The sequence below is a fragment of the Stegodyphus dumicola genome, chromosome X2 (genome assembly GCF_044657685.1).
Source record: "Stegodyphus dumicola isolate Sdum_Otavi_A_Nest chromosome X2, ASM4465768v1".
In the NCBI taxonomy this organism is placed as follows: Eukaryota; Metazoa; Arthropoda; class Arachnida; order Araneae; family Eresidae; genus Stegodyphus; species Stegodyphus dumicola.
In genome coordinates this window covers 200,931,844-201,003,932 of record NC_140781.1, presented here as the reverse complement: position 1 = coordinate 201,003,932, position 72,089 = coordinate 200,931,844, and the positions used below count along the sequence as shown (strand labels likewise).

Genomic DNA, 72,089 nt, shown 5'->3' with positions numbered 1-72,089 from the left:
CACAAAAATTCCACTTTGAAAGATAAAAGTGTCTAATTTTTTAGAGCGAAATTTTCCTAACAATTAATTTTAGCAATTTAATACAAGTGCTATATTTAATTAAGAATTAAAACAATGTTCTTTTGTGATTAACATAAGGTAACTTTTTCTGTCAAAAATAATCATATGAAAATGCACCGAATTTCAGTACCATGTAATTTAGTTCGGAAACTGAGAGGTATCTGTGACATCTTGTCTATATGTAGAAAAATTTTAATAAAGTTATTATGACTGAAATTTGTTTCAAAATATTCAATATTTCATAACTTCTATCAACCAATAAATGCGATAAAGGTAAACTCCCCTTTTATAAATATGAAACAAGATAAACGAAATAAATTTGTGGTAAAATGAATTAGAAACATTATGTCGAAATGACTGACACTGAGCATGTGTTTGTTATTTTAATAGTAATTTAATTATCAATTACATATAGCTTTCAATAGGAATTGGGTATTTTAAGCCTCTTATAAATTTTTTCTTAGCGTTAAAGCTCGATAACATGAATCAAAAGCAGAAAATTAGTTAAACTACACTGTCTCACTAGTCGTAAGATTAGATTACTGAAATATGCATATAAAAGCAAATTAACATTCTATAAACGTACATTAAAATACCGAAACGCAATAAAAATCAATAACATTTATACTTAAAAAGCAACAAAGCCGGGCTCATGTGAATCACTAGAAGAGGCGCCAAATTGGCTATACGAATTCAAAAATTACTTTAATTATTAGGGGAAATAGGCTTCGTCAAACTTAAATCAATAAAACAAAGCAAAAAAATTGCAAGAAAACCTGTAAATTAATGCAATATGCATTTCAGTGTTATTTCTTATTTATCAAAAATTTGGATTTCCAGAAAAAAATACAATTACTTTTGCTTGATACAAGTGTAGCTATTTTTATATTTATATAGACGCGCATTGAAGTTTCTGCCTCAGGTGAAAAAATATCTTGGCACGGCTCTGATAAGCAATTAAGATTAGAAATATGCACAAAATTAGTAACAAGGCAATACAAAACTTCCTTTTCTGTTTTGGATTTCCAGAAAAAAATATCTCTTTTCGTCTAACCAAAGCATGGACACAAAACGTGTTCTTTCCTCCGTAAGGGCAAAAGCAGCCCATCTGCTTAATCGCCTCTAGGCGGTAATCAAAGGACAGTAGGAAACCATCACTTAAGTGAAACGACTTGTTGATCGCCCTACAAGGAGGGGGGAAGAAAATCTAACAAAGGCCGTTTTTAGGACAATTTTGGTTCACTCTAAATGAAAAAAAATTGTAAACATGGTTAATTTTTACTTCAGTTTTCGAGACGTAAATAGATTTGAATGCGAGCCGCCCGGTGGGTTAATTCATTAAATTCCCTAACCAGCTTTTTAAAAAATTTTTTAAGTTGTCTGATCAATCGGTCTGAACCGGTCTGTCAAATCGGTCTGAACCGGATCAAACTGGATGAATCAAACCGAACTGAACCGGTTTGAACTGGATGAAAACTAGTTCAACCGGTTAAACCGGCCTGAACCGGATCAAACTGGATGAAACCGGTTTGATCTCAATTAAACCGGTTAAAACGGGATAAAACCGAACTGGACCAGTTCAGATGAAAACTGGTTCAACCGGATTAAACCGGTTTAAACCGGTCTGAACTGGTTTAAACTGGATTAAACCAGTTCAAACCGGTTGATCCGCTTCTTAAAACCGGTTTCATCCAGTTTGATCCGGATCAAACCGGTTTAAAACGGTCTGAAGTGGAACAACCGGTTTGAACTGGTTTAAACTGGATTACACCTGTTCAAATCGGTCTAAACCGGATCAAACTGGATGAATCAAACCGGACTGAACCGGTTTTAACTGGATGAAAACTAGTTCAACCGGTTCAAACTGGCCTGGACCGGATCAACCGGTTTGAACTGGTTTAATCCAGTTTAAACCAATTCAAACTGGTTGATCCACTTCAGACCGGTTTAAACCGGTTTGATCCGGTTGAACCAGTTTTCATCCGATTCAAACTGGTTCAGTTCGGTTTTATCCCCTTTTAACCGGTTTAATTGAGCTCAAACCGGTTTCATCCAGTTGGATCCAGTTTGGTAAACGAAACTGGTTCAAACTGGTTCAGTTCGGTGAAACCGGTTTAAAGAAGCGGATAAACCGGTTTGAACTGGTTTAAACCCGATCAACAGGATGAAACTGGTTTAAACCGGATCAACCGGTTCGAGGAAGCGAGCAACCGGTTTAATCTGGTTTAACCTGAACCGGATTGAAGCGGATGAAACCGGTTAGATTAGTCTGGATTAAACCGGACTGAATGAGTTTGAATTGGATGCAAACTGGTTCAAACCGGCCTGAAGTGGATTAAACCAGTTCAAATCGTTCTGGACCGGATCAGACTGGATGAAACCGGTTCGAGGAAGCGGATCAACCGATTTAAACTGGATTAAACCAGGACAAATCAGTCGCCGCCTATTAGGCCTGCAGGCCGCCCTACCGGTATAGTAACCACTATGGTTAGCTTCGCTGACTGCCGTGGTCGAGTCCCGGATGTTTGTAAATGTTTAGTGTCGGTGATGCATGTCGGTGATGCACACTAAATATGCGGCCAGCCGAAAGTCCAGCCGAAAGGGGAGAGGGGTGGTAGACACCTGTCCGCCCCGGGGTGCTGTCCATCAAAATTGGGGACGGTGGAACTGAGCTAAATCGCGCTGTCAACTGTAAGGGTGTTAAAGGCTATTGCCAACGACAAGGGGTATCACGACAAGTGAGCTTGGACCAACAACAACAGAAACAGGTGCCTCCATAAAGAGAATCCACAGAATTTCATGTAATTTAGTTTTGTGAATACAATATACATCGTCTAAAAAATGTGTGAACAGCCTCTGTAATGAAGTCACCACTGTTTATTTTTAAAACTGTTACAATGTTTACGTTTTAAAAAAGTTAAGGAATGCATTTCAAAATTGGCAACGAGAATACAAATTCTAAAGTTTTAACGGTTATTTTTGTTTTAATTATTCTTGCATTTACCATGGATTTAAAAATTTGGAACTCGCCTAATTAATTAAACATCTTCTATGCAATTAATTCCTGGTACTGTTAAGTTATCAGGACCGGAGTCGTCGCCAAATGTTTCGCTAAACTCGCCAAATGGTTCATATGAAATCGCCAATGTCTACTTCTAAATTCGTTATAATGTTTACTTTTTTAAAAAAGTTTAAGAATGCGTTATCAATATTGGCAACGAGAATACAAATTCTATAGATGTAAAGATAACTTGTGTTTTTATTATTACTGGATTTAACGCGGCTAAGAAGATTTAGGACTTATCTAATGATGAAACATGTGTGGTGTTTAAAATTTTCTTCCTCTGAATTTGGTCAGTATCAACTTGATATGAATCACTACATTGTTGTGGATTGGAACAGTTGCATATGGGAAGTCTATGGTCATGCAATAATATCTAGACCGTCAGTTAAAATTGGAGGCACTGGTAATATTATCAAAGTTGACAAAAGTCTGTTTTCGCGCCAAAAAATAACGCTGGTCGTGTCCTTCCTCTCCAGTGGTTGTACGGCGAAATTTGCAGAGATATTTTTTAGTTGCTGTGTGCACCTGCGTATGTTTTTAGACATTCTGAATGATATGCACAGTCTTCGCATTAATTTTAGTTCGATAACCGATTTTTTTCCCCAGATTCCTTTGCGGAAGCTCTTTAATTTTCATTAAAAGCTTCTAATTTTACGAATATATGTTATTGTTTTCCTTTGGATTTTTCTTCCCTGAAGTCCATTGTAAAAATTTTGGTGATTATTTTTATGCTTCGAATTTTTTTCTAGATCATCAGCTTTTGGCGATATCTGAATCCGGTTCGCGATAACAGAACAGTGCCTAATTTCTGCAGGAACAAGGAATCATTCACTTTAGTAGGAGGTTTTACAAAAAAAAACCATACAACTAAGTTCTGCTCTAATTCGAAAGAAGTACTGAAATGGAGATGTGAAGATCCGGATTTGAACATTCCTGCGTGAGCCGTAAGTATAATTTTATCGATCCCGATACTTGTTATCAATGCTCAAACTTTTGAAAGGTTATTGGATAGTGCGAAATAGACTTCAACGCGGCAATGAGCGTAACCAATTAGATTTTTATTTGAGTTAATGTGGCGGCAGTAGCGTTCTATAACGCTAATATTTTCAGACATTTAAAATAATATTCTCAGTTTCATGCCTACTCATTTTTCTTAATTCATTAAATTCCCTAACAAGCTTTTTAAAAAATTTTTTAAGTTGTTTAAATTTACATTAAAAATTTCTAATTATACAAATAGCTGTTATCTTATTTTTTACCTTGTATTTTTCTTCAATTAAACCATGTCGTAAATATTTTGACCATTATTTTTACATTTCGAATTTTTCGCCAGATCATCAGCTCTTTGTGATATTTGAATTCGGTCCCGATAACAGAACAAGGCTTTAGTGTACAATTGGATATCCTTCGATTGCCGACAAATTTGTTCAGTTTTGGCAATGAAAACCCATTTCTGTTTACTATGATAGTTTTAACGGTACTTTTCCGTTTTGCAGGCGCAGGCGATAAAGTCGCCAAAACTGGTACAGCCGACGACAAACGGAATATCTTCACTGGTAACGTTTTACGCCTCATTTTCAAAACAAGTCGCAGCCATTTCTTATCAGATAAATTGTCTCTTTCAATACTGGCATACAATTACATAGAAATTTTACCAGATAGTTGAATTTTATGCCCGAGGCCATTCGCGGTAATTAAGTCAATTAGGATGTAATCACACCGCTCACCCGAAGACGAAAATATAGAAAAGGCAAAGTAAAGGGTTAAATTCATCCATTCTAATTGACAGTCCACTAACGAAGTAAAGCACTGCGGTTTTACATAATTTCTGCGTAAGCTGTTCGTACGAATTGAAATTATTCTTGCATTTAAATTTGTATTCCATATTAAGAGTTCAGTTGAAATTAATGTAGATAATTACCGAGAGAATTAGATTTTTGTAGCGTAGTTTACATGAGATGATATCACTTGGGGTCACGTGATATGAATAGGCGAATCAGAATGTTGTACCACGAAAGCATAATAAATTCTTAAATTAATGTCTTTCTACAAATTTATTGTCTTTATTTATTGTCTTTTTACAAAATTTTAAACGATATTAAAAATTTTATGCCTTCAAAATAAAAAAAATTGTTAGAACTAGCAATTTGTTAACTTTTTTATGTGTATTCTGTTGCCAATAATGTCTGCTTGGCGAGATTTGCGCCGGCGAAACGGAAAAGCACCGTTTTAACTTAGTTTTAGCTTCCATTGCCGTTACCGTCAGGGTACCGTAACTTTGTTTTAACCTTATATGACTTCATCATTTTCCTGAATTTTTTTAAGGGAAAATATATCGATGACGTGCACATGGACAAAGTCAAGGCAGTGCGCAATGCCGAGTTTGTGCAATTGTCTGATGTTTTTTAAGTAAAAGTAGATTGATGTGTACATGGACACCGAGTTTATGCAATTCCTTTGACTTCTTATTTTGGTTTTGTGTAGCGGCCATCTTGGAATTGTGCCTTCTTGGCGTCAAAAAAGAATCGGCGAAAAAACAAAGAGCACCCCAATTGTAAACTTTCCCAGAACAATACGAAATTTGAATATGCCGAAACTCAGTTTTTTTTATTACGGTAAAATAACATAAAGTAATATTTTTCGCTATTCTCATTTTCCTGCTGATTCAGAAGTGAACTTGCATCTGAGTAATTACATCTTCTGCAAGCGAGGATATGTGTCAAGGAATTTAACTATGTTTTGATTAATAACGATAACTGTCATTTCACTCACTGCATGGTATATCTGTAAATTATTTAATTCAGAAAGTACTCTTTTTATATCATCGTTGTAACGAACTGAGAAACGTAAATGTTTAAATAATGGTAAATGTGTGAAATAAGTGTGAGGTGTTAAAAAATATACAAGATATTTTAAACTCGTATCTTTTATTATCTTTTTTTTATTTTACATTAATTCATCTAATCGTAAAACAACTTTTTTTTAACATCGGATATTTTTTTTCTCTGGTTAGTTTATAGAAATGAATCCCAAGAACGTTCCTTCATTTTACATCTGTAGACATAATCATATTTTATTTAACAGAAACACACTTGATAACACCAAAAGAAAGGAAAATTATTTTCTAATAAAGTTTGGACATTCTGCCTACTATCGAATCATCGAACCTTTTTCCTCTGGTTGCAAAAAACGACATGGGACGCTTCAAGGCTGAAAGAGAAAAATAAAAAAAAATTAGTTTTGGATTAAATAGATATATCAAAGAAATATTTCAATATAAATTCAGTTTTCTAATCTATCAAATTTCATCACTACCCTTCGACATAAACAATATCAGTGGCGGATTTAGGAAGAGGTCAGTAGTTAATCAGTGGCTCATTTAGGAAGAGGGGGACCAATCAATCGCTTGAGGGTGGAAGGCTCTCTTCTTAAATTATCGGTTATATTTAGTATTATTCTAAAATTAATTAATAATTTTGGAGTATCTTAGAATTTGGTGATCTTCGTAATTGCGACTTGCGCAACATTATAAATCCACCTCTGAACGGAATGGGAAACCTATTTACTGAGCAAAAGTCATTTAGGATTCAACTGCTAGCAAGATTTGTATGAGCTATTAATTTATTTCCTGGTTTGTAAATCTAATTAACAAGAAAAGATTTAAAAATAACTTGATTATTAAAAGAAAAAACTTCAAATGACGGTTTAGATGCAAAGTTACCGTGTTTACTTGCGTAACAGTCGTACTTTGGTTGTCAATTTTTCATTGTGAAAGTCTAGGAGCGACTATTTGAGGAAATGTACTACACAATATTGCGCATTTTTGAGGATTTCTTTTGCTTCAAAACTGGGGGTGCGACTATTACGCAAGTAAATACGTTAATTACATTTCATTCTCCAAATAATCAGATGAAATTTAAAGAATGCAAACCATTATTATACGCACATCCCGGCCCATAAGTCCTTGTGATCTTTTTTTTTTAAATGAAAATTTTGAGTGAAAAATAAATTGTCTTGACAAAGGTTTAATATTAGTCAACAGAGAATTATTTGCTTACAAAACGGTGTGTTTAGTTTCTTTTTATTGCTGATATACGTTTTGTTCGTCTCATGTCACGTCGAGATCCCCCCGAAAAAAAAATGAAACTGAAATCTTTCAGATTTTATATTACGTCCAAAGGGATACTTTTTAAACGTTTTGTGTGTTACTTTTATTTATTAAATATCATGTTCTACCATAAAGCTACTAAACTGTTTTTCTACTTAAACGACAAAATTCAATTCTACAGCCATATCGCAAAATGACTTAAGAAGAGCATATTTTTAGAATTTCCGATACAATTTTGCACACTAGCGATAATTTTTTTTTTTTTTTCCCGTACAGTGTTGCCATTGGTCGCTTCGAAATCGTTGAGTTTCTTAATCAAAAACTCATAAATGCTTTACAAAATATGAAACTGATAATAAAACAAATTCCAAATTCGAGCTTCCAGTTGCCCGTATTAGGGTGGAGACGTACGTTATTCAAAATTGGATGGCTCTAGGTTATCGTTATTTTATCACTGCGCTTCCTCTTGATATTTTAATAAGCAAGTGCTTAAAGTGGTTTGACTATTTTTTAGGCTTTAAAAAGATCTTCCCGTGTTTTATTCTCTCTAGGGCATTTAATGGTTAATGATCCTAATGCGATGCGTCAAATCATGCCATCTCACAATGTTTTAGAAACTTTGATCAATAATAAATTCGTGATCTTTTTATTTTGATATACAAAGTACATATTTTACGTTATTAGTAATTTTCAGTATGGTAATTAGAAAAGCAAGTATACTGTTATTAGATAGTTTGTTCAATTGAAGTCAAGTTTTCCGGAACTGCAGATATCCGAAACTTCAGTTATCCGAACAGCTTGTTTTCTTTTTACACCAAGTAAAATTTTTATTAATATAATACATAGGGATTCAAACATGACATGGACTGTTGCTGTTACAAATCACTACACATGCACAGAGCTGAGTGTCCTTGGGCCACATAACCCCACCTTCTTTGGTTGGTTGGTATCGTGTTGTTTGAGAAGTCAAATGGATCCATGGTGGAAATTCCAGCTTTTTGGCAGTTCTACAATCTTTCCACTATACAGGATCTTCCTGGAAAGGAAATTCCTCCAAGCTGTGCTGAGCTGCAAGTATTGTCGGATAGGTGAAGACGTGTTCTGGAGAACGTTTCTTTTCGGGGCAGTTTCTACAAATTCTTATATGATCCATTACCATCTTCGTTAATTTTCATTCCTATGAAGTGGCACGTTCTCATTTTAATAATGGTCTCTATAATTTCTGACCAATCTTACATACCTGATGGTCTTTCTTAATTGATTTCTCTTTGAGTCTACCCACCTTACTTGCCGTTCAGATTAGAACTTGCTCAGTCAAGTCCGGCTGTCGCGAGAATGTTGAGCAAACAACAGCTGGCTTGCAGCGTGGAGCAAAGAATTGCGGTCGAATTTCTAGTTCGGGAAAACACCCAGATACCTGAAATTTGGCAGTGATACCAGGACTTAGAAGAGAAGGGCTAGCTCATAGAGCTTTTGCCCCTGAAGCAGAAAGTGAGAAGTGATGACGTAGCCATGATGACACTGAGCGCGCCAATATAATTCACAGCTTGGAAATTAGCGTTTTTGAACCAGCGTTTAAAATGAGCTGTGTGTGAAAGATAGCTATAATTTGGAAAAGGCAATGTTACTGCTTTATGAATTTTAGACTGAACCATTAAAAATTTAATAATGCTTACTCAATTTTAAAATAATAGATAAAATGTGCTACTCTTTTAACATAAAGTTCCGTGGTTTTTTTATTTTTATTTGCAGGTTTTTTTATTTAATGCACGGTTTTTTCTAATCATTTCTTTATTTGCATACTAACTGAGAGAATTTTCTTGCTGCTTCTAAGATAACTATAATAGCAGCTATTTAAATTTACTCAAAAAACAACTTTACATTGACATAGGTTTAAACATATATGACATATATGGCAACATTTCTGCTAACCTACGTTTGATTTTTTGCCTAATTGTAAATTTTACATCGTTATAATTCTCTTCCGATTCAATATAATAGATATTTTTTAAATAATTTTGTAATTTATTCTTATATCTATATTACAATTAAATAAATGTATATAAGATTGTTACCTTAATTTTGACAAAATAGCTTTATTCAGAGTACCTAAAACAGTTATTTAATTTTTCAAAAGTGTGAGTAAAGGAAGCAGGTCTTTTTATGCCAATTACTTTGATGTTTTATACTATTATATTTTATCTAGAATGCTAATCTAGCACAAAATCTAATCAATAATTAGTTACAAAGGATACAATAAGAATAACTTTAACAAGTACTTTACAAAATTAGTTTGTTAAATACTTGTTATTCTTGTTGGTACTATTCATAATACCGAAGAGGCCCACCAGCGGCCGAGCGGTAAAGTCGCTGAACACTGGTAGTTCGGTCCGAGGTTCGAATCCCGCGAACGGGCTGGCTGCATGGGTGTTTTCGTGGTTTTCCCCATGTGTAACGTGTATACGAGCCAGTTTTCCTTAGAAAGTCCTCCACGAAGGCATTCCTCCCCTTAGGCAGATAGCCCTAGTGTGCTTTGCCATAATTAAATACACACATACACATAATACCGAAGATATTATCCATTAACTCATAGAAGTCAGATGCTTTCTGATTTCCTGTGGGGTAGAGTATACCTTTTGCGGTACTTTTTGAAAATAATGTTTTCTCTGGAGCGACTTTTTGTCTCTCGTTTCCCTTGACCATTAAATAATTTGGTTTTAGTTTGTGACACAATTTGATTTCTTCTCAATCTCTATTTAAAACCTCTTTAATAATATCAAAATTTCAAACAGTTACATCTTCTAAAACAAATCCTCTATCTAAAACGCGGTTTCTCAGTAATTTGAGGCAGAGCGCGAAATGAGACTCTTTGATTCAAACAAACTGCACATTTTGAAAAGAAGCAACTTAGTCCAGTTTAGAGTCATAGCAGAGTTTTCAATCTATATGCATTTCGTCGAAACTGAGAACGCATATTTTTTCTACAGAATACAAATATTCGCCTCTTTCCTTCTTTAGAGTAAGAACATTACTTTGAATTCTTGAACTACACTAAAATTTAGAAAACACTAAAAAATAAAATAAACACTATTTCTTTAATTTGATAATACTAGGTAAAGATATTCCAATTTTTTTTTCTTTCCAAAAATCATAGCTTTAAGATGACAGAGCTCTTATGACGATGCTACGTGAAATATTTTCAGTAGTCCACCTGATTTTTTTCTTCTTTTTCAGTAATGCATTAATCTGCGTCTTTATAAAAATAGGCTTTAGACATTTTTCCAAATTCTCCGATTTGTGTTCCCCCCACCCCCAATTTCGCTATTTGAGATTTTAATTTCTGATACCAATTTCTGTCTAGATGTCGTTCACCTTCTTTGTCGCTGAACAAACATTCTAAAATTGTTCTTTTCTCTATTTTTCAATACTTTAATACAATTTTCTAAGGATATTATTTTGTTCTTCAAATTATCAATGCATTGTTGTTTATCCTTAAACATTCAAGATGATCTACATTTTCATTTGTGAGTTTTATTTCAAAATCATTAAAATTTGATTTCTTAAAATTTGATTTATTATTGTCATCATCAATTTCGATTTATTATTGCCATCATAATTTACTTTCGGCACAGCATTCCATTTCAACAGTTTCTTTTTGTGGCTATCCAAACAATCGATTTTTCATATCATCTTCATAAACACTGCATAGAAAATGTTCGCTGCAGATTTTTCCGCTCTTCACATTAATAGAATCTTCTCTTTGACATTTGTGTATCCATTCTTTCGTCAAAAGCAAACTCTCATTTGGATCCTTTGGTCCCATGAAACAAAATATCTCATCCTTTCATACTTCTGTAAGTGCTACGGCACGTTACTGCAGCGCAAAAAGCCATATTACGTAAACGATATTTTACATTATAGAATTTAAAATAAAAACTGACTAAAATTACATATATATAAATTATTTTAAATATATACATTATTAGAAAAGAGATATATATATTATTAAAATTAATTTGGGATATGTAACCTCTAGAAAATCGTCTCGCAGCTCAATGAAATTACTGTTTTAAACGCGGGAAATCAGGACAGGTGGCATCACAGTGACGTCAGATTATTGCCTGTTACGTCCCCCCACTAGGCTCGCGTCGGCTAGGAGTCGAACAAAGAAATGAGCTAGCCCTTCTATTTATCCCTGATCAGTTGCTAACTCCAGAATGTATGCTTTCCTTTCTTAAGGACACAAAATCATTGACGTAAGTAGAGCAGTCGTGGCATGAAAGGACTTTGCCCCACCCACATGTCGAAATGCTGTCCTCGTCCAGGAAATGCAAAGAATTTATGACACCACATTTAGAAAAGAGAGATTTCCCGTTTCTTAGGGATCTTTGAATGAATTCAAGGTCAAAGAAAAAGGGGGCGTGTTTTATGAGACAAGATAACACAAAGAACACAAAGTTTCATTCTGGTTGCTTAAACATTAAGCGGCAAATATTCTAGTTAATTTTTTTCCCTTAAATTTATCGAAATTCATGACTTCTTCTTCACTTATGGGGAGAGGAAATGGAATGGATGAATATTTTTACTTCAAATAATGAGTAAATCAACATTTATCCAATTTTTCATATCAAAATTTACAAAATATTCTCACATTGCAGATAAAGTACAGGTTAAGAATTCTTTAAAATTCCTAAACGAGAATTAAATCTGAAGGCATAGAACTCGTAAATTGATTTCCTTTAGGAAAGAGAATAGCTGTGGTGTTTCTTAGCTTATAAATTACTCATCTACCAAAAATTCCCACTAATCTGTAAAAGATAATTCTGAAAGATATTAAATTTGTTTTGAAAGAAATATTTTAATTTCCATTCGTTTGAAAAAATATAATAAATTACAATTCATTTTAACAACGTGAAACATTTAAGCCTAGAATTCAGTAATGCGCAATAATTTGTATGTTATTTAAACGGAACTGAATTGAATATTATATAATAATAAAACACTCGAGGCCCAAGTGGAAGAACGCCTTTGTGGAGTACTTTCTAATCGTTATCTGAAATGAAAAAATGTGTGTGTGTCTGATTGTAGCAAAACCTCCAGGGCTATCTGCCTAAGGGGAGGAATGCGTTCGTGGAGGACTTTCTAAGGGAAACTGGCTCGTATACACATTACACATGGGGAAAACCACGAAAACGCCCATGCAGCCAGCCCGTTCGCTGGATTCGAACCTCGGACCGAACTACCAGTGTCCAGTGACTTTACCGCTCGGCCGCTAGTGGGCCGTTATTTGAAATTAAACTTTAAAATTTACACTTTTGCTTTTAATTTATTTAAATTTTTATTCTACTTTTACTTTGCACAGCGTTCAGTACGTGAAATCATCAGAAATAATAATAATATAATAATGATAATAAAAATGACATCATACAACTAAAAGTATATACTACTTCGTAAATTTCGATAAATTAATTACTGAAAATATTAAGCATATCAATGACAGCGTTGGACCTAATAGTTTTAAGTTGCATTTCAACATCTGAAAGAACACGAATTACAATACAATTTTCTCTACACAGACGAATGGAAAAGAATTCTCCCACTTTTATTGCAATATTTCAATAATTTTCGCAATTAAAAAAATTTAATTAAAACGTTTCAGTAGAAAATGATGCGATTTTCACTCATAAAATCCCCTTTAGCATTATTCTCTTTCATTTTGGCACCACTGCGTAGCTTTTCTAAGACATAATAGGTTCCGTTAATATATGTTCCCCCATATTATATGTATTTTTCATATTTTTGTCATTTATAAATTAATGTTTAAGATAAAAATGATACGGCTTAATTTATAAGCAATGTAAAAACTGAAATCTGAGGTAATTAATTTCTGAGACAGAAATAGTTGTTTTAAGACGTAAATAAAAAAGATAACAATAATTAAAAATATTAATGCTCCTAAAATATATCGTGATTTTTGCTTTCCTAACTGATTTTTGCTTTTTGATCCACCTGGGGTAAAAAAAGAAATCTATTTTCATTAAATGATGTTTTTCGCTTTTCTCTAAGAAGTGCGCAAAACTTGTTTCGTACAACTTTATTTTTAATAGATATGAAGAAACTTTATACTTGTTTCCTAAACAAGTATTTATTTATGCTAATTTTATGCGACAGAGTACTCATCTTCAAATATGCGTTAGTGTCAATAAGTTTAACTACAGATTATTAAACATTTCTGTGAACTTGAAACTTGGAAGGTTTAATTTTAAAATTTCCATTTCACATATTACACAGTTATCTTCAAAGATCTTTGGATACAGGTCAATAAAATTTGTTTATTATTTCATCCTAAACATGTGGAAGAATTTCCTAAAATTATTCGAATATCCATAATTTTTACTGTTAAATATTTAATAATTATACATTAACGTAAGTATATTGAAACACTCAATCGATTTCGAGGGCAGCTAAAGGTCCCTCCTCATCAGAAGAAAGAAATACATAGTAAGAAGAAAAATAAAGGGGAAGGAGTTTCAGAAACACGTGATCCTTATCAGCACTGCACGTGGTTATAACCGGATTTTTAATCAGAGTTACACTGGCCGCCTACTTTTACTGAGCCAGGCTACCTGATCAAACATGTAACACAAAGGACAAGAAAAATTAGCGAAGTTAAAAATAGGGAGCGAGGTGCAACTGCACCTTCACGCTCAAAATCTGAACTTCGAGTAATAATAATTACTTCAATATGCTTACGCTAAATACAAGGTTGTTTTTACGATTTTTATTGTCACATTAGCGTGTTTCTCTTCTTGTCTAATTATACATTAACTGAAATACTTTTATAGTACAGAGGAAATGCTAAAAGATATTGCAGGTCATGTATTATGTGCCATTGGAATATGACAATAATAATAGTAGAATTTGACTGAAAAAAAAAAAAAAAAAAGAGGTTTCAGCTTTTTAGGAATGGAAAGTGGACATCTTTACAGTAAAATCTTAGATGAAAGTTTTACTGTGACTCAACTTGGGAAGACACTGGAAATTTATGGTGGAGGCGGGGTCCCTTTCTTTGCTAAACAGCTGCATTGAAGTGTGAAATGCTATCTTCAGTATACTTGTAATTGGCTGATGACTCAGAACAGTAAACTGAACTTGCTCGTACTCTAATGACATTTCTCTAGTCTACATCACTACATCGAGAGCACAAAGAAGTTTTTCTTTAAAATTAAATTTGAAAGGGATCTCAAATATAATTCTTCATTATAAAGGTAAGTTATTGATTTGTAATATTACATAAACTAAATTCTTATAATTTCAAACTTACTAAAAATTCAATTTAACTAAACTTTTAATCCATTTATCCAAAAATCCAAACTTATCACCATTAACAATGCAAATGTCTTCTAATATTAATAACGTATTGTTATATTAACATGAAATATTTTTATGATAAATATAAAATATAAATATATGTTTCCATACATTAAGAAACATAATGACAGGCTAACAATAAAAAACAAATTTTTTTAAAGTTGTCCTGCGCTATAGCTGCAGGATTGAAGTAAAATAAACTTAAAGCATCTAAAGTTAAAATTAAATTGGAATCAAAGGAAGGCAATTCCTTGACGCTATAAATAATTGCAACCGTGTATAAGAAGTTTAACACAATATCTAAACAAATTTAAAATAAGAATTCATAGTAGCACAAACTCGAAAAATAAAAATTCGAAAGGAAAAACATACAAAATTATAAAAAGTATTCTCCTTTTACTGAAATTCCAATTCAGAACTCATCAGGAGAAAATGAATTAAAGCTTCATAATAGTCGATTAATACGTTTCGAAAACATATTTTGTTGTCCTGGTTCATTTGAGATCTAAAACCGTAAAAAGAATCAATTAAATTTTTATTTAAGACATTAAAATTCATATAAAACCGAAAAATAGAATCTGAAATGTACGAGAATTTTCTCTACACGCTTTCGAAACACTTGGAAAAAAGAATAAAACATAACATTGTGCCAAATTGACTACTCAAAAAAATCATAAAACTTTTCATTATGCAAATTGACCTTTCAAAAAAAAAACAAATTGGTTTAAAATTGTATGCAAATCCGAAATTCAAAAGCAATTACAAATAAAGAGCAAAGCAAATATACTTTAAACCAAATTGTCATTTAAACAACACTCAAAAATTGGGTGATCCCCGATTATGCTAAACTAAACTTCTAATACCAAGAGAACGAAACACTTTTCATAGAGATTTCTATTTTATTTTTCATATTTTTGTCATTAATAAATTAATTATGAAGATAAAAAGAAAATTAATAGGGCTTAATTTATAATCAATGTAAAAAACAGGAAATCTGAGGTCTTTCATGATAATTCATAGAAACTAAATAGTGTTAAAAGTAGGTCCATTATGTCGATCAATATGCATTAATATCATTTATTGTCGTGTGGCTTAATTTTAGGAAACATCTGTTAAACGAATTACTCTTGGCTTGAATAAAGGTATTCTGATAAGGATATGTATGAATTCGAAACAGAAGTTGTTTTTCAGGAGAAAAGATTGCAGATGAAATAGTTCACATATTCTGTGTATATTGTCTAAGAAATGATGCAAACATGATGTTTTTTTTTTTTTTTTAAACTTAAAAAGTTCTCGGTATGTATCTAATGTCTATTGTCTTCGAACTGCAAATTCATCGGCAAATCTGAACTCCAATAATTCAAAACATAAACAATTCGTTTAACAAACGAAATAAGAGTGTATAAAATTATTGAAAACTTTATTTATATTAATGCTTTTCGTTTCTTATTGCATACATTTAAAATATTTTTGAAACATTGTTATTTGAGAATTTAATTATACGGCTTAGAAACAATGAAAACTATACTGCAGCTTAAATTGTAATTGACAGGAAAGTAATGCAATACATTAATATTAAGATTATTATATAAAAGTTTTAATTGTCAATTTTTGTGCTTATGTATGTTTAAATATCTGTAATTCTTCAATTACAGATATTTAACAGATTACAATACTGTAATCTTCGGTTTTTATAGCTATAATTCTGCCTAAAATACAAATTTTTCTTATGTCCTTTCATTCTTTTATTGCCCACCAGCGGCCGAGCGGTAAAGACGCTGAACACTGGTAGTTCGGTCCGAGGTTCGAATCCCGCAAACGGGCTGGCTGCATGGGCGTTTTCGTGGTTATCTCCTTATGTAACGTGTATACGAGCCAGTTTCCCTTAAAAAGTCCTCCACGAAGGCTTCCCTCCCTTTAGGCAGATAGCCCTCGTGTGCTTTGCCATAATTAAATAATCCAATCCATTCTTTTATCATTAAATTAAAGTGTTTATGTCTGTATACTCTAAATTTGCATTATCCTTGATTTTGAAAATGATGCGAAAAACTAAACTTTAAATATTAAGCAATATTAAATTCGATAACAGGCGTAAAAGTCAACAAAATATTAATTCCAAATTGTATATGTGTGTATTCCATATCTTCCTTTCTTTTGTCTTTCGTATCCTATCTTACTACTTTTCTTACTTTTCATTTGTTTCAATATTCATATCAGTTTTACGATTTGCTTATTATTTCTTTATATATCATTAGTTTTAAAAGTAAAACATGCCTTTTAATTTTACATTTTATTTGATTTTAATCATTCGTTGTTTTATTTGTTTAATTTATAATCATTTTTCATTCACTGTTGTTGATGGCTTACAGTAGGACTCTGACACCTTTAGTTCCTAAATTAAGCCCAGGTTTAATAAATATCAATGTGCATAATTTTAACCTCTAAAGACTTGTATGCTTTTTCGGATTATCCCGACAAAGTTTAATCACACAGAAAGTACATACATTACAGAAGCTTGTTAATCAGAAACTTATTGTAATGAATTTTTACATTAATCCTTCCAGATTTTAGTTCAGAAAATTAATATAATAAAAACATTAAAAAATAAAATGAGTTAAAAAATTAATATAGCATTAATTCAGAAAAAATTCTGTAAGGTTTCAGATTTTAAATTACGTTTAAAGGGGCGTTTACTTAACGTTTTGTGTGTTACCTTTATTTATTAAATATCATGTTTTCTTCACTTAAACCATAAAATTCAGTTAATAGCAATGTCGCAAAATAATTTTTAAATCATATCTTTAGAATTTTCGATACACAGTTCCGCGCGATTTTTTTCCCTCGTAGAGTGTTGTCACTGCTCACTTTTAAATCGGTGAGATTGTTAATCAAAAATTCGTTAAAGTTTTACACAATATGAAATAGATAATAAACCAAATTCCATATTTGGGCTTCCAGATGCCCATATTCGGGTGGAAAAGTACGTTATTCAAAATTGGATGGCTCTAGGTACCGTTGTTTTATCCCAATGCAAGAAATATAGATACGTTTATGCAGATCCTTCCTTATTTAATTTCATTAAATATAACACAGGGCGATAATATTGGGTGGCAACAATTTGAAAAGTGATTCGCCGTTTATAGTGAGCCAACGCAAAATGCCAAAACGAAAATAATAATCCGACAGAGCAAATTGCACCTTTTTTGGACTAAAAAATTAATTTATTTTGTTTAATTTTTATTCGTTAAATATTTATACTGGTTGCAATAATCTTTTTCACAAGCACATTACTCTCTTCTGATAGTATAATCAACAAATTAAAAAAATTTAACTTTGATCAATCTTAGCTGCATTTGCGCTAGATTTTTCACACTAAAAGTTCTAAATTTTTAGCCCAAAAAGGCTATTAATTTCGTTTTGGCATTTTGCGTTGGTTCACTATAATTATCGTTTCACTTTTCAAATTGTTGCCACCAAATATTACAGCCTTGTGTTATATTTAAAGAAATTAAATAATGAAAAATCTGCATAAACGTATCTATATTTCTCGCATTGGGATAAAGCAACGGTACCTAGAGCCATCCAATTTTGAATCATGTAATCTTCTACCAAATCTGGGCATCTGGAAGCCCGAATTTGAAATTTGTTTTATTATCGATTTCCCATTTTATAACTCTTTAACGTGTTTTTGATTAAGAAACTCAACGATTTCAAAGCGAGCAATGGAAATTCTGTACGAAAAAAAAAAAAAAAAAAAAAAAAAATTATCGCTAGTGCGCGAGACTGTGTATCGGAAATTCTAAAGATATGCTCATGCGATATGGCTGTTGAATTTAATTTAATGGTTTAAGCGGGAAGAACATGATATTTAATAAATAAAAGTAGCACACGAAACTGTAAAAAAATCCCCTTTGGGAGTAACGTAAAACCTGAAAGCTTTCAGATTTTTTTTGTAAATTTCGTATGAACTAATTTTGCCCCTCTAGCCGTTTACTTACAGTAAGTTTCTCACTGGCTTTACCCTTGTCTCGTTTCTGGATTGATTATTCATTTCCTTTTCATTATTTATTTATTTCATGGATAACTTATATGGTGCTCCCTCCCCCGAATCACAGCACAGAAGCAGAATATTTTGTCTGTTTGGTTAATTAAGTGGAAATTAAGTTAATTGCTCTTATTTTTTTATTTTCATCTTATTCAGTGTTTTATTGCCAATAAAATAACGCTAGAGAAAGAGATATTTTTTTACAAATTCTGCAATAGTTTTTTAAGGTTTAAACAAAAAGTAAATAAAAATTAATACAAATCATTGTTTACATTTAAATTTTTTTTATTTGTGGAGGAAATTTATTCTGTACTATTATAGCTTGCTAAAAACATTTATTCTAGTTTCTTATGGCATTCGGCGTCATCCTTGGCAGACAAAATTTAAAATTTAAAATTTCTCGTCTCAGTTGCTATTTGGCATGATATACTCATTCATGTAAACCACGCGAGTAAAAAGTATAAAGACGAATCTGCAAAGTATAAAGACGAATCTGCAGTCAGCTGTCGGAGCTCTGCAGAAGGAGAAAACATATTTAGAAAGTTGTAGAAGTGATAATAATAATTTAATAATTTAAATAATAATTTAATATATTTCATCTCAGAAGAAATGTAAGTGGCAGAAACGTTAGAAATCTACCCTTCCTTTAGCCAGTCCATCATACCCTAAGGCGACGTAGATTGTTTGAGTACGAGGCTTCATATGAAAACATACAAAGTGTTGGAAGAGGAATTTAAAGTAGAACTGTATTTTTACGCGTTAAACATTGCTATTCGTTCTGTAGAAGAAAGATTTGAACTTACTCGGGAATACGGAGCATAACTACGGTACAGTTTCCTGTACGACGTAGGAACCCTCAAACATATTTCAGAGAACTTTTGAATAAACGCAAAGACTAGAAATTGAAACTCACAAATAAACATCCGAGTAATCTTAACGCTTCCGGAACTTTGTGATGAACTGGAAGATCTGTCAAAATACATCGTTCCTGGAGCGGAGCCCCTTGTCAGTTTAGAATATGTATAAAATCTTGAATGTTTTCCAAATATACTGGAGTGGAACTTCGAATTTTGCTGTCCTTTCCTATAACAGTTGCAAGTGGAGAGAGATCTTTTTCAAAATTAAAATACATACAGACTTGTTTTAAGATCTTCTATGACGGAGACTAGGCTGACAAATCTTGCTCTAATTTCTATACAGCAAGATACACCTAAAGAAATTGATCTTTCTGACTATGTTCGAGAGTTTTCGGAAATGAAGGCAAGAAGCTTTTATAAAATTATAGCTAATATTATAAGATAAAAGTTGTTACCCAGGTAAAACAAATCATTCAAAAATAAATATTTACTAATATTTTGGCGTAATTGAAAATATATGACTATTCTTCAGTCTTGTAGATTTCTTCACTTCTGACGAAGAGGGACCTAAACCTGCTTGCCCTAGAAATTGTTTGAGATCTTAACATAAATCTACACCAAACTTAAGGTTATTGTGTTGTAGAGACATTAGGATATTTTTTGGAGGCCGGAGAGATGAAAAATTAACAACGCCTTCGCCGGGAATCGAACCACGGACCTCTGGAATACCGGGCCAGCGTGCAGAACCACTACACCACGAAGGACGCTTGGAAAGCGGGAGAAATACCTTATAGTGTTACTAATTTTGTTTCACTCGGCGTGTTTCTCTTCTATTTTCACAGAATATATTGTTTTCAATGGGCATAAATTACTGAAAGATATTATTAAAAATTTTTTTTGATTCATTAAATGATGAATTAAATTATTTATTCTACTTATATGAATTTTTATTTATAGACTATAACATTAGGAAAATATTATAATATGGAGAAGAAAGCTTTAAGTGGGGCTCAGAAAAGGAAGAAAAAGTAAAAATTAGACGATTCTTTAGAACGAGAAATAAAGAAAATTAAATTGTTGATCAGTATTTCCAAATTAAATATTCTAATCGGACATCAACTTTAAACTCACAGTAACAGACATCAGCAACTGACGAACATTTAAAAGAAGCATCAGATAGTTCAGAAATAGTTTTACAAATTAAAAATGTAACAAAAAATATTTTGACTAACACTGAAATAGACGAACTATCAAGAAATATTTCAAATACAGTCACAAATGACATTGAAAGTCCAGAAAAAGTTCTGACGGCCTTTCCAGATGTAAAAAACGAAAGGTATCCATCCGATTTTGGTCACTATCCACAAAATCTTACGAAGGATATGAAGATATTTATTTTGAGTTGTGGCCCTTGTAGACCAAAAGATAGCAGCTTCCCCAAAAATCAAGATGGCAGATCGTTCTCTTCTCTTTACTACGCCACGATTAATAAATCGGGTTTAAAAATAGACAGGTTTTGGCTTTGCTATTCACCTAAACTTAATAAAGTCTGTTGCGAACCATGCTGGTTATTTTCGAACAAGGACACGATGTGGACAACAGGACTACAGCACTGGCAAGCATTGTCTGTACGAATAAAAAAGCACGGGGGAAGTTCTCATCATATCGCAAGCTGTATTGTAAAGAAAAATTGGGAAGCAAATAATTGTGTAATGCTGGAAATTATATAATGCTGCATCAAATGCTGGAAAAGTCTGTAAAAGATGAAATCAATTTTTGGCGATTAGTTTTAGAGAGACTAATCAAAATAACTTTAAAATTAGCAAAAAATAATAATAGTTTTCGTGGACACAGCGAAAATACCTCAGATACATATGTAGGTAATTTTTTATCTGATGTTAAATTATTGGCAGAATACGACACTGTAATGAATGAGGTTGTAAAAATGCCCTCAGGCACTACTAAGTATTTGAGTCTTGCAATTCAAAATGAATTAATTGATTGTTTAAGTAGCTGTTTGAAAAGGAAGCTGGTGGAAGAAATTAAAAGTTCCCCTTTTTTTTCTATCATAGCCGATACTACGCAGGACATCTCAAAGCACGACCAACTAAGTGTTATTTACAGATATGTAAAAGTAATCAAAGATGATGAAACAAATATACCGACTGATCTCAGTATTGAAGAATCTTTCCTTGGCTTTTGTCCCATAACAGATCAATCAGCTAAAGGTGTTTCTTCATACCTATGTAATATTTTGGAAGCAAATGAAATTGATTTTTCAAAATGTCGAGGACAAGGATATGACGGAGCAAGTAATATAAGCGGAATATATAATGGAATGCAAAAGCGCATTCAAATAATACAACCAAATGCTCTCTACGTACATTGCGCCGCCCATAATCTTAACTTGGTTCTCAGTGATGCAGTGCAAGGTGTAAGAGAACTACGCAAATATTTCGAAATTCTTCAGAATATTTACATGTATTTCGGTGACTGACAGCTTAAAAAGGTGGGGTTTACTTTCTTCGGGAGACTCTGAAATTACTATCAAAAATTTAAATCCTACAAGGTGGGCTGGACGATTATCATCTTTGATAGCCATTACAATAAGATACTTTGACATCTTGAAAGCATTAAATGAAATTATATTAACGCCAAAAAAAGCTCAAGAAAAAGACATTGCAAATGGGTTAAAAAGAAAAATGGAATCTTTTGAATTTTTAATCTTAACAATTTTTATGGAAAAGGTTTTATCTTTTAACAATGCAGCATCTCAATTATTACAAAGAAAATCAATCGACTTGAATGGAGCTCATCAAAATCTAAAAAACGTTTCTATTAATATTCAAGATATGAGAAACAAGTTTGAAGACATTATGAAAGAAGCTGAAATTATTGCAAATAAATGGGGCATAGAAACTAAATTTGAAAATAAAAGAAAAATAAAGACAAACAATTTTTTTGATGAGTTATGTGAGGATAACAGGTTTGAAAATTCCGAAATATCTTTTAAAGTAACAGTTTTTTATGCTGCTCTCGACATTTTAAATACTCAGTTAAAGTACAGAATGACTGGAATGACAAGAATCGCAATGATGTTTTCATTTTTGGAACCTAAAACTCTGTCATCATTAACAAATAACTAAATTATTAATAATGTGTCAAAAATACAGAAAATATATAAAGAAGACTTTACTCATGCACTGGAAGTACAACTGTTATTATTTATAAATACTTTCAGAACAGAAATCCAAAATTTGAAATCCGTTAAGGATTTAGCTAAATTAGCAATGGTCAAATATTATGACATGGCAATACATTAATATTAAGATTTACTTATATTTACTTATATTGTATTTATCATTACCTGTAACCACAGCCACGAGTGAGAGGTCATTTTCAAAATTGAAACTAATAAAAACATATTTGAGAAACGCAATGACGCAAGATCGGTTGTCAAACCTATCACTGTTGAGCGTCGAAGCTGAGATGGCTGAGAAAATGGACGTCCAGGAATTGGTAAAACATTTTGCGGAGGCGCAAATTTTAGTAAAGAAAGTTTTTTTTTTTTATGATCCACCAGTGTTATAATTACAATTATTGATGGGGAAAAACATTAGAGAAGGACTGAGGAAAATTAAAAGGAAACAGAAAAAATTGTAACATTCATATTTTTTATAAAAAATCATGTATTCAAGTACTCTAGTGTACCAAAAAGTTTTTAAAAAGACAGGGGAAAAACTTTACCATACATATTTTCTCCAAAAATTGTATGTTCAAATTGTTTTTTATGAAGTCTATGGTAAATATGTTTTATATTTAACAAATGTATCATTTACATTATAAAAGCTCTTATTTATTACTTTATTATTGCATAAGTCATGTTGGTAAGCTGAATAAATCACGCAAAGTACTATATATTAGTGTATATCTTTTCTGTACGTTTGTCTATTATCTTGTGTGTCAGTTTATAATATAACCAGTTATTTAAGTTTGCTAAATTCAGTGAAAAAAACGTAGATTGGTGCAGATTTTATATAAAAATTCAAAACATATTTGTATGTAAAACCTCTTGGATTTTATATAAAAATCTCCGCAAAACTAAGCTTTCTTATTCAGAAGTCAAACAACAAAAATCAGCGTTAATTCACAAAATTTTCACAGGACTAGTTTCTATGGTTTTACCGAACCATCATCTTCAGCTGCAAAACCGCAAATGAACAAGATAGGAAATAATGTTTAGATAAGATAAGAAAGCCTGGACAAGAATATGCAAGTGGCGCCATCTGTTGGCGAAACCAGAACTAAAACATAATTTCTGTAAAAGCCGAAGGCAAATTTGGATTGGAATTAGGATCGTTAACTAGAACAGAAAGATTTTTATGAATGTGAAATGCCTCTAGAAAATCCAGTTCTCCAATGGAAGATGTTTTTTGAATAATTTTGGCAGCAGAAAAATTGAAAGTGTGATTTTCGGACCAACAATGTTGAGCAACAGAAGACTTCTGTGTTTCCTTTTTTCTAACATATGCCTCATGTTCTTTGACGCGAAATTTTAAGGCTCTCTTAGTTTGGCCAATGTAAATTAAACCGCACTGGCAAGGAATCCTATAAATACCCCAGGAATTCATATTCGGAATGGGGTCCTTGAGTATAGAAGTTGGAATTTTATTGATGGGAGAGTAAACAACCCGAAAGTTAAATTTCTGCAAAATATGTGCAACTTTATAGCTAATTGATGGAAAGAAGGGAATGACAACAGAATTTTTATAATCTCCTAAAATAAGAGTGTGGCTTTTAGTGTGTTGAGATGAGAATTTTTTAACTGCTTGATTAATAATGTTGGGTGAAAAGCCCCTGTCAATAGCTATTGCTTTTAAATAATTTAGTTCTTCATCAAGGGCTAGTTTGGAGGAGCAAACTTGAAGAGCACGGAAAACATAGGAATAAAATGAAGCTAACTTTTGTTTAGTCGGATGACATGATTTAAAGTGTGGTGGAAGGCAAACCGATGAAGGTTTACGGTAAACTGTAGTACTGAAGTTGGATGTGTTACGTGTGACCAGAATGTCGAGAAACGGAAGAGAATTGCAAGTCTCAAGTTCAAAAGTGAACTGAATAGCAGGATCAATAGAATTCATTGTTGAAAGAACTCTATTTAAATCATCTTTATTACCTTCAAACAGGGTAAAAGTATCGTCTACGTAGCGGAACCATGCCGGGAAGTTTAAAGTTTCAAACAATTTTGATTCATAATAATGCATGTAGATATCAGCCAGGATGGGACTGAGGGGGCTTCCCATGGCTAATCCCTCAGTTTGCTTGTAATATTTATTTTGGAAAACAAAATGTGTTTGGCCACACTATTTACATTGGCCAAACTAAGAGAGCCTTAAAATTTCGCGTCAAAGAACATGAGGCATATGTTAGAAAAAAGGAAACACAGAAGTCTTCTGTTGCTCAACATTGTTGGTCCGAAAATCACACTTTCAATTTTTCTGCTGCCAAAATTATTCAAAAAACATCTTCCATTGGAGAACTGGATTTTCTAGAGGCATTTCACATTCATAAAAATCTTTCTGTTCTAGTTAACGATCCTAATTCCAATCCAAATTTGCCTTCGGCTTTTACAGAAATTATGTTTTAGTTCTGGTTTCGCCAACAGATGGCGCCACTTGCATATTCTTGTCCAGGCTTTCTTATCTTATCTAAACATTATTTCCTATCTTGTTCATTTGCGGTTTTGCAGCTGAAGATGATGGTTCGGTAAAACCATAGAAACTAGTCCTGTGAAAATTTTGTGAATTAACGCTGATTTTTGTTGTTTGACTTCTGAATCAGTATTTATTCGTCGTGTTATTGTGTCTTAATTAAGCTTTCTTACTTTTCTTAATGCTTTACTTTACGTAACATGTTCCTTTTTTATATAGACTTATTCATTATCAGTACGTATCTCAGTGAAAGGAGAGAAAAGTCTGTCTCTCGCACGCACACAAAAAGTCTTAAATAACTGATTAAAATCATCTGATATCAAATACCCAGACTAAAGCAAATTTCACAGTTGATCAAGGGAAAATATTTTCCTTTTCATTCTTTCTTCATGTTACGTACCTTTCAACTGTTTCCCTAAGGATGTGCTTTTATTTTTTAACAAATAATCCACATGTAATACAATTCATCCTAAAAACACTGGCTAGCGAAATCCTTGATTTTTTAAAACTTTTTAAAAATTTTAATTTTAATTTTTATTTTTAAGCACATTAAATTTATTGAGAGGGAGGGGCCCATTAAAAATTTTTGCAAAGAGGTCCAAGAGTTCTAGTTACGCCACTGATACTGTTTGCATTTCTTTACTTATACAAAATATTTTTAATGGCAAACAATTCGAATTAAAAAAGAAAATGAATTAAAATTACAGTGTCTACCAAAGGGTTCGGACACTTTGGTAGTACCCGGAACTGAATTCGAATATAAAGCCAATATTTTTTTTTCATATGATTATCACGTGACTTTAAATAAAATCAAACTCTTTAATTTTTAATAGTGACTTTTTTTTTAATTGAAAATGCAGGGAGGCATAGATGAAACACGCAACAAAAGTGATGGAACACCGAAGCATTTTCGGAAAATTTTCTAAATAAAATTATCGTTATTAGCCCAAAGGGCGTTAGAAGGGCTATTAATATCTTTTTTGCATTTTGCTTTGGTTCACTACAAATGTCGGTTCACTTTTCAAATTGTTGCCACCAAATATTATCGTCCTGTGTTAAATTTAAAGAAATTAAATAATGAAGAATCTGCATATACGTATGTATGTTTCTCGCGTTGTTATAAAATAACCGTACCTACAGCCAGCCAATTTTAAATAATGTTATCCTCTACCGAATATGCGCATCTAGAAGCCATAATTTGGAATGTAGAATTTGTTTTATTATCGATTTCATATTTTGTAACACTTTAACGAATTTTTTATTAGCAAACTCAAATATTTCAAAGCGAGCAATGGCAACACTGTACAGGATAGAAAAGCATCCTCATCTTCAGCGTGCGAGACTGTGTACCGTAAATTCTAAAGATATGCTATTTTTAAATATTTTGTGATATTTTTGTTGAATTGAACTTTATGGTTTAAGTGGGAAGAGCATGTAATTTAATAAATAAAGGTAATACACAAAACGTTAAAAAAATCGCTTCTTTTAGTGTATTTTTTTATTTTATTTTCAGTTAAGATTAAATCAGTTACTTTATATCAAAATTCATTTGGTATTCATGTGTCGTCGGATTGTTGGACAAAAATATGGAAACACCTTTAAAAAAACATGTTTCTTTGCTTAATATGGTGTAGGAAACCCGTTGGCATCCAAAACAGCTTGCAGTCTTCTCGGAATGGATAAATACAGTTCCTGCATGTTTGCCAAGGGAATATTATACCATTCTTCCTGCAAAACGGTGGCAAGTTCAGATAACGATGTTGGCGGTGGATAACGAGAACGCACTTTCCGTTCCAATGTAGACCACAAAGGTTCGATAATATTCAGGTCTGGTGACTGTGGTGGCCAGAGGAGATGGGACAACTCATCCTCGTGCTCAGAAAACCAGTCCTGGACAATGTGAGCTGTGTGAACAGTGGCTTTGTCGTCTTGGAAGACACCATCACCATCGGGGAACAAAGTTTGTACCATGGGATGAACTTGATCGGCCAAAATGTTCACATAAGTCTTGGCAGTCATGTGCCCTGACACAGTTATCATGGGGCTAGCAGAGAACCACGATATGGCTGCCCAAACCATAACAGAACCCCCGCCATGTTTCACTCTTGGTAACAAGCAGTCTGTATTATAGGCTTGAGATAACGTTCTCCAGACGTAAACTCGGCCAGAAGTGGGAAACAATGTGAAAGAAGACTCGTCAGACCATATTACTCACTTCCACTGCTCTATAGTCCAGGCTTTATGACTTAAACACCACCTTTTCCTGTTACGGACATTAGCATCACTGATGAGTGGCTTCTCAATTGCAGATTCCCTGTTTATGAAGCTCCCTTCTAATTGTTTTGGTACTCACAGGGTTCGGTAACACAACATTCATTTCAGCAGTAACTTTTGCAGCTGTGGTCTTCTTATTTTTCGTCACAATTGCCCTTAATGATCGTCTGTCACGATCACTCAGGACACACTTTCGTACGCGCTGTGATTTAGCAGATGATGTTTTTCCGCTTTTCAAATATGCGGAATAAATCTTCGATACAGTACCTCTTGAAACACTAAACACCTCGGCTACCTTGCTTACGGAAGCACCTACCACACGTGCTCCAACAGTTTGCCCACGTTCGAAGTCTGTTAACTCTGACATAATGCAATGACAACCTCACATAACAGTACTCCGACAACAACTGAACTGTTTAGCACATTTACGAAGTTGTATAGGTGGCGTCAGTAGTCAAAAACGCCAGCGCCACCTACATATTTCATTAAAATCAATCTTTCTTTTCAAACATGCATTTCACAAGGTGTTTCCATATTTTTGTCCATCCACTGTATATCCTGTCTTACACTTTTTTAGAGGGAGCACTCAGCCTAGCATTTTGACTCTGTGCGTTCAAAATAAATGTTTTAAATTTTTAACCTCTTTTAAGCTTGTGATTTTGATACAGTATTTTTATTATTTTTTTTCACTACTTACTATGGCCTGTAGGGGGCGAATTCATGATGACACAGATTACTGAAGTTATTTCAAGTATTAGACATTTAATTTCTGCCTTTGTTGGTTCAGAAACAGGCTGATGTATTTACGTCTTTCTTTGCACCTCCCCTGATGATGATAATGCAGCGAAAGATGTAAATTTCTTTTTTCGTTTTTGGTTTTATTATTTTTGCCCCTTTTGTATAGTTTGCCACTGTACTTCTTTCTGCACTTGCTTTATTCCGAATAGAATGTAGGATGGATTTTAAACGTAGTATTTATTTAAATTTATTTTTGCATTATTGCCACCACTTCTTGCCCACTTTTTATCCTATGTGAACTTAAACTGATAAAACTCATTTTTATAAAATTAACTTTTATATACTAAAATATTTATTAAAGCCTTTTTTTATGTATTTTAGTTACTGAAGCTTCATCTGGTGACGAAAAGTATCTCCACGGATGACGTGCTGTATGGACGATACAGAGAATATGTATCGGCTGACAATAGAAACAGTCTGTATTTTCGAGTTTTGGGAGACGAGAAGAACAAAAGTGAGTTCATTGCATTTTATTATCTATTTAAAAATAATATTAAAAAATCTGATGCGGACACCATACGACTTCCTTGTACGGAATATTAAATTATACGCACTTTTTACTGCATTTCATTTAAACTTATTTCCTCGAAATTCCTTAGAGATATAGTTCCTCATTCAATTAATTCAGTTCTCACTTCGCTGCAACGCAAAAATACATAAAAATTCAAAATATATGCATTAAAAATTGAAAGGTATAGACAAACATAAAACACCAAATACCCCAGTTATAACAATTTAAAAAATACTTTTTACAATTAAAATTAGAGTTTCTACACAAAAGCAAGCCATTCGACCAGCAAGAAAGAAGGCAGATTATTTCCGTGCACAAAACTACGTTTCCTTTCGGTTCCACACGGCAAAAAGACGCTGAAGATACAGAAACTGACTTAATTCACTAATTTGCTAAGTTTCAAATGTAAAAAAGTATGGCTGCTATGGTTTAAAAAAATTAGGCTTATCCGTGCTTGAAATATTTTTAAATTGTTGATAAATTTACAGCTATTGCATGCATATAAATTTTACAGCTATTGCATGCATATAAATTCAATCATTAATTAAAGTAAAAATTGCCCAATTTACCAATATTTAAAAATAAAAACCAGACTCGCCGAGCCGAGTAACAGACTAAATAGTATATTCGTATATATGAATTCGTATATACATATATATACATGTTTAGGGCGGCTAATTGCAACCAAAAAGGCAGGTGCACAACTATATTGTTACGAATTTGGTATTTAAAAAGCTAATGTTAGTTCAATTATAAATTAAATGGTTTTATTTCTCGCGCAGTGCAGCGCGTGACGAATATTAAAAGAAAGCTAAGCCGGAAAATTGAAAATACAAGAGCGCGTGCATTAAATAAATAAATATCTCTTTTTGATTTCGAGAAAGTGCTGGAAAATTCTAGCGCGTGATTTTAAAATCTTATAAAAGGAGGAAAACATCTCAGTTTGTAGGAGTTGCTTAGTTTGTTGTTGTTTAGAAAACTACTGTTGTTGATTGTAGCGAATTCGCGGATTAGCGTTCTTTAGCTGTTTTGAATTACGTTCTATTGGATATTTGAGTAGTTAAAAGATAACTACTGTGAGATATTGTAATACTGCATGATAATTTGAGAAAATTTAAGCATTTTTGTTGTGATAATAATAAATTTTTGTTCATTTTTCATCGGACTTGTGCATTCATTTCGTAACGAACCCGTACGCACGCAACAATTTTTGGTGTCAGAAGTGGGATTTGAATGCCAATAACAAGAGCGATGGAAGAACAATTCAGGCAAATGATGACTGCATTTGCTGCTTTCCAAGAAAAGATGGAAGGAGCCGTCAACTCCGTTAAAGAAGAAATTAAAGGCGAGATGAAATTGGGCCAAGAATCCGTTAAGGAAGAAATGAAGGCCATTCAAACTGGTCAATTAACTTTTAAAGACGAAATAAAAGTTGTTAAGGAATCTGTTAAAGAAGAAATAAAAGCTGTTCAAGTCAAGATTGAAGAAAGTCAATGCGAAATGAAAAGAGAAATTGCCTGCATAATAGAAACCAAATTCGATGCTATGGAAGGCAGAATAGATGTGGTTGAGAATAAAGTGGGACAAATTGAAGAAAATGTTTCTTCTGTTAAAGAAGAAATAGAAGAAAGAGTTTGTTCCGTTCAGAAACAAATCGAACAACAAATTGATGGCCGGGTTTGTGCGGTTGCCACAGAACTGGAAACTTTAAAGAAATTCGTAGCGACGGCTGGGAGTAAGAGTGATGATTTTAAATTCTTACCGATGCCTGCTCGTCCATCTCTGAAGCTATCCACATATGATGGGAAGACATCCTGGCAAGTGTATAAAACACAATTTTCTATAGTTGCGGATGCGAATGGATGGGATTCCCAAGCGAAGGCCTGTCATCTCGCCGCTTCTTTAAGAGCCGACGCAGCGGATATCCTCCAGACTCTTCCCGAAAACAAAAGGTTAGATTTCGAAGCTCTGTCCGGCGCCTTGGAGCTGCGCTTTGGGGAGAAATGTTTAAAAGACTACAGCAGGCTTCAATTAAAATCTCGTCAACAGAAGCCTACCGAAACACTTCAGGAGCTCGCCACGGATGTTGAAAGGCTGACCCACCTCGCCTTTTCGGAGTGCCCGACAGAAACAAGAGAAATCCTGTCGCTGCAATATTTCATCGACGGCATCCGGGATCCTGAAATACAGAAAGCTCTTCGAATGGCAGATGTAAAGGACATAAAAAGCGCTCTGCTGTACGCCATGAAGTTCGAGGCAGCCCAGCAAGCAACTAATAGAGATCGCTACCCAGTTAGAGCTGTGCGAGTCCATGAGCCAGTGGATCAACTGATGGCTCGTTTAGATGATTTAGCCAGACAAGTCGACGCTTTGATACGGAGTAGGAGGGAGAAGGAAGTGGCTCTAAGGTGTTGGAGATGTGGTAGTGAAGGTCACCTAAGACGGAATTGCAGAACACCCCAGGGTACGGAATATAAAGCAGATGATTTTACCAGACAAGTCAGTGGCTTGAGACGGAACATAAGTGAAAAGAAACTAATTCTAAAATGCTGGAACTGCGGAGTTGAAGGCCACATACGAAGAAATTGCAGAACATCCCGAGGTACGGAAAATAAGACCATTTCCCAGCAACGACGCAGTAAACAAATTAGTGACCATATCGAGGAACGGAGGTTGTCAGATAATGAAAAACCTTGTTTTAAAGCGCTTAAAATTTATACAGTGAGTGGCAACAGTAACGGAATGTCCATTAATGGGAATATCGATGGAGTTCCTTGCGATATGATCATTGACACAGGAGCTAATGTTACCATCATTAGGAAAGATTTCGCTGAACAGTTTAAAGATAAACTTATTTGGACGCCATCCTGTGTTACCCTTCAGACTGCGTCTGGTGATAAGATCGACATAACTGGGAAGTTAAACGTGAAAATCACATTTGGAAGTGCCGCCTACCATCACACGGCATATGTGGCGGATATTACAGATCCATGCATACTCGGATTGGATTTTTTAAGGAAATACAATTTTTCCTTAGACTTGAAAAACAACAAACTGCTTTCAGGATCTGAAGACATGACTATTCATCCTAAGAAGGGATCTTCACCTGGAAATGCCGACGCTTTGCCCGAAAGAACCAGCTCGAGAAACAGCCGAAATCATGCTAGGGTCGAAAAGAAACACCAGACTACCAGCTATTCTCCATCTCATATGCTCTTCGGTCGAGACCTTCGTCTGCCTTGTGACCGCCTGTTTCATCGCCGTACGGATGCGCCTTCATCGCCTGAGGAACACATCCAAGATGTCAAGGCCCGTTTTGAAGTGATGCACCGTTCCGCACGAAAGCGAGTGAACTTGGCGACGGAGAAAGTGAAGACCAGATACAACGCGAGAGCTACTGGACATAGATTCAACAAAGAGACAAGGTGTGGTTGTGGAACCCGATCCGGCGAAAAGGAGTCAGGCCTGAATTACAGTCACCTTGGGATGGGCCGTACACAGTCCTAAACAGGCTGAATGACGTCGTGGTTCGGATTCGTAAGTCTTCGAACTCTAAACCTAAAGTCGTTCATTACGACAGGTTAGCTCATTACTATGGCCATAGTACATAATGTAAATAATTGTAAATAGTATAAGACCATGGTCCATTTTGTTTTTAAATGTGTATTTGATTTGTATTTGATAGCATTTGATTTGTTTTTTTGTATTGCATTTATTGTTCATGTTGTTTATTATTGTAATGAAATGCTTATTAATGCATTTATGCCACAGTTGTAAGTTTAGCTTCCTGTCCAGGGATTATACTGCCCGGGACGTGCAGTCCTTGGGAAGGGGGCAGTGTTACGAATTTGGTATTTAAAAAGCTAATGTTAGTTCAATTATAAATTAAATGGTTTTATTTCTCGCGCAGTGCAGCGCGTGACGAATATTAAAAGAAAGCTAAGCCGGAAAATTGAAAATACAAGAGCGCGTGCATTAAATAAATAAATATCTTTTTTTGATTTCGAGAAAGTGCTGGAAAATTCTAGCGCGTGATTTTAAAATCTTATAAAAGGAGGAAAACATCTCAGTTTGTAGGAGTTGCTTAGTTTGTTGTTGTTTAGAAAACTACTGTTGTTGATTGTAGCGAATTCGCGGATTAGCGTTCTTTAGCTGTTTTGAATTACGTTCTATTGGATATTTGAGTAGTTAAAAGATAACTACTGTGAGATATTGTAATACTGCATGATAATTTGAGAAAATTTAAGCATTTTTGTTGTGATAATAGTAAATTTTTGTTCATTTTTCATCGGACTTGTGCATTCATTTCGTAACGAACCCGTACGCACGCAACAATATGTTATAACCGACCTATATACAAATTTTCAACGTTCCGAGGCTTCTCGTTTTTGAGTTATGCGACATACATATATACATACGTACGTACGTACGTCAAATCTTCTCTGAGGTTAATTTTTTACTGTAGCGCTAAACTACTGCCTGCCTTCATAAACTATCATAGGACCTTATTTGCGTCTATGAAATGCATGCGTAGATACTAAACATGGTAGGTACTAAACCTGGTTGTCTCTTTACGAGGTAAGACACCTTACATAAAAGGCTAATGTTTCACCAACCTAGGAACCAAGTAAGCGTGAAGTGAAAGCGAGTTTTTCCCTCCTTATTTTATTTTATTTTGTTTGTTTTAGAACATTTAGATTTTAGCAGTTTATTCACTCTTTTCCACAATTTTGCATTGTCCGTTTGAGTTTGCTCCTAGACATTCAATTGTTTGTAAAATCTAACGCCCGTGTATTCCAATTTGTTGCACTAAGTTTGTTGCACTAATCCTTCCATGTGTCGGCATCGAAACACATAGCGGTTGGGCTTGTCCAATAGCCCCATATTTACAGCTGTCAGTGTCTGCCCAGTTAAAACATTTCAAATGACTTGCAAATGCCCCTTGTCACATGAAAAAGTGGATCATATAACCGTCTTTTATGCTTAGGTCCATATATATAGCTGAAGTTTGATTCCTGTTGAAGAATAATCCTACCTCTTATGTAAAATTTCCATCATTGTTATTTTCGTTATTCGCTCACATACGGAACTGGGATCTATTCTCCTCCTCTGATAAGTTAGGATTGTTGGCAGCGGATTTAGCTACCTTATCTGCCTTCTCATTTCCAAGAATTCCAACATGTGCGGGAACCCAACAGAGAAGGGGTCTGTTAGGGAAAGGTATTCTAACGTCATTCAGCAATGCTGCTCTGCTGATCAATTCCTTGAAGACATGAGACACTGAATATTCTGGTTCTGGGTGTTAAATTGTTAAGAAAATAAACAACTATATTGTTCTGCTAGGAAAAGATATTCCCAAAAGTATGCTTCTAATGTCGTTCACCAATTTCGCTCGTGTGATGAATTCCTTGAAGACTAGAGGCACTTAATATTCTGGTTCTAGGTTTTAAATTGTTGAGAAAATAAACATTTATAGGGTTCTGTTAGGGAAAGATATTCCCAGAAGTATGCTTCTATCTTCATTCACCTATGCCGCTCTGTTGATCAGTTCCTTGAATACTAGAGTCACTGAATATTCTAGTTCTGTTAAATAACAACTGCTGCTTACTAAATAACAACAACTGCAAAATTAACGATTGCTGGTACCTCCCGTGTTGTTGTCATTTAGTCGTCTAGACCAGACATGGTAGACAGTTTGGTTATTCATTATATAATATCCGCATTCAGAGCTATCTGCGTATATATTCAGATAGGTTCAATAAAGAATGTTGTACGCTAGAGTGTTGCTTCGGATCATGATGAAGTAATCACCTCATCGTGATCCGAAGTAGTTGCGTGTCCAAGAGTAACAGGTCAATGATCCTTTTAGTCCATAGCGTAATAATTCATAATCCACGAAGTGCATTCTTATAATTCTTGCAATCCGTGTCAGAGCTGCTTCCCTTATGACTACTAGATCCAGGGGAGGAAATCCTTACAAAACTTGTAAGGCGTCAGTAAAGGCGGTTCACTATTTACGAGACCAAAGAGGATTTATGTCCTTAGGATCAAAAGTAGCAGCTTCCTCCCATGGCTCGTACGTCTAGATCCCCAGACAGAGGCTCCATATAAGTTTACTTTCTGTGTTATGATTCGATAGCAGACCTTTCATCATCTCCAGAGAAAAATCTCAGTTAATGCCTGTGATCGTTTTCAGAATATTGATTAAAGAAACCACACTCTGTTTGATATTCTTGATATATGGTGCCAGCTGCACTTATGTAAAACCACGAAAACGCTCAAGAAGTCAGCCAGTTCTTCCGTAACCGAACCCAGGCAGAACCACAAGCGTTCAGCGACTTAACCACTCGGCCGCTTTTAAAGACAAATATTTTGTATAATTATATATGTGAATGATACTTACTTACATTCTTAAAAGGTGTTTTGCGCCAACGTAAAAACGCAAACTACTTCTTCAATGACTCGACAGCCCTAGGTGGGCCCTGGTCTTCTCCAGACTTCTCTGTTTTCGTCAACTGTTTTTGAGGTTTAATCTTTAAAATATTAATATTTTCTTCAGCACAATCAATCTATCTTAGCGGGGGTCTTCCCGAAAGTCCATTTCCCATGGGCTTTGACAAAAAGATTTTCTTGCAGCAACAATCTTCATTCATTCTAGCCAGATGGCCAGCCCGTTTAAGTGTCAGTAATTTGACAAATTTTACAATATCAGGTTGTTTGTAAATTGTATACAGAGTTATAAATTAGATCTTTTCTTTTTCTCCATGATCCATTCACTTGGACCCCATCAAGAATGCAATGTAAGATCTTTGGCTCAAAACTTCCCAGAGCTTCCTCGTCACGTGAAGTCAATGCCCAACTCTCTGACGCACAAGTCAAGACAGATCTTAAAAGACTTCTGTCAAGAAGCAACTTAATTTTTAATTTAAGAAAGCTAGATTTTAAATAACTCTTGAGGACATAAAATCAGCTATTTGCAGCAATTATGTTTTTACATATCCATTTCCGTTCCCAAATAAGTAAAACTGTTAACTTTTTCAAATTTATAATTGCCAATTTTTAAGTGACTAAGTTGTAAGTCAGACGTTAAGCAAGGTAAATATTTAGTTTTATTTTCGTTTACAAATTCATTTTAGCACTTTGTTCCATTGCCATAAATGCCTGCTTGAGAGCGGGTGCGGTTCGGGAAATAATGCCAATGTCTTAAGCCAGTATTTGAACTGAATAAAAAAGTTTCCTGTAATATTGATCTTTGAGTTTCTAATAACTTTTCCGAGTTCTTCCCTTTTCCCACTGCATCCCCTTGTCGCAACCCATTTTTTACCTAAAGCTGTTCTGTGTAATCACCTTGCAGGCGTACTTGAATTATGGTTTCTTTGAGACTCAAGGCTACAAGTAAAAAAGATATTTCTGGAATTTTCAATTCATGCATAGCTTTTATGAGAAGTTCTAAAATCGGTAAAAAGATTATGATTCCAAATTCTCTATATTTTTCAAGGATCTGTTTTATGTTGAACATTCGCTCACTTGTAGATAAAAAAGCATGCAATGACTGTTCATTTTTCCCCATAGCTCTGACAGTGGATGGAGTGGGCATCAAAGCCGCAGAAGTGCAAGCGGATATCGGAGCCATCGACGGTATGGTGCACATAATCTACAGAGACTTTTAGGAATGCCCTATCAAACCGTCTTCTTAAAACTGCAGTCGGATCCAGATCTCAGGTAAGTTTTCCTTTTGAAGTGAATGCGAACATGCAATTAAGATCTAGAGGCCTTCATGGAATCGAAAGCTAAAGTGCCTCCCAGCCTGTTAGCGTTCCTGACTGCCATGTCGAAGGGTCCGGGTTCGAATCCCCGAGAAGGCATGGGTGGTTGTAAATATATAGTGTCCGTGCGGCACCGGGACACACTAAATATGCGTCGAGCCGAAAGTTCTCTCCAGAGGTTCTTGGAAGGAGAAGAGGGGTGGGAGACCCTCAGACCTCCCCTCCCCCGGGTTGCTCTCCATCAAAATTGAGAGACAAACTGAGCTAACTCGCACCTGTAAGGTGCTCAAGGCTGTTGCCAACGACAAGGGTAAACTTACGTTCCTTACCACGAGAAATTTCGTGGGCTTGGGCTGACTGTAGATCAGACAAGTGAACATTAGCAATAACAAAAAAGCTAAAGTGTGCCTGAATATGCGAACTACGCATGACTACTCAGATAATTATTCTTTAAGATTTTCGGTTACAACAGCCTCCGGTTAATGCTAATGTTAATGTTATCATTCCGATATTGTTATCGAATTGCCGAAATCCTGCTCATTTGTATACGGAAGACACATCGCTTATTTTAATCAATATTTTGGTTATTAAAATTTTTCGGAATGGATGTTTTAAAATGAAGTAAAATCACCAAACAAGTTCGATAGAAATTGTCATGGATAGAAGTATGTTGCTAAATAAACTGTTAAGTCGCCAGGCAGCTTCGTTTTGATTTACCATGTGCAATGCAGTTCGTTTTCTAATATTTAAGAAGATCTATTGCAGGGGTTCTCAACCGGTGATACGCGTACCACTGGTGGTACGCAAGAGAAAAATAGGCGGTACGCAAAGAAATAAAGTATTTTTAAATATTAAATTCAAAAATCAAAACACAAACATTCTAATTGAGTTTTTTCTTTAACACTGGTAAATTTGTGCGATCGGAGCTTTGTTCAAGAGTGGTGGTGGTAGTAGTACTTTGTGGCAGTGGTACTATAGTTTTTCAATTTTTCTTTAGATGGTATGCATTAGTCAAAAGTTTGAGAACCGCTGATCTATTGGATTACTCAGAATAAGGAAACGGAATTCTAGATGACCTTGTTTTACGTGCCGAAATATCTGAAAACTGTGTTTCTTTTTACTTCCCTGTACGAGGTAAAAGAAGTATTGTAATCACGAAAAATTCCGGGTACCATATTTTAAAAAATGCAATTTTGAGATGTGTTTGCGTGACATAAACGTCGGTACTTAATGACATAATTCGTTTTTCTCAAAAGAATTATGAAAATGATTTAAAATGGATTCAGAAGATACTTTTTTCTTGCCGTCTGTACGTAGGTACGTATGTATTTATGTATCTCGTAGAACTCAAAAACCAATAACCTTAGAAAGTTGCAATTTTGTATACAGGACAGTTATAACATATAGTTGTCCACCTCCTATTTCGGTTGCAAACGGCCGAACCAAACATATTGAAATACATATAATATACCCACTCTGTTACTCGGATCAGTGGGCTCAGTTGTTTTTATTCTTATATGTTGGTAAATTGTACATTTTTGCATTAAAAATGATTGAATTATGTTATTCTTATCTTGCGGTTAAGCTTTTTATGCCTTTAGTAAATCTGCATGAAAGATTTGTAGGATTATCAAAAATTTAAAAGTTGTTTAAGTGCTGCTAAGAATATTTTTTTAACCTTAGCAGCCATATTTGTTTCCATTTGAAACTTAGCAGAACAGTGAATTAAGTCTTTCTGCACCTTTAGTGTCTTTTTGCCGAGTGTCACCGGAAAGAAACTTTTCCTTTTGTGCACCGAAAAATCTGCCTGCCTTTTTGCCGAATTGCTTGCTTTTGCGTAGAAACTTTAATTTTAATTGTAAAAACTGTCTTTTTAATTGTTTTAACTGTATTTGGTGTTTTATGTTTTTCTATATCTTTCAATTTTTAATGAAGATATTATGAGTTTTAATGTATTTTTTCCTTGTCGCGAAGAAAGAACTGAATTAATTTAATGAGAAATTTATTTTTAATGAAATTCGAATAAATAAGTTTAAATTAAATGAAGGAAAAAATGAGTATAATATAATATTTTGCGCAAGGAAGTCATGTGGTGTACAAATCAGATTTTTTGACATTCTATATACTATAGCTAGAAATTTTGTGGAATTCAGTTTGCTGCTCGATAGGGTAAGTTGCTGGAATAAAGTCTTCTGATGTTGAATAGAAAATTTGACTTGTAGAATTTCCTATTTCTTTTAGAACAGATTTCATTCAAGTGATATTTAGTCTATAGATTATGGAGTATATTATAACGAAATAACACACACATTTACAGAGGCTGTTCGCACATTTTTTAGACGTTTTTGGTAAGCGGTAATAAAAATCGTTTGCTGCAAAAGAAGTAATTGCATTTGTACTATGTTTTTAAAAGTCGAAATTATCGTCTGTGGCTTGAAATTTTGTTTTTATTCAAAATGGCGAATTTAACAAAGCAGTGGTTCGAAGGCTACATTTACGCTCTTTCCGAAGAGAAATATACATGCTCCGTTATCCAAAAACGATGTGAGAGTCATGGTTTTGCGATATCTAAAGCGTAGATAGGTAATATCATCAACAAGAAAGGAAAAAAACGTCAAATTGGAGCCTCAGGTGGGACAAAAATTCCAAACAAGTATCCAAGGAAAAAACGGACATCTTCAACTATTGGAAAGGTACGTTGTTTAATGTTAAAAGAAAATCCCCCTAGTCAAAGGACAGCTGCAAAATCATTAAAATGCTCAGTGTCCACTCTAAACAAAATGATAAACGTTGATTTAAATCTTAAGAAAGCGAAAAAACTCAATGTGCATCGTCTTCTTCCAAAGCATATCGCTCAACACAGGACACGCTGCAGAATTCTATATGAGAAACACTTATCCAAAGAAAAATGGAAAACAATTGTCACACTAGATGAAGCATGGGTGTATTTAAATAATTGTAACCAAAAAAAAAAAAAAAGAGCCATTTATTATCATAAAAGGGGAGGAAAAAATTTAAGTACATGGTTCAAAGAAATGCAAAAAAATGCCAAGATTAACTCCAAATACTATCAGGAACATATTTCATCGCCAAGTTTTCTGAATGAAATACCATCGCTTTACCCACATTGCCATCAATCTGTGAGACTCCATCAGGACAAGCTAGCAGTCACACATCAAAATCCACTGTAAATTTCCCAAAAGAAATGCAACAAAAAACTGGTATCAAGACCATACCCTTCACTGATATCCCTACTAAATCTCCCGATGTGTCACCTATGGATGTTTGTGCTTTGGGACTTTTAAAAACTTCATTATCCAAACGTTGTCCCAAAACCCTAACAGTACTCTGGAAAGCTGTTCGGGAGGAATGGGATAGAATATCTCTTCTGCCACTTGAAAAGGCATTATTATCCTGGAAATGGCGGTGTCGAAAGATAATTCAGAATAAGGGATGTCAAATATAACATTTAAAACACAAGAATTTTATGTAATTTAGTTTTGTGAATACAATATACATCGTCTAAAAAATGTGTGAACAGCCTCTGTATTATTCCTTGCAGCCTGCTGTAATTTAATATGATAGATTCTGCATTATTTAGCATTTTCTTGTTTAAATTTGTGTACTATTCCTATCCATTTTAAAACATCCATGGAAGAATTTACACTATAGAATAAGAAATTTATCACTGTATCAGTACTACAGATTTTAACGTTGTAGGGGATATAAGCTGATAAATCAAATTCTCAATTTTTCTTTCAGTTGATGGAAAATTCCGTCATGTGATATAGCCTTGAAAAGGGCGTTATATACACAGAAATTTGAACATCTAATACGTTTGGGTTACATAAATGTATGATGCTTTTATATATCTGAAAATAAAGCATATTTTCGAAAATATGCTCTCTGGTTCATAAATACTGCGCGTATTTAATCCAAATTTTACATGGATTGATATCTGAAGACGTTTGCTGTTATTTAGTACATTTTCAAGTTAAAGTTAATTTGAAAATGTGGAAACCATCTAGAGATTTGCTAATGAGTTTTTAATGTGCTTTTCTAAATTTTTCTTTAATGGCGTTACATCCTTATTTCGGTCAACGAGCATGTCCCACACTTTTAGGTTTTCGAAACAAAAAGTGGCATTGATTACTCTTCAGTTGCTGTCTTTACTTTTAACTGTATAAAAGTCTTTTATTTTCAATTCGTCATTTCCGCACCAATTTAATCGTTCAGGCATTAAGCGTTCGCAGCATTTCCAAAACTAACTCGTTCATTTCGTTTCTGAATGAGAAAGTGGTAAAATATCGCGAATTCAAACCAGTTTGGTTGAAAGGTTTCGCTATATACGCATAAGTAACTGTGTCCACCATCTCAGAAGCTTATCATGCTAATTATTTTTCTTTTACAAGCTGAAATATAGTTATTGCATTTTAGTATTTTCAGACCTACTTTTTTATGGAAACGTGTATACACTAGAACAGGGCTTCTTTTTTTCAATCGAGGCCCCTTTTTACCACTGAGATTTGTTTCGCGCCAGAGATATTTAATATAACGAAATTAGATATGTACACCATATAACTTCCTTGTACGGAATATTAAGTTATACGCAATTTTCCTTCATTTCATTTAAACATATTGGATTGAATTAAATCTAATTCGTCGATAGCGCACAAACTACAAACCAAATGCACTCTTTAAAATTCACTATATTTGTTTATCATAGTGACACTCTGACGCTAGGTTCATTAGCAGCGTTAGATCTCATTCATTTTATAACTCAGAATGCACAAAAATTATATCATCTGAAGCATTATCTAATCGTTGCCACATGTTTTATTTAAATGCTATGATAAATATAAAACGATGTATAAAAGAAATTAGGCAAAGAAGCAAAAAAATTTAAACAGTTTTTCACAGACGATTAAGTATTTCTCATTCAATTAATTCAGTTCTCACTTCGCGACAAGGCAAAAACACATAAAAAACTAAAAGATCTATATTAAAATTTACCAAATAAATCTTAAACACTTATTTCCTTGAATAAATTCCAGAATGGATTAAGCATGATTTAATTCGCACAAATAAAAGAAGGCATTATTTTTGTTGTTGCTAACTTTAGTTTCTTTAGATTGGCAACAAATCCATTATTCTGCTAAATTTCTAATGTAAGCAAATATGACTGCTTTGGTAAACAAAAATTAGGCTTAGCTGCACCTAAGCGACTTTTAAATTGTTGATAATTCTAAAAATGTTGCATGCGGATTAACGAACATAACACCTTTAACCGGAAGATGATAAGAACAACATAATTCAATCATTTCTAAATTAAAAATTGCACCATTTAGCAACATATAAGAATAAAAAAACTGAGCTCATGGAGCCGAGTAACAAAATGGGTATTTATATACTTTTGGTGAAGTGGATTGCAATCAAAAAGGGAGGTGCACAACTACATGTTATGGCAGTCCTATATACAAAATTTCAACGTTCTAAGGCTACTCAGTTTTGAGTTATGCTAGGTACATACAGACGTACGTACAGACTCCACGAAATATTCTCTTCACAATTCATTTTAAATCAGTTTTATAACTTTTTGGGGAAAAGGAGTCTTTCATTCTATCCGTACGTACAGATGTCACGCAAAAACATCATTAAATTACGTTCTAGCGGTCAAAATGGATATTTTCGTTTAAACTTTTTATGTGAAAATTTTCAGGATTACAATACTTCCTTTTTCTTCGTAAAAAAAAGTAAAACTTTTTTGACTCGAAATTTTTTGCGATTACAATACTTCAATTTTTCTTCGTACAAGAATGTAAATAAGATATAAAAATAAATATCCTCTCGTAAATAGTTTATTTCGTTGTCGATTTACATTTATTAATATCTCTTTTTTTATTAAGCTTACTTGATTCCTTCTTCCAGAATTCAAAATTTAGGTTCATTCGAAATAAAATTCGCCCTTTTTTATGATTTTATTTTTTAAATTTGTATTTTTAAATAAATTTTATAAATTTTTTTGAAAGCATTTTGAATTATGACCTATAAAATATCATCATCATCATCATCATAAAGTAAATGTAATTTTAGACATACCTGCAAAAAATTACAGTTTTCATTCAAAAATTCCTAGTATATATGTGAATATACGTATTGGTGCATTTTAAAATTTGGCATATTTGTTATAAGCGATGATAACGCCAAATGTAGTTTACACACTTTGTTAAATTTATTTGAAATAATGAAAGATGATTTTTTTCCACTTGTGCGCAATGAAAGGAAAGGAAAATAGGTTGCTATAAATTAAGAATTTCGCCAAGTGAATTATCCTTGGCGCAAAATGACAAAATGCGCCAAGATAAATTTTGAAATTTCGTACCAAATTTGACAAATTTACTTTAAGGCATAATTTAAATCGAAGAATCGAAATATGGGAAGAAATAGACATGTCATTTCTGTAGAAGGCCGATTTTGTGATTAAAGGGCCCATCTAATATGTGTGCGTGTGCGTGATTATGGCAAAGCCTCGAAGGCTATCTGCCTACGGGGAGGGATGCCTTCGTGGAGGACTTTCTAAGAGAAACTGGCTCGTATATACGTTACACATGGGGAAAACCACGAAAACGCCCATGCAGCCAGCCCGTTCGCGGGATTCGAACCTCGGACCGAAATACCAGTGTTCAGCGACTTTACCGCTCGGCCGCTAGTGGGCCATCTACCTATATTAGAACAATGCTATATATAAATTCAATATATATCTTAAGTCGCGCTTTCGAGACATCAAAAACGCAATTTGAGTTTCGTCAATCCTCCTAGTAGAACTGGAAATATAGAGCTGTCCGTTTTCTTTTTCGCAGTGTACTTTAATTTAAGTGTCTTCTCTTCCCAGTATTAGCTGGAAAAACGTACAATGAAACAGAATTTGCGGAAAAGCTTAAAAAAAAAAAGTTATAACGCAGCTTTCTGGGGGGGAAAATGCAAAAGTCATTAACAATGATTTATGACTTTAACCATAAAATTTCTCTCTTGTAGCAAGAACGATAAACCATTATTTTGGCCATTATTCTTAAAATTACATTTATGCGTATTTTTTATTTAACTTTCGTAAGCCTAAAATCTTCTAAGGAGTTTAGAGATATGATACTGAATAAGTAAATTTCTTATATTTTTTTATGTTTTTACTTTCGGAAAATGCTCGACTTTTATTGCGCGTCGGAATGAAATGAAAAGCACATTCGTTAAATAACACATTCTGTTAGAAATAAAATAAATATCTTTATCATGCGTTCTTGTTTATTTCTTCTTCTTGTCAGTTTCTTTGTCCCGTACTTAGTGGAATTTCACTTGCCTTCAAAAAAACGTCAACGACACAGAAGTCGAGAAAGAAAGGGCACGAGCGACGGAAGAAAACATGTTTATTATTCTGAGTACAACAAAAACAAAGGAAAAACAACATTGAGAGACAACGATCATCATCAAAGATGACGTTCGATATTACGACCCGGACCGTGATGCAACCGTACGTCGTGCATCTTCCATGCACCAGAGAAGTGAGGCCAGCATTACGATCCGAGGTTGAAATTTCGGAACCCTTCTTTAATGGCGATCGTTTTGTTCTTATTTGTAGGTTTCTTGCTGTTGTAATTATAATAAAACATGTTTTGTCTCTGTCTGTGTCCTTCCTTTTTTGCGTTATGTGTCGTTACTGCCGCGCCAGGAGAGAGTTTCTGACCATGCATTGCTGTGTAATTTCCATTGTGTGGTTGTACTTTGTCTCTCCCGAAAGTTTGTCAACGCTATACTGATACACCTTGTATACATATACAATTATCCAGTACGAGTTAGCAGATAGATTGGCAAAGGCTGCCACTGAAAATCAAATTATTGATTTTGAAGTAAAGACTTCCTTTGACAGTTTGAAATCCTTGTTGAAAAGAAAACGTTTGACTCTTTGACAAGCAAAGTGGATTGACCCAGATTCTAAAGGATGGTTCACATATAATTTAATCTCAACTGTAAGTGACAGAAGATGCCTTAACCAAGCTTTAACTAATCAATGACATTTCCCATTTTATTATCATAGGTTTACTATTAAAAATTGTGCCTGGCTTTGTGGCATGAGTAATGTCGATCTTGAGCACCTGTTATTTAGATGCTCTTCTATAAAAAATATTGTTCCAAAATTTATTCCAGATATTGCTAAATTTAATACTGTAAAGGATCTATGTAAAAATACAGTGACTAAATTGAAATCGTCAAATTTCATAAGATATGTATCTGTAAATGAAACGAATTTATACATTAATTGTGCTTAAAAATTTATCTGTCTATTTTAAGAAAAACTAGGGTGTTTATGATATCCTGTTATTTTATTTCTTTGTATATGTAAGTAACGTGTTATATTTTGTTTTATAAAGTATATAATAATGTGTTTTTTGTTTGTGTAGCTGGTAAATCTCATCAGCTTCTAGACTTTAAGTTCATATTTTAGCTGTTACTTCTATTTAAAGTTATTTGAGGTAGTATGGTGGTTGTTCTGCTGCTTATGGGCCCGATTTTGGCTTTGTTTTAGATTTCAGCGTTTCTTTAATTAATCCTTTCTGGCACCCTACCTTTTAAAGTCGGAGTTTTGATTTAAAAAAAAAGGTAGGCAGTCTAATTAGGCGTAGAGGAGTACACAAGTAAAATTTTGTGAAGATAGTTGGTCTTCCACGTCCAGTGCTAGTGACCTCTCACTTCAAAGCTCTTGCAGACTTGAACTATGTAACCAGATATGGAGGGCAAAAATTGTCACTTATGCAGACCTTACATTTTTTGGATGTTGTCGTCGGATCGGATTCGGGGGAAAATTTTTTGTTCAGTCGCATTCTTCATGAGAGCTAGAATTCTATCGGCAGGGCACTGCTGTCAGAAAGCGTCGGACTCTTCTCTGTTTTCGAAACTACAATTCTCCATTAAAATTTCTTTCTATATTCTCATTCTAGCATTCTCTTTGTAAGGATTATGTTGATTTTATTAACAGTTAAATTTCGAGTTAAAATCCTTTCCCGTCAAATTCTTAACTTCAACTTACTACTTCCGGCTAGGACGTAGTTTTAGAATCACGTCTGAATACATAATGAGGAAGAGCGGTATTTAACCGCGAAGTTCTACTTGCTGAGTTAGAGAGAATCAAAGTTTCGGATTAGCGTGCGTCTGCCTTTTTGGCTACTCTCTCGCAAAGATTTTATTACGTTCGGCCGTACTCAGGCCCTTGATAGCTTCGCAGTCATCTCGTGTTTAAGGGGCACCTGCATTAAAACTTGACAGCTTCTGCTATATATTTATAGTTAAGTTTAGTTTAGTTCAAAGACCGAGTGTTCGGCTTTATTGTAAAACTCCAAGCCGTATTTCTGTTAACTTTTATTTGAATAATAAAGGGTTATTTTACTCTTTTTGCTTGTTGTTTCATCTACATGAACTCAAGCGATTATTCGTTTACTAGTTCTTCAGTTTCTTCACGTTCGACTATAAATTAGCATTTACAAAGTGAGGAACTCTACGTCTTTACTTTCATCGGTGACGCTTCAATCGTTTTACTTTTTTCCACTAGTCTTCTTTAAAAAGAAGCTCCTTCCCCCATTGAAATCGAATGCTGTACTGCATATTTATTCTAGTCGGAGCCCCAAGTAAGACGAGGTGCGATATTTTTTTCATTTAACTATAGATAATTAATTTATTAATTCTTAATTTATTTATTAAATTTTCATTCATATGTATTGAATTTTAATTTCAATCTAATTATCTTAATCATTATCCCAGAAGGGCTATTAACCCATTAACTGCCAAATTTTCTTCATCAATTTTTATTTTATTTCTGTTAGTTTACATCTAAATAATAAGAAAAACATGTTTTTCTCATAAATGCGTCAATATGTTTTCAGAAATTTTAAATTTAAGTCCGATCCCCAAATGGGGATCATGGCTGATACTATCTACTTTTAATGCCAGCGTTCAAAACAGTCTACATGTAATCCAATATTACATTTTCCACATTGTTTTCTTGCATTTGTTTTGCACACTGCACATTTTCTTTGTTTACCATTTTCGGTCCGTTCAATATAATGATTACCAGATGTTCTGATAACAGTAGGAACACGATTAATTGATGCTTTAGTGAAAGAATTCCTTCCACCCTTTTTTGCATCTGAGAGTTCTGAAGATAAAGCAAGATATCTTCTACCAACCATCCTCCTAAAATCTAGCAATGGAATTTTATCATTTGAAATACAATACAGTGCGGGGTGGTTAATGAGTGTTACATCGATGGCATTAGTAAGCAAAGGAAAATGGTATTTTCCTTTGCTTACTTATTATTATTACCCTTATTTATTATTTCCCCCTTATTTCCTTTATTTTTGAACATTCCAATCCATCTTGTCTACTCCACCCATGTATTTGTTATATTCTGATATCAGTTTAGGTTGTGGTATCAGGTTCAATGTTTCTTCTAACCTTCTTCGGAAACATACAATGACCTGACTAGAACAGAGAGCTCACTAAAGCTATGTTCACTAATTGTAGTAAGTAGACAGGATACAGACGAAGGGTATACAAAACCCTTTATTTTTTTTCTTTATATACAATGACTTCCGTACTTCGGAATACAATGACCCTCCACTCGGGGTCTAACTTAAAAGATATCAAAATAAAACTAAACTTTAGAATAAGATTGGCCTTATAATAACAGGAAGCGTATGTAGCACAGAGACTGTGAACACTACAATACGTTTAATTTATCAAGAGGATTAAAACCTCTGGCCTGGAAGGCAAAGTAGCAACTGCGTAACTTCTAAGGTAAGCGGCCTGCTTCGAACTCACGGCTTCCTCTCTTCTGCTTGGCAAAAAGGCCACACTTAAATACTTGGCGTTCGCCAGACAACTTTGCATAAACTCCTTCACGCTTATAATTCTGGCCGGAAGTAGAAAATAAGAAGTGATAGTAAAGATTTAAAATAAAATAAACGTTAGTAAAACTTAAGATCCTTACATACTTCCCGCCAGAGTTAATTAGTTTGAAACTGAGGTCTAAAACGACCTTGTTGAAAACTTTTAGCTCTAGAAACTAACGCGAGGCCAACCTTTTACAGTCATAACTTAGCTAGAAACTAGAAAATTTTAAAAGAAAGAAATTTGTTACAATAGCAGCTCCCGGAATATACAACAATCTTTTTTCTTTTTCATCTGTACTGCATCTAAACAGGAGCTTTATTCAATTCTGGTTCCTTCCAGAGATCTGGAAGGAAAACTAGTTTAATGAAATGTTACAGAATGACATTGAAAATAACATATAGAATATACTTTTCTTAACATTCTTATTTCATTCATGACTATTTTAATTATCTCTCCCCGTGCTCTCTGACATGTGTTGTAAAAACACCAAACACGAATGTGTTTCTGTCTATGTGTTCAACACTTCCTCCTACAATCAAAACACTAACGTGTTAAAATTCAACATACGAGACCTCTTAACACACCCTAATTTCAACTCTAGACCCTGAGGTACTATTCTGAAAGTGGCTAACTCTAAAGTGTAGCGTCAGAGAGCCTAACTACATCATTCAACCTTTAACACATATTCACCATGATTTAATCTTTACAGTCACACGAATAACAAATTTTTAACATTACTTTCACTTTTACCATATCACGGTATTTCTAAACATTCAAAATAACAGTTCACATGTATACAAGAACATATCAAGATGCCGTTAATTTTACACATTTGAAAACATACATTAGTAGTACATTGTTAACTTCTATTCTGTTCAAAGCAAGTGCCAATTCTTTCTACATTGAAATAATACTACATTTCAAAAAGTCTTTCAGACTAAAACTTCTTTCTTGTTAGAATGTTTTAAATAAAATTTATACAATAACTTTTTACAATATTTAAGTTTTTACACAACGCTATTATACATCAACTTTAGTTTTACGCGCGAGTAATTGAAAAACATAATAAGAAAATCGGTCACAACTCATTTCTCGCCCTTTTGGCGATAAAGGTAAACCTCGCATGAGGTAAAACTTCTTGAAATCTGCCACTTGCAGTAAGAATGAAAGATTAACTTAAGTTTGTAAAGTAACATAAAATTTTACTTATCTTTGTAATATTCAGACATCCTTTTCTGGGCCCAGTCTTTAAAGGTGCTGCAGACCGTAGCTTGGTTGATCCTCCTTCTTGTACGGGCTCGCCCTTCAGTGCTTTCCTCTGGAAGCTTCCGTTTTTCACCACTACGGCCACCCTTGAACATCTTCCTTCTGTCCTCTGCTTGTGGTCTTGGCCGTTTGAAGGCAGCTGGTCTTGGTGGAACCGGGAAACTTCTGTCGTGATCCTGCTTGGACCTCGTTGTTGGCCGTTCAAATTTTTCTTGTACTTTTTCCTCCGCCGCTGATGGCCCTTCCGCAGTTCGGCGACTTTTGCTGCGGAGAGTTCTGTCGGATGAGTCAATCTTCCGTTTCACAGCCGGGTTATAGTTGCCGTCCTTTCTCCCGGTCTTTTCCACATACGTCGTCCTTCTCCCTTCTTCATTCTGGGGGTGTTCGTGAACTCTGTTTTTTAGACGGTGGAACGGCTTCTTTTTCTTTGTACCTTCAATTTTTCCGCGGGGCAATTTTCTTTTCACTTGCTTCTGTCTCTCATTGGCTTGCCCTTGTACTTGTCGTTTTCCCACCTCTGGAACTTGTACCTGCGGTGTCTGCCGTACCGGATCCTGCAAAAGATCTGAAAAGATTTGCATTTTATTACGGTCATAGAATGGTTTTATCTGGTCAATGTTTGCGGAACAGGTTTCACCATTTCTTGCCTTTAACACTACAACAGCGTGAGTTATTTTTTCTATAACATATGGTCCTTCAAAGCGTGGAAAAAATTTGGCAGTTTTATCTTCTGGTGCTGAAGAAAGTGAATGCTTAATTTTTAGTACTTCATCCCCTACTTTATAAGTTACTCCCCGTCGTTTCAAGTCATAATACAATTTTTGTTTTCTTTGTGCTACTTCCGTATTCTTTTTTGCTTCTTTTATTAGTTTTTCTATATCACCCATTTTAAATTCTGGGGCTCTTTGTTGCACGTAAAATAGTTTATCTAACGGTGTTATAACCTTTCTGCCTAGAAATAACTCAGCAGGAGTTTTGCCCGTTGTATCATGTTTTGCGGTCCTAAGGGCGAAAGCAAATTCATTGACATAGTTATCCCAGCTTTTATGAAAATTTTTAACATAACTACGGATAATTTTCACTATATTTCTGTTGACCCGTTCCGCTATATTTGATTGCGGCCGATACGGGACCATTTTTAAATGACGTATGCCCAGTTTTTGGCACATGTCTTCAAATATATTACTTACAAATTGAGGACCATTATCCGATATAACTTTTAGGGGCGCCCCGTATTTTAAAATATATTTATTTAAAATAGAATCGGTAACTAATTTCGCGGAGGCTCGTTTTAAGGGAACAATTTCGGTCCATTTACTAAAATGATCAACTATAACAAGGAGATAGCGACTTTTGTTTAACTGACTTTTTGGGAAAGGGCCCAATAAATCGATGCCGATTATTTCATTTGGAAATTCGGATTTAATACAATTTAGAAACCCGGCCGGGCGGAAATTAACATAATTAACGGCTTGACATGTTGGGCAGGACTGGACATACGCCCTTGTTAACTTTTGCAGTTCAGGAAAGTAGACTGCCTCGCGTACGCGTTGAGTAGTTTTTCGAATACCAGCATGAGAAGCTAAAGGGCTGTCATGGAGCTCTTGCAGGATATTTAATCTAAGACTAGCTGGGATAACAGGTCGAAATTCGTTGTTGGAATTCGTAGTTTTTGTATAAAATAATAGACCATCTATTAGTTCGTAATGGGCCGCCCTATTTCTTATCGCCACAATATCTTGGTGGCTAAAATTTTCAGGATCCTTCAAATACTCATAAATACTTCCAAACTCAGGATCCTTACCCAGTTCGGTTATTACAGTTTCTCGGGAATTTATTGTACACGCTGTCAGCATTGCAACTTTTACGGTATTACCCTGTTCGTCTAATTTAATTCGTGACAGGGCATCTGCTACGATATTTTCCTTTCCGGGGGTATGCTTGATTACCAGATTATATTCTTGCAGCTTGAGTGCCCATCTTATTAACCTTGGGGATAAATTTTTTCCAGAGTACAATCTAGTTACCGCCGCATGATCAGAATATACTGTTATCGGCGCCTTTCCAAAATAGACTCGGAACTTTTGCACTGCTAACAGAACTGCAAGTGCCTCTCTCTCGGTCGCGGAATAGTTTCTTTGTGTTTGATTTAAAGTTCGGCTAAAAAATGCCACTGGCTGCTGATTTTGCGAAAGTACCGCTCCTACCGCATAATCCGAAGCATCCGCTGAAATTTCTAAATTTTCATCCTTTTCAGGAAATTTCAACACAGGGGCTTGCGTTAATGCTTGTTTTAATTTTTTGAAAGCACTATTGGCTTCGGCCGTCCACGAGAATCTTGCCTTTTTCCTTTTTAATTTTAACAATGGCTCAGCGATAGCCGCAAAATCTTTTATAAAGGACCTATAATATGAACAAAGTCCTAGAAAAGAAGAGAGCTTCTTTGCCGTGTTTGGAGTCGGATACTTTTGTACAGCGATTATTTTTGATTCATCTGTCTCGATCCCTTTTTGCGATATTTTGTAACCTAAATATTTTAATTCAGGGGCTGCAAATTTGCACTTTTCGACATTAACTTTTAGACCGGCCTCATTTAATAAAGAAAACACCTGTCTTAAATCCTGTACATGTTGGTCGAGATTATCACTAGTAATAATGATATCGTCTAAATAGATAAATGTGGACTTTCCGAGAACAGGTCTTAACACAATGTCCATGCATCGCTGAAATGTTGCTGGGGCGCCTGAAAGGCCAAACGGCATTCGCAAAAATAAGTGCCAGACTTGGTTATAAAAGCAGTCTTAGGCACGTCCTCAGGCCTGATCCCTATTTGAAAATAACCATTCGTTAAGTCTAAAGTTGTCATAAATTTGGTTGATTTTATGTTCCTTAAAATTTCTTCTATAATCGGTAACGGATATACCGGATATTTCGTTATGGAATTTAATTTACGGTAATCAATAGCGAATCTCCACCTTTTTGGATGCTCCAAAGGATAATCATTATTTTTCTTACATAAAACCACCGGACTAGCATAACTACTTGAGATAGGCGTTACGATCTTTTTACGTAGCATATCGGTAATATGCCATTCTATAATTTTTTCCTTATTCTTATCGTACCGGTATGGTTTTTGACGAACCGGCAATGCATCTCCGGTGTCAATACTATGGTTAGTAACCTGGGTAAATCCTGGAATATCACTAAATAAGGAAGCAAATTCACTTACCACTTGTCGGATTCTATCTTGCTCGTCATTAGGCAGGTGGTCAAGATTTAACCTCGGCGGTTCAACCTTTTCTACACGCACTGGTTTCATCGTCAGCTTAAGAGACGCTTCATTAAAATCCAGTGTAGCTTGTGCGTCTGAAAGAAAGTCTATTCCTAGTATTAAGTGTGCTTGCAAATTCTTTACTATAAAAAACATCACCTTTACTTGTTCGTCCTTGATACGGATGTATAAAGGTACTTTACCTACGCACTTACATTGTTCTCCTTGCGCCGCTAATACTGTTGTATTATCCGCATTATATATGCGGTATTTGCGAAAATACTTTCTAAAAAAGACTTCTGCCACACAGGAACACTGCGCGCCGGTATCCAGGAGTGCGGTGGCCGGGATATTATTTACCAAGACTTCAATCTTCGGAAGAGTTAAATTTTTCACCATTACTGTATTTAACTTGTAGGAAGAGGGGTTTTCGTGGCCTTCGGATTTCCGCACCCTCTCGTCAGCAGAAATCCGTTTTAGTTTAAATTATTTTTTCTTTCGGTGCTTTCCTTCTTTCTCCACTGGCCTTGAGACTTTTTTCCTGGGTTGCTATTGAACTGTCGACGTTCGCCGGCTGTTTTTGAATGCTCGGGTTTCCTTGCCCACTGATTCGCTTTTTCTCCGTAGCCATGTGCTTGAGTTTGCTGTAGTCTTGGCGTACCAAATTGGTTTCGCTGTTGATATTGGCGTCTTCTTTCGACGTCCGCCGTTCTTCTACTTTCAAACTGGATTGCTAGCTCAAATAATTTTTCCAGTGTAGTCGGATTTCTCAATTCAATAAAGTCTTGCACTTGGGGTAGTAGCCTCGGCAAAATCACTTGAATTATTTCAGGATCCGGACGGTTTCCATACAAGAGCTTGAAAACGTGAATTTTTCTTAAAATAAAACTCGAGAGGTTTTCCATTCTTTGTTGATATATACTGAAAAGTTCTGTTTCTAATTTCGCACGATCCCTTACAACAGGGAAGGCTTTTAGTAGGGCAGTCTTGAAATTTTCGTAGGTATAGGTGGGACTTCCTGCTTGACCCAAGAGACTTCTGCCGATACATTTGAACCAGTTAAGCGCTTGGCCCCTCAAAGCGCTGGTAGCTAAGGTAACTTTTTGAAACTCGTGCACGGGGTAGAGCATGAAGTGGTCATCCAATTTTTCCAAAAAACTGGTTACCTGTGAGTTTCCATTAAACGTTGCTTCTGGTTTCATCGAAGCGCGCATGGTCTGGACAATATACCCAAATCCTTCCAGGGCGGCAGCGGGCATTTCTGGATTCTGAGCTGTTTCTGCAGGCAGCACAGGTTCTTCTTGAAACTCGGCCATGGTTATTCTTCGTCGGGCGCCACTATCAGGTTCAATGTTTCTTCTAACCTTCTTCGGAAACATACAATGACCTGACTAGAACAGAGAGCTTACTAAAGCTATGTTCACTAATTGTAGTAAGTAGACAGGATACAGACGAAGGGTATACAAAACCCTTTATTTTTTTTCTTTATATACAATGACTTCCGTACTTCGGAATACAATGACCCTCCACTCGGGGTCTAACTTAAAAGATATCAAAATAAAACTAAACTCTAATTTAACTTTAGAATAAGATTGGCCTTATAATAACAGGAAGCGTATGTAGCACAGAGACTGTGAACACTACAATACGTTTAATTTATCAAGAGGATTAAAACCTCTGGCCTGGAAGGCAAAGTAGCAACTGCGTAACTTCTAAGGTAAGCGGCCTGCTTCGAACTCACGGCTTCCTCTCTTCTGCTTGGCAAAAAGGCCACACTTAAATACTTGGCGTTCGCCAGACAACTTTGCATAAACTCCTTCACGCTTATAATTCTGGCCGGAAGTAGAAAATAAGAAGTGATAGTAAAGATTTAAAATAAAATAAACGTTAGTAAAACTTAAGATCCTTACAGTGGTACTTGAATATCTTTCTTCTCTGTTCTACTCCATCGCTTCACCTCTGATTTTGGTTCGATAGTTTCATGATTAGACATAAGGCTTACTCAACTGTTGTCATTCCACGTGACAGCTAAAATTTCATTACGGGAATCAAATCTGTAGTCATATGCCCCGCGTTCTTTTTTCCTTATCTCTTTGTCTCTTGCAATAGGGCATTTGTTCATTCTGTTGAATCGAAAAGATCCTGTTGCTCTAACGTCAATGTCCTGCAAATGTTTCATCAGAGAAAATCCTGTGAAAAAATTGTTGAAGTAAACTTTATGAGCATTTGGTGTCTGAAGAATAGATACCATGTGAAGGAAAACAGATGTCCCAAGCCCACTGATGCTTTCATCATCTCCTAATTTCTTTGATTTGCCTTCATACACTTGAGTCTGATAACAATATCCAGTCTGTGAACAACAGATATTGTTTGAATCCAAACCTCCCCTGGCTTACCACGTATAAATTGTTTGAGGTAGTGATGTCCATAGTAACGAACCATTTGTTCGTCAATGCTCAAACTTTCAGAAAACACCCCAAATTGTTGAAATTTGTCATTCAGCTTGTCAATCAATGGGCGAATCTTGAAGAGGTTATCACGTTCACCTAGTGGAATCCTTTCTAAATCGGAGTTGTCACTGATATGTAGGTACCGTTTAATTTCCAGATACCTATTCCGACTCATGCATGCTCTAAAACACGGAATGTTCATGTCTTCATCTTTACACCAATATAATTGTTCTTGCGGAAGTGGATGATAGCCAGTGAAAAGAAGTATTCCAATAATTTTTTAGGCAGTTATTAGAAAGCTGAAATTGATGATTGTTTTTCTGTCTGGCATATATTAAAGACTGCTGGACAATATAGGTCACAGTTTCATTATCTAAAAGTATTTCAAAACACTCTACCGGGGATTTTCCCCTGAGTTTTCTAATGACATCATTTCGCCTTGTCAGAATTTTCATATAATTTCGAGTACTTAGGTTGCTTGTTTTTCCAATTGGAAGTCAATACTTCTTTTCTCTTTTTAGCAGGCGGTAAGCCGGTACCTTTTGTTACTTCATTTGCTGAAGATTCAGTTGCATTCACTAAACCATTTTCCTCAAATCCTGCCACACGGTGAATTTCAACACACCCGTTAACATTAAGTGGTTCTTCATCATCAATTACGTTGCCATCCATGTCCTCATTATCTGAAATCTCATCAACCCGCTCTGGTGGAATTTCAACAATATCTATGAGGCTATTATCGTCGTCATCGTCAGATGCAAAAAAATCATCAGAATTTACAATTTCTCCTATTTCTTTTAAAGAAAGATATCTTTTACGCGACATTCCCTGCAAAAAAAAAAAAAAAAAAAAAAGAAAACAGTTTTTTTTTTTTTTACTATTTTAGTCAGTATCAGCCATGATCCCCAAATGGAAATCGATATATCTAGGTTCATTGTACCCATCCAAATTACAGTATGAGGATAAATAATATATAAATACATTAATTGCTTACCAATGATCAAGGGAAATTCAGTACAACAAAAATAATTGTTCCTAAGCAACTTTTTTGTGCTTTGAAAATAACCGTATTATTTTTCTCGTGAAAAGTAACGAGAGAGCAAGAAAAATAAACTCGTGAGCTCAACGAAAACTTTAAATGTCCGTTTCCCTTTTCAAATTGTTGCCACCAAATAGTATCGCCCTGTGTTATACTTAAAAAAATAAATAGTGAAGAATCTTCATAAATGTATGCTTCTCGCATTGTGATAAAACAACGGTACCTGGAGCCATCCAATTTTGAATAACGTAATCCTCCCCCGAGTATGGGCATCTGGAAACCCTTAATTTGGAATTTGTTTTATTCTGTTTCATATTTTGTCAGATATTAAAGAATTTTTGATTAACAAACACAATGATTTCGAAGCGAGCAATGTACGGGAGGGGACATTTTATCTCCAATACGCGGTATTGTGTATTGGAAATTCTACAGATATGCTCATTGGTTTAAGTGCGAAGAACATGATATTTAATAAATAAAGGTAACAAACAAAGCGTTAAAAATCGCCCCTTCTATAACAAAATAATATAAAATCTGAAAGCTTTCAGAATTTTTTTTTTTTTTTTTTTTTTTTTTTTTTTTTTTTTAGGATTACTTATGAGCTGAGTGAGCAAGACGGTTGGGGTCAAATTCTAAGTGGCAACGACAAACGATTTACATTCTTTGCTCCGAGTGACGATGCATGGATGCAGCTCAGGAGAAATATGCCCACAGTATGCAAGCAACTCACCATGAAAACTTTTCCCTACCATACCAAAAAGGTGCATTCAGTTTAATAATCCTTTTTCCCAGTTATGCTGGTATTTTCCTCTATAAACCTGCATTTCTTTTCAGACATTTTTCTTGGACAACAACAACAACAACAAAAAAAAAAAAAAAAAAAAAAAAAGAATAAATAAATAAATAAAAAAGTCAAATTCTTTGAAACTTATTTTATGTCAAGTATTTAATGTTAAAATTAGCTTTGTTATAAGCTCTTTCTCCCACCTTCTTGGCATGTTTTCGAGGTGTGGTGGTCTGCACGCTGGGCGCCTGCGTATTTCAGAGGTCCGTGCTTCGATTCCAGCCGAAGGGGTTGCTAATTTTTCAATTTCCCATGCTTCCGAAATAACCTAATGTTTCTACAATGTTACCACGAAAATCTTATTATAGGTACAGAGAATTTTACAGGAGTAAAACCTTATCCTAACGTCTGTAAGAGTATATCTGCATACTGCTTTTGCTTAAAGTTTGGGTACTGTTCCGGTTAGACCGGCGTCGGTTAAAAATAAAGTAAAAACAAGAAGAAAATAGTGTTTCAACAACACGCCAAATATCGTGGCTCGAGAATTTAACGTTTGAAGTATCGTGGCTGGAGATTTCTAGCTCTCTTTTGAAATATCATCCCTCGTTTTTTTTGCCATATTTAGCCATTTTTTAATATTGTTACAAAATGTACAGACGCGGTAAGATGGATTCCCCGCAAAGCAGTTTTAGGTTTGCCATAAAGTAGAAAGGTAAAGCAGGATTGCCACATTTGGCGAGAAATGGCCCATTTGGAGACATGCCATGGACGGATGGAGAACATTCTGGAGCAAATTCTTACCGGTTTAGCCCAGAATGTTCTCGAACACAAGCCGAAAACTATATAAACCCTGTTGGTTCGCAGTCAGAGTGTACGCCTCGTCTAGAGGGCGAGTCAGTGTGTCTCGAGTTACTCCGTGCGGAGTCGATCGAGTTGGCAGCTGGCCAGCGAGTGCCGAGTGGGTTGTTGAGTGCATCGAAAAGCCTCTTAGTGTATCGCGGTTAGCGCATCGTGGAGAGAGCGTGTTGAGCTCCGGGATGACTGAACCGAAGAGTCGGGAGCTGTGTTCTGTGTGTCGTCGAGTGCATCGCGAGTTGTAGCGTGGAAAGTCGTGAGAGTACGTGGAGTTCCGAGAACGACCGAGCAGAGTCGGGAGCTGTACTCTGGTGCTTTGCAGTGAAGCTGTCTCCACCGTGATAGTATGATAACCTGAAGGCTGATTGCTCTAGCGAGTTTATAGTAGATCTTCGACGACTGTAACGTGATTTTGGAGCTGTCCTGATTAGTACTGACTAAATAAAGTGTGTTACGATACTTCATCAAGTAGCATTGTCATTATTCACTCCAAAATCTACTAACCCCCTACGAACGGGAAGGAAGAAAATAACCTTACAACTGGTCTCAGAGGAAAAACGGAACAGTATTGATGACACTGTAGTATTGAACACATGATGGATTACACTATTTGGCAATTACCTAATGACCCAAATTCCGTCATAAAATTCTTTCAGGATAAAGGTATACTTCATATCAATGGACTTTGTTCCCAGAATCATCCTATAAAGTTAACTTTTGACTCGAACAAAGCTCCTGTATTGTGTTGTTATGTACGTTCTTGCAGTGGAAGGAAAAAAAGAATTAAGAACAATACATGGTTTGAAGACTCACATCTTCCTTGCCTCAATGCCGTTCGTTTTATCTGTCTGTTGTATCAAGAATTGACATCGATTGAATTTAACTTGTGTTAGAAATCAGCTATAATACGAACGCAGACTGGAATAGCTAACGTCTTTTTACGAAAAGGAAAAAACAGCGTTATGCGCATTCTTCCTGGAACAATTGCTGTTCGGACGTTTATGCAGGGAAAGCAACACGGATGGCAGCATTATATTTTCAGACTGCTGGACACGATGTAAAAAATAGGTGTTAAGATATGCTGGGTATGAACACTTCACCGTGAAAAACAGTTATAATTTATAGACCCCGAAACTGGATGCCATACCCAAACTGTGGAACGATTGCGAGGCAGTGCTAAATGAAGAAATAAAAGTCAACGGGGCACTGCTCGTCACCATTTAGAGTCATATTTGATAGAATTTATGTGGTGTCGATTGCATTCAAAAACTGAAAATTTGTCAGCAATATTGAATGATATTTGTAATTTTATGCCATTTGTTGAGATCGAATTTCGTTTTGTTATCTCTTATTTGCGTGTAGAGTATTCTAGATTAAAATATTAAAAAGAAAAATTTACTTTCTTTAAGAAATTTGTAGAGACATTGGGATTCCTTTTTTGGAAGCAGGCAATATGAAAAACTAGCAACGCCTTCGCCGAGAATCGAACCGCGGACTTCTGGAATACACGCCCAGCGTGCAGACCACCACACCATGAAGGCATGCCAAGAAGACTGGAGAAATACCTTTGGTGGTAAAAAAAGAAGCTACGTATTTTACTGGCGCCTCTCTTACGGAATATTACCAAAGTTTGTATTCAAAGGGAAGTTTCAAAGAATAGCTTTTCTTTATTTACTTGCCCCAATGAAAAATAAACATGAAACAAAATTACGGGCGGGTAACGTTTTTTGTCAACTCTCGTATCGAAGAATTCTGCAAGGTCAATAGACAAATAATTTCATTATTTTCCCAGCTTACTTACGAAAGTGGGCGAAAATGTCCCAAAGAGAATAACTGTTTTTGAAGAGATTAGGAGTCACTGACGTGGCACAATAATAGTAGTTTGGGAATTCTGTTCAAAAGCTAATCGGTTTAGATAAGAAGAATTAAGCCTATTTCATGCATTTAGTTTTATAATAAGTTTCGCTGTATTTTTGCCACCGGATGGTGTTGATGCTTATGTATTCGGCAACACTCATCCAATTTTCTCAAACGAACATGTGCTTAAAAGATGACATCCCTCTTCCATAGTTTGTGAAGATAGTTTCCTAATTCGTTGTTCGTGTAAAAAGTTATATTGATTCGAAAATTAGTGAAATATCTGAAGAAATACACTATGTGATGCTTTTTTAATATAAAAAAAGTAAAAACACTGCACAACATGCACAAAAATTTGTGAATTGTGCCGTTAGAATACTGTGAGGGAACGAAGGACCCAGAAGTTGTTCGCTCAATTCTGTTCTGGAAATTTTGATGTTAGAGATGCTCCTCGCTCTGGTCGGCCGTGGAGCGAGACATGCACGGAAGCTGTCGGGAAATTGCGGAGGCACTAAATATCAAACGCATGACAGTCTGGAATCATTTGAAAAGAGCAGGCCGCAATAAGTAGCTCGATGTTTGGGTGCCACATGAATTGATGCCCTGTACTGTGCACAACTCCTCGACTGTTTGACCGAAGCAGTCGAGAAAGAGCCAATAGAGTTGGCCAGTAGAAAGGGAGTTGTGTTCCAAAAAATTGGCCGACAGAAGTGCTGCTGAAAATCACTTGGCCAAGTTTTTCGACGATAAACCACAGAAGTTCTACACCGATGAAATTTTGAAGCTACCCCAAAAATGGCAAAAGGTCATAGATAATAATTGTCAATGGTATGTACTTGATTAAAACTGATTTTCAATAAAGATAATTTTTGTTCAAAAATGCACCAAAAAACCTCGAAACTCTCTACACATGTTCTTTACTTGCTTAAATATCTGCTCAGGAACTTAAAGAAATGAGCTACTATATGATGCTTTCGACAGTCTACTGTTCCAAGATATATTTAATAGAAACAAATTAAGCAACCAAGCATTCTGGTTGAATTTGCAATCAGGCCTTAATTAAAAAATAACAAATAGTTGCGAAATATATTAAATCAGAGTCCTATAGACCTTACTAGGCAGGCAAGCGTGTTACCCCTCTAGTCTGAATTAATAATGCAAAATCCAAAGAAAGACCTTTTTATTAACTCTGTAGATTTAACAGAAGGCTACAGTTCTGTGTGCAATTAACTCGTTGTGCTCTTCCCAACGCTGACGTCACTTACTTACAGAAGTGGAAGAAAATGCCACAAAAAGCAGGGCCGTTCCTAGCGGGGGTGCAGCGCGTAAACGTACGCGGGCAGCATAAATCAGAGGAGGCCAGACTCTCGCTATACTACGCCTAAATATTTTAAAATGCGAGGATTTAAAATCAGATAAGCTGGAATTTAAATTGGAAGTAAGGTAATTAGGGTCTAAATAAAATGGTTTGTTTCAGCTGCCTGAAATACTTTAACGGCTTGTTTTAAAACGTCGGCTAACGAAATGACAAAAGGCTGAAATGATCATTGGCCGGGCTGGGTGATCAAATGCAAACTGTAATACTAAAGCATTCAGAACCGTCGAATTAAATACTCAAACAACTAGTTTGCATTCTGGTGAGGAGAAGGTGAACGGAAAGACTACGAAAAGGAGCAGTTGTAGCAAAGGTTTAGATCATGTATTTGATAAATTAACATGAAATAGCTTAATATCCATTCAAGATTATTCGGTTAAAATAAAAAAAAAAGGTACGGAGCCCTCCTCTTTAATTAAAATTCTTGTCAAGTTGTAGAGACATTAGATTAGGTATTTTAGAAGCAAGCAAGATGAAAAATGAGCAATCGTCTTCGCCCGAAATCGAACCACGGAGCTCTGAAATACCGGCTCAGACTGAGTTAGAAGACACATTTTGCATGTGTCTTCTAACTCAGTCTGAATTATTTTGTGGTGCCGTGGTCAATACCACGACACCACAAAGGCACGCCAAGAAGGTTGGAGAAATGCATTATAAAATGAGCGGAAGTTTATTGTAATAAAGTTACTGCTTTGTATATCTCAAAGAAAATGCATTAAATAATGCTGCTTATAAACAAACATGCATAATCATTATCATTTATTCATACTTACTCCTTTTTTGTAATATTTAAACACGTATGTATTTTCACAGATTTTGGATCGTCATCTCGTGGTTAATCGTGAGCTTCGTTCGTCTGACCTTGAAAGAATGAACGAGATACAGATGGTCGACGGTGGTTTTAAGGTTATCCATCTCGAAGATCCGGGTGGTAAGTTTCCCAAAATTATTTTTGCACAACATCGCTGAAATAAGTTTCAATAGCATAGTTTGCAATTTTCGATTGGAATAACCAGGATGGATGTAAATAAATTTAGCACAAATTATGAAATAGTTAATTATGGAATTGTTTAATGAATAATTACGGTATTTTTTTACATGTGACAGAAATTCGGCCGTCATTGTGCTTGTGTGAAAGCAGTGCCTTCTGCAATCGATTTGTATTTATTTTACTGTATTATTTTACTGATAATTAATATGCAATAATGCATTTCTGAGTGATAAAGCATAATAATTTCAGAGTTAGCTTTGATAACTTACTTAAGCTTTCAATTATGTGTTTCACAAGCAAAGTTATTCAGTAGGCTATGCGACCTTGGAGAAGGTAATATGCACACTGCGGGGGGGGGAGACAGTTCTGGCATATTGTGAAGTTTTATGAACCAATTTGCGAAGATCTATTTAAAATTGATTCCATAAGTAAAAGTTCATTTTGAAATAAAATCAGAGATGTTTTATTATTTTATTAGTAAAATTCTGCAGATTAACTTTCAGCTTTGTTTTGAAAAGCACTCTGAAAGTTTCTTTTGGACTTCTTTCCATTTATTTGCAAATGCGTGACAGAATTATTTTTTGAAAAAGCTGATGTCTTTTGCTTATACGAATGACTGATGCAACTGTAACCGCGTCGCTGTAAAGAGCACATGTTTCCTAGTAGCTCTTTTAAAGTATCCTGTTTTTTCTTTAATTGGGTCATTGTCTGCTAGAAGATCAGACGTTGCTTTTGTGTTATTTAACAATTCCTTCATCTTATCTTCAGTTAAAAGCTCTACTTCGTAATGAGCGCTTTTATTATCAAGGGGTTTTATAAGCACCCAATTCTTCTTTTGTAATTTTCTGATTCATTGTTTGACTTCTCTGTCTTCCATATGTAAAATTCTTCAGCATCCTTTGCTTTTGAGATTTGTAAGATTTTTTGGACTTCAATTTAAGTCGATGGAAATTGTTTAAAGTAGCAGATAAATTCTTTGCGGTGTTGATGGATGAATGTCGAACCACGTATGAATGAAATTCTAGCAGTGGACAAATTAAATGGAATCCTTTAAGGTACTGCTATGCGCGAAATCACGCTTTACAAGTCTGCGCTCAGCACGTACCTGCCGTATTAAAAATGATAGACTACGAAACATCACTTGAAGAATCATATGAGGTATGTGGAATGTAGATTGGGTGTTTAGTTGTGATAGGTAAACAGTCTATACAGATGACCGGAAATAATAAAAGTTTAGATGGGTTAATATAAAGTATTTTACTCATGGACCATGGATTAGTCATAAACAGTACTTGTGTAAAAACAGATTAAAGTATATGAATTCGCTGTTTAAGAAAGGGATTCCTCTCTCAAAGTATGCAGTCTGTATGATAGCTGGAATAGCGAGGTGTTGCGTCTCCAGGGAAACAAAATCTGTTATTCTGTAATTTTTACTGAAAACGCTTGTTTAAACTTTGTTACCTAGATAACCTATTTTTAACTCTTTCTGTATGAAAACGAAACCAAATACAGACAAAGAAATAAAATTGCATTCCTTCCTTTGGTGCAGTTATGTGCAACTTTAACAAAGTATAAAAATGTGTGGTATAATATGTTAAAGAAATGTATACTCTTTGTATTATTTACAAAAAATTCAGCAAGATGAAAATTAAATATAGGGAAATTATATTTTAATGTGAAATTATACACTGCATTTCTTCTGAGAGTGTTTTTTCCCTCTGGTACATACCATGTTATGGCTAAATCCATGCAGTCCGGATGTTTGTTTGTTATCCTGTATCTGAACATTGATTTTAACAAGTTCGTTGTTGAAAATCCTCCTTTACATTTATAAGTAGATCGAAAGCAGGAATTTATCTTTTTAAAAGTTTAACAGTTCATGATTTTTCTGATCTAGGACAATTCAAATGGCTTTTTGTGATATTCTTGATCTTATTTAGGATGAAAATCAGTTATTTCCAATTCTAGATCTGTAGAATTGTTATTTAACTTATTTGCAATCTTTTACCATTTTTCTTAAATACTAGTATTATGTAATGGGTTTGAAGTGAATGAAGTAGTTGGCCTAATTTTTAAGTACACTCAAAACATCTAATTTAGAAACTAATTTAAGCTCAATGAAATTTTCCAAATGTTTGTTTCAGTTTTCTTATATTTCACGCTTTAGTTCTCCAGATTTTCAAAGTGGTAAAACGTACATTACATTATGTTAAAAATGTATATCCCTTATATTTGTGTAATATTTTCACAAAATTAATTTTGATTTAAAATACCCTTGAATTCAAAGACTTTAGTTCTCTCCCCCCTCAAGTTTAAGATTTTGGTTATTATGTCTGTAAGAATGACTAATGACCAATTATCTGCAATAATTTCTTCATAAGTTTTGTTTCTGTATTTTTAAAATTCTTCTATGAAACTTTTGTAACAGAAGGTGGGATGGAACCCAGGCAGCCAGACAGAATGTCCCTTCCCTGAGTGAAAATTTCTATCATTTCACTGAAAGTGACATTATAATATTTCAGAATAAACCCTCGTAACACTAATAAATGTATGTAGATTTTTTTTTAATGTTTATATAATGCGTGTTTGGTTCTTACAATATTTTGAGCTATTATATTACTAATTCTGTATGTGAATTAAGACAGTTTAATATAGAACACCTGCTTCAAGGCTAAAAGTAAAGTATTGGAATTATGTTTTACCTTTCGTGTGTTTTCAGACGTAGGTACTATTCTACAATTATTCTACAATTTACGGAATTTCTCGGTATTGGACATCTCACATAGCTGACAAAATTTCATTCCTATGTTTAGGTTTTATAGTACAATAAGTTGAGCATCCCTACATTAGTATATGACTTTCATTCGTTCGAAAGAAAAAAAGAGTATCTTAGTTTTCTTGAATTTTTGGTCAAAATTTTAGTATGTAGGTAATTGCAATAGCTCTTCCACGAAATTGCATTTAAATTTTTTGCGACTCTTCAAAATGTTGTTTGATTCAATGGTATTTGATGTGTTTTGGCTTGCTGTATTAAAGCTGGGCTCGAACCCGGGCAGCTAGACAATATGTTCTTTCCCTGTGTGAAATATTGCTATAATTTCATTAAAGTGGCGTGGTAATATTTCAGCATAATTCCTTGTACATTGGACTAAGTGTTCCTCTCTCATAGATGAGGTTACCTAAGTACAGAACTTAAAATTAGAAACGGTTCGTACGTTAAAATTCTGATGAAATATTTCTTTTATGGTTTATGACATTTGTTTCCAATATGTTCTTCGAAATCTGTTTTTAGAATGTTGTTTTTGAGCCCTTTCTAAAAAAAAAAAATCTATAAAAGTGTATATGTATAGCTCTTTTAATGTTAATATATTGCGAGTTTGATTCTTACTCTTTTTTCATCTGTTATGTCACTAATTCTGTGTGGGAATTAAGATATTTTAATATATAACACCTGCTTCAAAGCTAACAGTAAAGCTTATTTTGTTTATTTGTCATTTAAAATTACCTGCTTATTATCTTTTGGTGCCATCCTTCTACCAGCGCTGAAATTATTTACTCTTCTCGAAGATCATTATCCGTAATAACTGTCTAAATTCTTTTCCCTTCGTTGTTCATGTTGTACCCATACATTAAAAACCCCTTTTGCTTACTGTACTTCTGTCATATTAGGGAAATCATTTGCTTTTCTATCGACTGCAGTCATGATTTTAGTTACAGTGTAGCACATTGCTGGAATTTAAAACAAAGAAGGTACTTTTGAAGTACAGTAAGACCCCGCTTAACGCTGTTTCGTTTAGAGCTGTTTCGGTTTAGCGCTCTTTTATTTCAACCCGGGGATTCTCCGAAATTGTGCGCAGCGCTAGGTTTCCAAATAACATATCCGAAACAGTGTAGTTGTGTTTCTTGCTTTGTGGGCGCATTTTTATCATTTGAAATATTTGTTGACATTATTGTAAGTTTAAATTTGTATAATACTATAACGATTAATACAGTGACAAATATTATGATCTTTAGTTTTTATCATGGGTGATAATAAAAAACAAGAAAAGAAAGCAACCAGAAAAAGCATTTCACTGGAAACTCAAATGCAAGTGATTAGAAGATTAGATTCTGGTGAACGTCAATCTCAAATTAGTGCTGCATTGATTTTGGCAACTTCAACAATAAGGACAATCCTTAAGAATAAAGAAAAAATACTGTCATCGGCAACTGCAACTACGTCAAGCTCTGCAACTAGAATCACCCGTTCTAGAAATAACATTATAGAGGAAATGGAAAAACGACTGTCTATATGGATTGACGACGAAATTGAACGCAATATGCCATTAAGCCAATCTATCATAATGCCTTCTTGACAAAAAGGCAGAAAATTGGAAACCCAGAATAGACTGAATGATCTGACTGAGAATTGTATTTGTTTTTAAAAGTATATGCGTTTATATTGTTTTTATTTTTGTAAGAAATAAATGTTTGATTTTATTTTTATTAAACAAACATAATTGAATTTAATGCCTAACCATTTTTTATCCGTCTTCCCCTAACCCCATTATTTACATGTTAAGATAGCCTCTCTTAGCGCTGTTTCGCATTACGCTCTACTTCGATGGAACGTATCCCCCACGTTAAGCGGGGTCTTACTGTATTATATATTAAGAAACAATATTAGATATTTCTCTTTGTGTATAATTATTCTTTAATATCAAAGTAGTTAAAATCTAATGATTCCTTTTTTTCCCCCCTTGGCCTCTTCTAGTGTAATTTGTCATCATTTTTGTGCCCTCTTGGATTGCAGAACATGATATCGTGAAAGAAAAAGAATGAAGATGAAAAGAACAGAGAAATAGTGCAGAGGAAAAATACATCTGTGGCTGGTAATTCTTGTTTTATATCAACTTTATTTCCACTAGAAATGCTTGAATGTTATAATTTGTGCATCCCTTTTCACATGTTGCTTTATATTGGAGTTTTACTAGTTGTTTATTTTACATGAACGCTTCACATTATGTTTTAATGTTCAGGGTAGCATTTATGCATTAATTTCTTAGGTTTTGAATTCCGTATTGAAGTGTTTGAATTGGTGCTTTCTTTATATTGTGTTGTAATATTCGAAGTGAGGTCGAACTGTTAATCACACTATAATTATCAGAAGTCTGAGATTTGTTAGGGTTCTGTTGCTTTTTAGTGGTTTCAAAATTACTGCTGTAGTGTAATTTTTTCACAAGTGGCCTACTTTCGCATTACCAGGAGGAGGCCAAACCTTTTCCTCTCTGTGTGGCCTAATATTTTCCCTGTCCAACGGGGTCTTCTCTTCCCAACAGGTCAGTGTAATTGCACTGCCTGTGTATAAACCAATTTTGTTTCACTTTTTTTCTGAATTTAGAGTCTCTCTATCAAGTGCGGTTTCTCTTAAAACCATTCAAAGTTAAATGTTGAAGAAAAAAATGTAAATAAAAATTTAATGAGTACTCGTAAAGAAAATTAGTGGAGCCAAATTGTCTTCTGTTAAGGCTGCTCAAAATGTGCTTTTTCGTAGTTGTTTTAAGCATACATTATTATATTTTTTAGTTAATCTGAACTATTTTGGCATATTGTGAAGTTTTATGAACCAATTTGCGAAGATCTATTTAAAATTGATTCCATAAGTAAAAGTTCATTTTGAAATAAAATCAGAGATGTTTTATTATTTTATTAGTAAAATTCTGCAGATTAACTTTCAGCTTTGTTTTGAAAAGCACTCTGAAAGTTTCTTTTGGACTTCTTTCCATTTATTTGCAAATGCGTGACAGAATTATTTTTTGAAAAAGCTGATGTCTTTTGCTTATACGAATGACTGATGCAACTGTAACCGCGTCGCTGTAAAGAGCACATGTTTCCTAGTAGCTCTTTTAAAGTATCCTGTTTTTTCTTTAATTGGGTCATTGTCTGCTAGAAGATCAGACGTTGCTTTTGTGTTATTTAACAATTCCTTCATCTTATCTTCAGTTAAAAGCTCTACTTCGTAATGAGCGCTTTTATTATCAAGGGGTTTTATAAGCACCCAATTCTTCTTTTGTAATTTTCTGATTCATTGTTTGACTTCTCTGTCTTCCATATGTAAAATTCTTCAGCATCCTTTGCTTTTGAGATTTGTAAGATTTTTTGGACTTCAATTTAAGTCGATGGAAATTGTTTAAAGTAGCAGATAAATTCTTTGCGGTGTTGATGGATGAATGTCGAACCACGTATGAATGAAATTCTAGCAGTGGACAAATTAAATGGAATCCTTTAAGGTACTGCTATGCGCGAAATCACGCTTTACAAGTCTGCGCTCAGCACGTACCTGCCGTATTAAAAATGATAGACTACGAAACATCACTTGAAGAATCATATGAGGTATGTGGAATGTAGATTGGGTGTTTAGTTGTGATAGGTAAACAGTCTATACAGATGACCGGAAATAATAAAAGTTTAGATGGGTTAATATAAAGTATTTTACTCATGGACCATGGATTAGTCATAAACAGTACTTGTGTAAAAACAGATTAAAGTATATGAATTCGCTGTTTAAGAAAGGGATTCCTCTCTCAAAGTATGCAGTCTGTATGATAGCTGGAATAGCGAGGTGTTGCGTCTCCAGGGAAACAAAATCTGTTATTCTGTAATTTTTACTGAAAACGCTTGTTTAAACTTTGTTACCTAGATAACCTATTTTTAACTCTTTCTGTATGAAAACGAAACCAAATACAGACAAAGAAATAAAATTGCATTCCTTCCTTTGGTGCAGTTATGTGCAACTTTAACAAAGTATAAAAATGTGTGGTATAATATGTTAAAGAAATGTATACTCTTTGTATTATTTACAAAAAATTCAGCAAGATGAAAATTAAATATAGGGAAATTATATTTTAATGTGAAATTATACACTGCATTTCTTCTGAGAGTGTTTTTTCCCTCTGGTACATACCATGTTATGGCTAAATCCATGCAGTCCGGATGTTTGTTTGTTATCCTGTATCTGAACATTGATTTTAACAAGTTCGTTGTTGAAAATCCTCCTTTACATTTATAAGTAGATCGAAAGCAGGAATTTATCTTTTTAAAAGTTTAACAGTTCATGATTTTTCTGATCTAGGACAATTCAAATGGCTTTTTGTGATATTCTTGATCTTATTTAGGATGAAAATCAGTTATTTCCAATTCTAGATCTGTAGAATTGTTATTTAACTTATTTGCAATCTTTTACCATTTTTCTTAAATACTAGTATTATGTAATGGGTTTGAAGTGAATGAAGTAGTTGGCCTAATTTTTAAGTACACTCAAAACATCTAATTTAGAAACTAATTTAAGCTCAATGAAATTTTCCAAATGTTTGTTTCAGTTTTCTTATATTTCACGCTTTAGTTCTCCAGATTTTCAAAGTGGTAAAACGTACATTACATTATGTTAAAAATGTATATCCCTTATATTTGTGTAATATTTTCACAAAATTAATTTTGATTTAAAATACCCTTGAATTCAAAGACTTTAGTTCTCTCCCCCCTCAAGTTTAAGATTTTGGTTATTATGTCTGTAAGAATGACTAATGACCAATTATCTGCAATAATTTCTTCATAAGTTTTGTTTCTGTATTTTTAAAATTCTTCTATGAAACTTTTGTAACAGAAGGTGGGATGGAACCCAGGCAGCCAGACAGAATGTCCCTTCCCTGAGTGAAAATTTCTATCATTTCACTGAAAGTGACATTATAATATTTCAGAATAAACCCTCGTAACACTAATAAATGTATGTAGATTTTTTTTTAATGTTTATATAATGCGTGTTTGGTTCTTACAATATTTTGAGCTATTATATTACTAATTCTGTATGTGAATTAAGACAGTTTAATATAGAACACCTGCTTCAAGGCTAAAAGTAAAGTATTGGAATTATGTTTTACCTTTCGTGTGTTTTCAGACGTAGGTACTATTCTACAATTATTCTACAATTTACGGAATTTCTCGGTATTGGACATCTCACATAGCTGACAAAATTTCATTCCTATGTTTAGGTTTTATAGTACAATAAGTTGAGCATCCCTACATTAGTATATGACTTTCATTCGTTCGAAAGAAAAAAAGAGTATCTTAGTTTTCTTGAATTTTTGGTCAAAATTTTAGTATGTAGGTAATTGCAATAGCTCTTCCACGAAATTGCATTTAAATTTTTTGCGACTCTTCAAAATGTTGTTTGATTCAATGGTATTTGATGTGTTTTGGCTTGCTGTATTAAAGCTGGGCTCGAACCCGGGCAGCTAGACAATATGTTCTTTCCCTGTGTGAAATATTGCTATAATTTCATTAAAGTGGCGTGGTAATATTTCAGCATAATTCCTTGTACATTGGACTAAGCGTTCCTCTCTCATAGATGGGGTTACCTAAGTACAGAACTTAAAATTAGAAACGGTTCGTACGTTAAAATTCTGATGAAATATTTCTTTTATGGTTTATGACATTTGTTTCCAATATGTTCTTCGAAATCTGTTTTTAGAATGTTGTTTTTGAGCCCTTTCTAAAAAAAAAAAAAATCTATAAAAGTGTATATGTATAGCTCTTTTAATGTTAATAAATTGCGAGTTTGATTCTTACTCTTTTTTCATCTGTTATGTCACTAATTCTGTGTGGGAATTAAGATATTTTAATATATAACACCTGCTTCAAAGCTAACAGTAAAGCTTATTTTGTTTATTTGTCATTTAAAATTACCTGCTTATTATCTTTTGGTGCCATCCTTCTACCAGCGCTGAAATTATTTACTCTTCTCGAAGATCATTATCCGTAATAACTGTCTAAATTCTTTTCCCTTCGTTGTTCATGTTGTACCCATACATTAAAAACCCCTTTTGCTTACTGTACTTCTGTCATATTAGGGAAATCATTTGCTTTTCTATCGACTGCAGTCATGATTTTAGTTACAGTGTAGCACATTGCTGGAATTTAAAACAAAGAAGGTACTTTTGAAGTACAGTAAGACCCCGCTTAACGCTGTTTCGTTTAGAGCTGTTTCGGTTTAGCGCTCTTTTATTTCAACCCGGGGATTCTCCGAAATTGTGCGCAGCGCTAGGTTTCCAAATAACATATCCGAAACAGTGTAGTTGTGTTTCTTGCTTTGTGGGCGCATTTTTATCATTTGAAATATTTGTTGACATTATTGTAAGTTTAAATTTGTATAATACTATAACGATTAATACAGTGACAAATATTATGATCTTTAGTTTTTATCATGGGTGATAATAAAAAACAAGAAAAGAAAGCAACCAGAAAAAGCATTTCACTGGAAACTCAAATGCAAGTGATTAGAAGATTAGATTCTGGTGAACATCAATCTCAAATTAGTGCTGCATTGATTTTGGCAACTTCAACAATAAGGACAATCCTTAAGAATAAAGAAAAAATACTGTCATCGGCAACTGCAACTACGTCAAGCTCTGCAACTAGAATCACCCGTTCTAGAAATAACATTATAGAGGAAATGGAAAAACGACTGTCTATATGGATTGACGACGAAATTGAACGCAATATGCCATTAAGCCAATCTATCATAATGCCTTCTTGACAAAAAGGCAGAAAATTGGAAACCCAGAATAGACTGAATGATCTGACTGAGAATTGTATTTGTTTTTAAAAGTATATGCGTTTATATTGTTTTTATTTTTGTAAGAAATAAATGTTTGATTTTATTTTTATTAAACAAACATAATTGAATTTAATGCCTAACCATTTTTTATCCGTCTTCCCCTAACCCCATTATTTACATGTTAAGATAGCCTCTCTTAGCGCTGTTTCGCATTACGCTCTACTTCGATGGAACGTATCCCCCACGTTAAGCGGGGTCTTACTGTATTATATATTAAGAAACAATATTAGATATTTCTCTTTGTGTATAATTATTCTTTAATATCAAAGTAGTTAAAATCTAATGATTCCTTTTTTTCCCCCCTTGGCCTCTTCTAGTGTAATTTGTCATCATTTTTGTGCCCTCTTGGATTGCAGAACATGATATCGTGAAAGAAAAAGAATGAAGATGAAAAGAACAGAGAAATAGTGCAGAGGAAAAATACATCTGTGGCTGGTAATTCTTGTTTTATATCAACTTTATTTCCACTAGAAATGCTTGAATGTTATAATTTGTGCATCCCTTTTCACATGTTGCTTTATATTGGAGTTTTACTAGTTGTTTATTTTACATGAACGCTTCACATTATGTTTTAATGTTCAGGGTAGCATTTATGCATTAATTTCTTAGGTTTTGAATTCCGTATTGAAGTGTTTGAATTGGTGCTTTCTTTATATTGTGTTGTAATATTCGAAGTGAGGTCGAACTGTTAATCACACTATAATTATCAGAAGTCTGAGATTTGTTAGGGTTCTGTTGCTTTGTAGTGGTTTCAAAATTACTGCTGTAGTGTAATTTTTTCACAAGTGGCCTACTTTCGCATTACCAGGAGGAGGCTAAACCTTTTCCTCTCTGTGTGGCCTAATATTTTCCCTGTCCAACGGGGTCTTCTCTTCCCAACAGGTCAGTGTAATTGCACTGCCTGTGTATAAACCAATTTTGTTTCACTTTTTTTCTGAATTTAGAGTCTCTCTATCAAGTGCGGTTTCTCTTAAAACCATTCAAAGTTAAATGTTGAAGAAAAAAATGTAAATAAAAATTTAATGAGTACTCGTAAAGAAAATTAGTGG

At 34.4% G+C, this 72,089-nt stretch overlaps 1 protein-coding gene across 1 annotated transcript; it reads left to right on the top strand.

The window, feature by feature from the left end:
* The first annotated feature begins 33,342 nt into the window (after positions 1 to 33,342).
* Positions 33,343 to 56,302, top strand: LOC146993016 (fasciclin-1-like). The gene is made up of 3 exons (XM_085808839.1): positions 33,343 to 33,377; positions 36,372 to 36,521; positions 56,116 to 56,302. Exons 1-3 carry the CDS (start codon positions 33,343 to 33,345, stop codon positions 56,300 to 56,302), a joined length of 372 nt encoding a protein of 123 aa, XP_085664965.1.
* Positions 56,303 to 72,089: the final 15,787 nt, after the last annotated feature.

What these genes read in the sequence shown, in the direction of transcription:
- LOC146993016 (XM_085808839.1), top strand. Translation starts at nt 33,343, where the DNA reads ATGGTAGGTACTAAACCTGGTTGTCTCTTTACGAG. An exon ending in CCTGGTTGTCTCTTTACGAG is followed by an intron (nt 33,378 to 36,371) that starts GTAAGACACCTT and finishes TTTTCCCCATAG; the next exon opens with CTCTGACAGTGGATGGAGTG. An exon ending in CAGTCGGATCCAGATCTCAG is followed by an intron (nt 36,522 to 56,115) that starts GTAAGTTTTCCT and finishes TTTTTTTTTTAG; the next exon opens with GATTACTTATGAGCTGAGTG.